The sequence below is a fragment of the Ranitomeya imitator genome, chromosome 10 (genome assembly GCF_032444005.1).
Source record: "Ranitomeya imitator isolate aRanImi1 chromosome 10, aRanImi1.pri, whole genome shotgun sequence".
Taxonomy (NCBI): Eukaryota; Metazoa; Chordata; class Amphibia; order Anura; family Dendrobatidae; genus Ranitomeya; species Ranitomeya imitator.
In genome coordinates, this window is record NC_091291.1 from 16,546,876 (window position 1) to 16,618,519 (window position 71,644).

Consider the following 71,644-nt stretch of genomic DNA (forward strand, 5'->3'; position numbering starts at 1 on the left):
CCAAGGCAAACAGGATCATGGGGTGCATTAAAAGAGGTCTGGATACACATGATGAGAGCATTATACTGCCTCTGTACAAATCCCTAGTTAGACCGCACATGGAGTACTGTGTCCAGTTTTGGGCACCGGTGCTTAGGAAGGATATAATGGAACTAGAGAGAGTACAAAGGAGGGCAACAAAATTAATAAAGGGGATGGGAGAACTACAATACCCAGATAGATTAGCGAAATTAGGATTATTTAGTCTAGAAAAAAGACGACTGAGGGGCGATCTAATAACCATGTATAAGTATATAAGGGGACAATACAAATATCTCGCTGAGGATCTGTTTATACCAAGGAAGGTGACGGGCACAAGGGGGCATTCTTTGCGTCTGGAGGAGAGAAGGTTTTTCCACCAACATAGAAGAGGATTCTTTACTGTTAGGGCAGTGAGAATCTGGAATTGCTTGCCTGAGGAGGTGGTGATGGCGAACTCAGTCGAGGGGTTCAAGAGAGGCCTGGATGTCTTCCTGGAGCAGAACAATATTGTATCATACAATTATTAGGTTCTGTAGAAGGACGTAGATCTGGGTATTTATTATGATGGAATATAGGCTGAACTGGATGGACAAATGTCTTTTTTCGGCCTTACTAACTATGTTACTATGTTACTATGTAGATCTGTGCAGGGCCGGACTGGCCATCTGGCAAATGCCAGAAGGGCCTGTCTGGTTGTGGGCTGCCTTGTTTGCAACGTTGTTAACAGAATCAGTGTTCTCAAGACACCCATACTGTCAAGAGCTGTGACGGATCACAAAGTCGCTGACTCAGTCACTTACCCCAGCAGGCAACAGGTATCATTAGAAAAATTGGTCTTGTAGTAAATCTCCCTTTCCTCCATCGAGGGTAATATTAGTAATATATCCCATCTGGATCATGGGGACGGGGACAACATGGACCTGTGTGATTTCAAATGCCAGGGCTGATTTTCAGTCCCAGTCCGTACCTGGATCTGTGGCAGTGGCTCTCATAGACAATACAGTAGGTCTCGGCCGAGAGAACACTCTTGTGTATGGAGGAGTCGGAAGAGATAGCTGCTGGCTGAACGATACCTCGGCCGACGTATCTACTGTGTACGGGGCCCATAAGACTTTATTCATATCTGTGGTACAGTTTTCGTCTATAACAGATACCATGACAGTGTCCCGGAATAGTCTCACTACAGCCACCAACCTGCGCCACATACTTGTAACAGTGTACTGAGAAGGTTGGTATTGACTTGCTGGGAAAATCAAGCAATTATTTCTGTTTAATGTAATCATGAAATTCACCATGAAACCTCCTGACGAAGCCTCACACGCACATGTAAACATTTCTAATCAAAAATCTGCCAATTTACAAAGGGCTCTCCTAGATTCAGATCACAAAGATGGAGGACACAAATTTGTATTAAGGGGCGCATTGGAGAATTTGGGTGAGTAGCCTTAACCCTTTACGGACGAATGAATTTTCTTTTTTTTTTTTCTTTCTTGTGTTAGGACTGGCGAAACGCACCAAATAATATAAAGGTGCGTTCGCAGCCCGGGGTCCTCTGTGCAGAGATGTTACCTGCTGCTCGGTAATGGCAGTATATTAGATTTGCACACGCGGGTTAAGGCCTCCCGGTATGTACAGAGGCGGACCCTGTTGCTTCACAGGATCGCACTACCGCAGAATATAAATGCCGTAGCCTGTTAAAGCTCACAGAGCTCGGGAAAAGTGAGCGCTAGTGTGCTGTCACAGGAGTCTGCCCCAAGGTCGCCGGGTTAGAGTCCCTCTAGCACTCGGCGTTGCACCTGCAATGCTAGGAAAAGACCTAATAAATTTAGCGCACTGAGTGAACGCAGCGTCGCACTGGCGAACACCACTTACCACCCTAACTAGGGAGAGGAACGCTCAATACTTGAACAAAGTGCTGCACTGGCGAACGCTGCTATATTGACGCTGGATAAATGTGCATAGTGCCGGAAGGTGCTAGTCAGCTCCAATCACCCACACTCAGATGACGCTAGGGAAGGGGTTCAATTAGGAGCTTCACAAGAACATATACACACACACATACACACTATTTCTGTTTAGCAAGCGGCCATGCAAACCTTTTATAGTTGCAGCCTTCTGGGACCTTGCCAGTGGTCCAATCAGACCCGCTTGAGGACCTGAGCGTGTGACCTCCGACCTCCAATAAGAGGTTTTCCCACGGGCATGCTCAGTAGACAAAAAGCAGGACTTGGTTACAATAGCAGGACCTGGGACGGCAGTAGTAACCAGACATACAGCATCAGCCTGAGCAAGACACTGGGACTGACGTCTCTGCTAGGCAGGCTCCTCTATAGCTGGTGAAGAATGGGAGATCGCAGAGGACATGGTTTGAGATTCCCCCTGTGAAGTAGTGGGAACTCGACACCTTGCTCTTGTTTTTTTTTCTTCCACAAACCATACATTTATTTTTTTGTCAACACAGATATTTAAGAGCTTTTTTTTTTTTTAAATCTAGACGAGTTGTAGTTTTGAATGACATATTTCAGTTTACTATGTAATGTGTTGAAAAACAAGAAAAAAAATTCATGTTAAAAAAAATTGCAATGCCGCCATTTTTTTTCCGGTATTCATTACGTGGTAAAAACGACGTGCAAACATTATCGTCCATGTCAGTAACAGCGATACCGAACATGTATCGATTTTTTTCCCCCTATTTTAGAGATGTGAAAAAGATTACCATAGTGTTAACAAAAAAAAAGTTTTGTTTTGTGTCGCCATTTTCCGAGACCTGTAATGTTGTTATGTTTTGTTTTATTTTTTCCTGAGTGAGGATTTCGAGGTAGAGTGACGATATCAAATATGTTTATTTCTTTCCGTTATATTTAACCCCTTTACGACTTCGGATGTATAGCTATGTCCAAAGTCATCTCCCTGCATTTTATGAAGGCTCTGGTGCTGAGCCCCCAACTTTCCCTACACATGGCAGACGATTTGATCAGTTGCCAGGTGCCTCTAACAGCCACTGGAAGCCAGCGTAGCACAGGCAATCAGAAAAAAAGTTTTAAAAAACCATAAGTTAAAATCACCCCCCTTTTGACCAATTCAAAATAAAAGAATAAAAACATTTGGTATCGCTGAGTTCAAAGTCGCCCAATCTCTCAAAATAAAGAAAATTAATCCGATCAGTAAACAGTTTAACGAGAAAAAAAAGTAAAAAAATTACTGTTTTTGTTTGGTCACCACAAAACTACAATAAAATGCAATCACGGGCAATTAAAACATCATACCTACCCCCAAAATGGTACGAATAAAAACGTCGACTCGGCACGCAAAAAAATAAGCGCTCGCCCAGCCCCAGATTTCAAAAGGTGGAGACGCTTCAGGTCTTGGAAAATGGCAAATTATTAGTAGTATTTTTTCTTTTTTTTTTTTACAAGCTTTGGATTTTTTTTTCACCACTTATATAAAAAAGAATCTAGACATGTTTGGTTTCTGCAAACTCGTAATGGCCTGGAGAAAAACCAGGTCAGTATTAGCATTTAGTGAATATGGCAAATAAAAGGAACATTGTGGAATTGCCCTTTTTTTTGCAATATCACCGCACTTGGATTTTTTTCCCCATTTTCCAGTACACTATATGGTAAAAGCAATGATGTCATTCAAAAGTACAACTCGTCCCGCAAAAAATAAGCCCTCACATGGCCATATTGACAAAAAAAAAAGTGATAGCTCTCGGAAGAGGGGGAGCAAAAAACAATTGCAAGGTTGTGAAGGGGTTAATAAAATAATAAAAGGGTTGATTTTAATTTTTCTATAATTTTTGTAGTCAATATTAAAGGGGTCTAGCATCTCTGATGCTATATGCTGCAATACCACAGTGCTAAGTGAAAACCTTTAATGAGATCTCAGCGACAGGGATGGATAGACCCCCAGCTGTCATAGTAACCCATGAGACCCCCGTGGTCACATCACAGGAGGAGGGGTGGGTGATAGGAACTGGTGCGCGGGCCATGTAAAAGCACCAGGCAGACTGACATCGGTGTTTAACTGGTTAAAAGCTCCATAATATTGCCGGTTTTTGGACCCCCCTCTCCCACAGACCACATTTCAGGATGTTAATGTCCTAATGTAGGAAGGTTTTAAACAACCATGTAATTTGCCACAAACTATCCCGGCAAGTTCACGAAATTCACATAATATGATGATAAATTAGAATTTTTTTCGGCTGAAGTAGAGTCTCAAGGGTATTGTCGGTGTAGAATCACGAAAAAATGCAAAGACTCTGAAAAAAAGGCAAAGACTCTCAAAAAAATAGGCAAAGACTCTCAAAAAAATAGGCAAAGACTCTCAAAAAAATAGGCAAAGACTCTCAAAAAAAAAGGCAGACTCTCAAAAAAAAGGCAGACTCTCAAAAAAAAGGCAGACTCTCAAAAAAAAGGCAGACTCTCAAAAAAAAAGGCAGACTCTCAAAAAAAAGGCAGACTCTCAAAAAAAAGGCAGACTCTCAAAAAAAAAGGGAGACTAAAAAAAAAGGGAGACTCTCAAAAAGGCAAAGACTCAAAAAAAGGCAAAGACTGGCGAAAAATGGCAAAGACTTGCGAAAAATGGCAAAGACTGGCGAAAAACGGCAAAGACTCTCAAAAAAAGGTAAAGACTGGCGGAAAATGGCAAAGATTTGCAAAAAAATGGAAAAGACTTGTGCAAAATGGCAATGACTCGCAAAAAATGGCAAAGACTTGCGAAAAATGGCAAAGACACGCAAAAAATAGCAAAGACTTGCGAAAAATGGCAAGGACTCTGTAATCTCCCTACCAACCAAGCATGTCAGGCAGGAAATTAATGGTACAACTTATTTTAAAAGCAAGTTTGTGCCAATATTATCATAGATACACAGATACGAATAGATAAAGTCAGATTAGATCGGCCCGACAGAGCGCAGCGACCCGCGGGACTCGTCCTGAGGCGACTGACGGTTCTTCGCTCAGCGCGCACTCTGTATATATTGCGTGACGTCACGGACTTCCATGGAGTGGGCGTGTCCGCCGCTCCAGCTTCCTGTTTCGCTCACCTCCTCCTTTCCCAGCGAGTTTTGCTTCCGGTTCGCAGGTGACCGCAGCTGCAGATAGCGGATTGAGGCGCAGGAGGTGAGTGCATTGTGCTGGCTGCTGTTTTCCTCATAGGTTTCGCCATATTTCGTTTTTTTGCAGTCAGGTTTAGCACGTTTAGGATTATTCCCATGCATTTGTACAGCAGGCTTGGTTAGTGACTCTCCAGATGTGGAGGAACCATAAATACCAGCAAGCCTTGCAGAACACTGCACCCTATGGGACTATATTCTTTATTTGTTGTTGATCTCGGCTTCATAGCATGCTCAGGCTAGGCTGGGCATGCTGGGATTTGTAGTGTAAAAAGTCATAATTTGCATTTTGTGCTTTTCTCATTGAGAAGTTTCCATTGTTGCTATATTGGTTGCCATGGACAACACCATCTGTTTGTATTTGCACCCCCTGCCTCCACCCGAAGTGTTGTGTTCCAGTAATAGAGGTGGAATGTACTAAAGCAGCGCAAGGGTCGCAAGCCGGGCCCCCAACCTTTATCACTTGGGCCCCGCAAGCCAATATGAAGCTTAAATTCTGTGTACCCCCTTATAAATAAACAGCATTCCTGGTGGTGACCCCTTCTAAAGTAATAGTATCCTTGGTTCCGCCTTATAAAGTAATAATAGCCCCGATGACCCCTTATAAAGTAATTACCCCTTATAAAGTAATAGTATCCTTGGTTCCTCCATATAAAGTAATAATAGCCCCGATGACCCCTTATAAAGTAATTACCCCTTATAAAGTAATAGTATCCTTGGTTCCTCCATATAAAGTAATAATAGCCCCAGTGTCCCCTTATAAAGTAATAGTAACCTCGGTGCTTCATTATAAAGTAATAATAGCCCCGATGACCCCTTATAAAGTAATAATAGCCCCGATGACCCCCTGTAAAGTAATAGTTGCCCAGGTGCCCCCTTATAAAGTAACAACATCCCGGAGCCCCATTATAATGTAATAATAGCCCTGTGTGCCCCCTTGTAAAGAGGTAATGCCTCCCGATTGCCCCCAATGATTAATATTGCCCTCATGTACCCAGTTAAACAGCAGCATTCACCTGCGCCTTCAGCCACGATCCTATATGTGGCTCACAAACTACTGGTTGGGACCCCCAGGATGAAAGCGGATGATGAGATACCTGCGCTGACACAGTGGAGCAACCTGTCAGCACAGTTTGGGGCTACTGAAGTGTTTTTAAGGGATACTGCTCCAACGCGTCCCTTCTGCAGCTCCCCCCGATGGTGTTAGTTTGCAGGGGGATAACACATCACCGCTGCAGCCAATCACGGGTGATGCTGAGGTGGGTGGCTCAAAAACACGGAAGCCAGTGATTGTCTGTTGATGGTGAAATTACTGATGCAGCCCTGCATATAAAGAAAACGCCTTTTCATGGGTCACAAAGGAGAAGGAAATCCTTATACTAGTGCAGAGATGTCACAAATTTCGCCCCTCTGCAATGTGACAGGCATTTGTATATGTATGTATGTGTATATGTATATATATATATTATTATTGTGTGCCTCTTGCTGAAGACCCCCTCTATGAGCCAGAACGGACAGCTGATTTGGCGATCTCAAACCGTGCTTGTATTGCCATTTATCTGGATCGCTGCCATGGAAAACTAAATTTGCTTGGTTGGCCATGACCTCAGGTGGCAGGTTTTATATGGCGGCTGTGGAGGATCCTGGCATAGCTATCATACAATAAATAATGTTGATTATGATATTTGCCAATATTTTGTGTGATGTGATAAACAGGCATTGCCTATCCCATTCTTTGACATTTTTGGCATATCCGGAGGAATCGGAGCGTGGGAAATGTCCTGCGGGATCAGTGCCTAACTGTAAAATATGGGTCCCCGGATTTGCAGAGGGAAACCGCCATAACCCAATTCCAGCACATTGCATTGCTGTCAAGATCCAGGATTTCCATAGATTCGGGGTGCCATTATACTGATCCCCTAATATATGGCATCCTGAGATGTTTCTATTAAATGTGAATTGGTTAGTGATGAGTGAATGTGCTGGGATAAGGTGTTATCTGAGCATGCTCGGGTGCTAACCGAGAGTCTTCGGCGTGCTCGAAAAATATGTTCGAGTCTCCGCGGCTGCATGTCTCGCAGCTGTTCGACAGACACAACACATGCAGGGATTGCCTGTTTGTTAGACTATCCCTGCGTATGTTGCGCCTGTCGAAAAGCCGCGAGACTTGAAGCCGCAGCGACTCACACATATTTTTCGAGCACGCCGAAATCACTCGGTTAGCACCCGAGCATGCTCAGATAACACCTTATCCCAGCACGCTAACTCATCACTAGAAACAGTCTAAAGCTGAAGGTGACTAAACACCTTTCCCCTTCAAACTTCCTGTTCTTAGCCTCCCCCCCCCAAAATCACACACCGCTATACACATTAGATGGCTGCCAAAATCGGCTCCTTCGGCCGCACTTTAAATTTAATAAGTTAAAGTGTAACTGTACTTTCAGAAAACTTTTAATGTGTCATACAGGGAAGACAGAAGTTTTTGATTAATGGCGGTCTGGGATCTGAGACCCCCCCCCCCCCGACCGATCGATTAAAAAAAATATATATATATAAAAGCTGAAGATCTCTGCCAAGTGCTGCTCTCCTCCAGCAATGATGACCGACCCAAAAAGGAGCAGCACTCGGCTGGACACTTCTGCTCTTACCTTGCACTTGCACCCCCACTAATCAGAACTTCTGACTTGTCAATGGTTTTCTAAAGGGGCAGTTACTCTTAAGGCTGCTTTTCTTATTTTATATTTGCATGTTATTTTTTACTTTTGTATGACGCTGATTTCATCGGACAGTAGTTTGTCCTTCCAGCAGTCAGACGGGTAACCGAACAGCTTAACGAGGTTTTCAGGCGTCGGTCACTTCTGCATCGGAGTGGTGGCGTTACGACACAACACATGTGACAAGGCACAATACGCCGTCCGTACATGGACCATAAACCTCCGACACGTGAAGTCGTCCTGAACCAAGATAATTAAGAACGTGCTATAAGAAAAGGGCAGACTTGTTACATTATTGATGAGCTCGTATCTGCAGTGCCCGAGCTGTGCCGCTACAAGGCATGAAATATATATATCTCCGGATCAATGCCGTGACTATGCTGTAACATCAGCACGCTCTACACCCCCTGCGTAGCGTCGGTAGTTTTAGGACTTTTAGTCCTTGTTCCAACAGGACAGATGCAAAGAAGGTTCTGTCCAAAAATCCACAATTCGTAACAGTACCAGAGAAGGTGGATCTGACTTTACCCCGTGTCACCACCAGTAAAGCAGCAGCTGTCACATATCCTAGTGATATTGGGGGCTGTGACTACCCCTTTCGTTCTGTTGTCGCCCCGGTGAGGTTTGGACCCATAGCCCGAGTTCTGCGAGGCCTCAGGATGAAGCCTGTAGGTGCTGTGGTGTTGTTGCACCCCTGTGGGGTGTAGCGGCCGGGCACCAGCCATGTAATGTACGGGTCAGTGCTGCTTCCTCTAGGAGATGATTTGTTATGATCTGACTTTCTTATGAACTTGTAAATGATTCATTTCCACGGATCATTACACTCTGCTTGTTTTGTGAATTAGTTACTGTGTTAGAAGGATTTACTCTATTTTATTATTCAGAGTGAAATGTATATTTACTACCTGCAAAGCTTTACTAATCCTGTACTAATCCTGAGTTACATCCTGTATTATACCCCAGAGCTGCACTCACTGTTCTGCTGGTGCAGTCACTGTGTACATACATTACATTACTGATCCTGAGTTACATCCTGTATTATACCCCAGAGCTGCACTCACTGTTCTGCTGGTGCAGTCACTGTGTACATACATTACATTACTGATCCTGAGTTACATCCTGTATTATACTCCAGAGCTGCACTCACTATTCTGCTGGTGCAGTCACTGTGTACATACATTACATTACTGATCCTGAGTTACATCCTGTATTATACCACAGAGCTGCACTCACTGTTCTGCTGGTGCAGTCACTGTGTACATACATTACATTACTGATCCTGAGTTACATCCTGTATTATACCCCAGAGCTGCACTCACTGTTCTGCTGGTGCAGTCACTGTGTACATACATTACATTACTGATCCTGAGTTACATCCTGTATTATACTCCAGAGCTGCACTCACTATTCTGCTGGTGCAGTCACTGTGTACATACATTACATTACTGATCCTGAGTTACATCCTGTATTATACTCCAGAGCTGCACTCACTATTCTGCTGGTGCAGTCACTGTGTACATACATTACATTACTGATCCTGAGTTACATCCTGTATTATACCCCAGAGCTGCACTCACTGTTCTGCTGGTGCAGTCACTGTGTACATACATTACATTACTAATCCTGAGTTACATCCTGTATTATACCCCAGAGCTGCACTCACTGTTCTGCTGGTGCAGTCACTGTGTACATACATTACATTACTGATCCTGAGTTACATCCTGTATTATACTCCAGAGCTGCACTCACTATTCTGCTGGTGCAGTCACTGTGTACATACATTACATTACTGATCCTGAGTTACATCCTGTATTATACTCCAGAGCTGCACTCACTATTCTGCTGGTGCAGTCACTGTGTACATACATTACATTACTGATCCTGAGTTACATCCTGTATTATACCCCAGAGCTGCACTCACTATTCTGCTGGTGCAGTCACTGTGTACATACATTTCTTTACTGATCCTGAGTTACACCCTGTATTATACCCCAGAGCTGCACTCACTATTCTGTTGGTGCAGTCACTATGTACATACATTACTGATCCCGAGTTACATCCTGTATTATACTCCAGAGCTGCACTCACTATTCTGCTGGTGCAGTCACTGTGTACATACATTACATTACTGATCCCGAGTTACATCCTGTATTATACCCCAGAGCTGCACTCACTATTCTGCTGGTGCAGTCACTGTGTACATACATTACATTACTGATCCTGAGTTACATCCTGTATTATACATTATTATATTGAGTGCAGCTGTGGAGTATAATACAGGATGTAACTCAGGATCAGTAATGTATGTACACAGTGACTGCACCAGCAGAATAGTGAGTGCAGCTCTGGGGTATAATACAGGAGGTAACTCAGGATCAGTAATGTAATGTATGTACCCAGTGACTGCACCAGCAGAATAGTGAGTGCAGCTCTGGGGTATAATATAAGATGTAACTCAGGATCAGTAATGTAATGTATGTACACAGTGACTGCACCAGCAGAATAGTGAGTGCAGCTCTGGGGTATAATACAGGATGTAACTCAGGATCAGTAATGTAATGTATGTACCCAGTGACTGCACCAGCAGAATAGTGAGTGCAGCTCTGGGGTATAATATAAGATATAACTCAGGATCAGTAATGTAATGTATGTACACAGTGACTGCACCAGCAGAATAGTGAGTGCAGCTCTGGGGTATAATACAGGATGTAACTCAGGATCAGTAATGTAATGTATGTACACAGTGACTGCACCAGCAGAATAGTGAGTGCAGCTCTGGGGTATAATACAGGATGTAACTCAGGATCTGTAATGTAATGTATGTACACAGTGACTGCACCAGCAGAATAGTGAGTGCAGCTCTGGGGTAGAATACGGGATCAGTAATGTAATCTATGTCCGTTTTCAGCATCTTCTTCTTTTCTTGATTCCAGGTTCCCTCCCAGGAATGTTGAGCAGTAATGGGAGGCCATGCCGGCTTCTGGGCATACGACTGGCACCTCTTCCTCCTGGTACTATGTCAGGCCGGCATTGCTACATCCGGGGATTGTAAGGGGCATCGCACCGTGCTCCGCAGTTTGCCCGGATTTGTCAGTGACGGCCCAGGAAACTATTCGGTGAACGGCAACTGTGAATGGCTGATAGAAGGTGCGTGACCCGGGAGAGGAGGCGCTAGCGTGGAGTCGCTCGGATCATGTCTTCCTCGGAGGGTTTATGTACTGCCGTCCCTCCTGGCAGTACACAGCTGCGTGGTGTGACCTGGGCCTCACATCGTGGTCAGTGCGTTCTGGGTTTTCTAATTCAGCCTTTCTTCCTGTTTCTTACTTGTAGCCCCGAACAGCCATTATCGTGTGCTGCTGCGGTTCCTCTTCATGGACACAGAATGCACCTACGACTACCTGTTCGTATACGACGGAGACTCGTACAGCGACCGCCTCCTGGCCAGCCTGAGTGGCAGCAGCTTGCCCCCAACCCTGGAGGCCACTTCTGGAAAGGTACACGGCACTGCTTGACCTACTCTCTGTATCAGAAAGCTGACGGCCCACCCTTAAGAAGAAGTGATAGGCGCTTATAGCTGCTGGGTAGCGATGGGCAGTTCGATCTGTGCTGCACGCGATGCACTGGTTTCCAGTCTGATCCTCGATGGCAGCTGGTCTTCACTTCTGGTCATCCTGGACCTAATAAGCATCGGAGGTGCCAATCATGCAGGTTGCAGAAGTGGAGGACCGGACTGGACTACGGCAGCGCAAATCAAATGGCTCATCTCTCCTGCCGGCCAAACGAGCTTTCATCCGGCCACTATTAAATGGGTGTGACCTCCTCCTATCTGCCGCCACCATATTGTGTTTTAAGTAGTGGGAAGGGTATTAGCTGCGGCCATCACCTCTGGCTCCAACTTAGGACTAAAGGATCAGACATATTGAGATTGATTATGCCCGATCCTGTACACTATTTCTCCTTTTCCATCTGTTGCAACTGTGAATCACAGACATCAACTTCCCCCCCAACCTAAATTCTCCACTTGTGTAAAAAACGAACCATGAGACATCCGGCTTGCAATTATCTTTGATTCTTTTTATCCGGCACGCAGTCACTTATATGTTAAAATTCCCGCTTTTTCCATCTTACTCAGCTGTGCGTCAATGTCTTTGCACATTTCCCTGCACTTTTCCCTGCACATTTCCCTGCACTTTTCCCTGCACATTTCCTTGCACATTTCCTCACACATTTCCCTTCAAATTTATTTGCAAATTTCCCTTCAAATTTATTTGCAAATTTCCCTGCACATTTCCTTGCAAATTTTCGTGCACATTTCTTTGCAAATGTCCCTGCACCTTTCCTTGCACATTTCCTTGCACATTTCCTTGCACATTTCCTTGCACATTTCCTTGCACATTTCCTTGCACATTTCCTTGTACATTTCCCTTCAAATTTCCCTTCAAATTTCCCTTCAAATGTCTCTACAAATTTCCTTGCACCCTTGTTTCTTGCAGATGCTCCTTCATCTCTTCAGCGACGCCAATTACAACCTGCTGGGGTTTAACGCCACGTACAGCTTCTCCTTGTGCCCGCAAGGTTGTTCTGGACACGGAATATGTCAGGAGAGCAGCGAGTGTGCGTGTGACCCCGGCTGGAGCGGAGGCGGATGTCAGATCCCGGACTGTAGCACGTACTGCCACGTGCACCACGGAACGTGCAACCAGGTACCATGGAGAAAGTTATTCGGGACTTCTGGTCTCGTGCTGTTGGGGAAACTACTACTCCCAGCATATCCTGGCCATCAGGGCATGCTGGGGATTGTAGTGTTTACACCATAGGTGCCCGTATTATTCCCTCTCTTGCAGGAAACCCAGCGCTGCGCCTGTTTTCCTGGGTACATCGGGGAACGTTGTGACTTGTCACTGACCGACAACCAGGGTTCCGCGACGTGGTACAACGTGAGCAGTCAGGACCCGTCCTTTACGCCCCGCACCGCAGCTGCCGGAGCTTTCCTGTCCCCGACCAACGCCCTTTATATTTTCGGAGGTGAGGAAGATCGCTTTGAAGCGTCTGCATGAATGGGGGTCGATTAGAGATGAGCAAATTGATTCGTAGTCCGTGGCCAGTGGACCACAATGGCGGCATCCATTACCCATTGACTTTGCATTGGGTTTCGTGTTTCGTTCGATCCCCGACTTTTCGCCATAATCGGCCGATTTCACTCGACTTGACTTTTGAGATAGTTGGGTTCGCAACTCGACCCTAAAAAAGTAAAAGTCGCTCAACCCCAATGGTGACATCACTTTTTTTTTTTCCCTTCCTACTTAGGTCTGGATCTGAATTCCGCTCTTCGGGACATGGCCATTTATAACTTTACATCAAATACATGGGAGAGAAAAAACTTTATTACTTGTCCGGTACGTCTGATTAGCCACGTGATGGCTTGTTCATCAGATTCACAACGTAAACTGCATACATTATTAAATAGGTGTGGTCGGACTGATGAAACTGGTATACTTACTTTGAAAATTCATGCCAGAATTCTTATCTGAAGTTAAACCCTTCCCGCTGTATGACGAACACTTAGGTTGCACATCGGGTACGGGTGTAAGGAGTGTGATTGGGTGCCGGCTGTGTTTCACAGCCAGCATCTAAGTGTAACAGCAGCAATCGGAGCTGGCTCCAGTCACTGACGACTCATCTGGGCCTCAAGAACATCAAGATAAAAAAGTAGAATCCTTTAAACTCCGGTGTGTGATATTCTGACCATCCGCCTAATCTTGTGTCTCTGTTCTCCGCAGGCTGCTCGGCATTCGCACGTCGCGGTGGACTGGAACGGGACGCTGGTTTTGTTTGGGGGGGAGCTACCTGGTGGGAGACTGACTAATGATACCTGGGTTTTCCTGCCCCTGGAGGAGCGCTGGGTGGATCTGAGCCCGTACAGCACCCTGCACCCCCCTGCCCTGGCTAATCATGCTGCCGCCACCGTGGATAACTGGTTGTATGTGTTCGGGGGTAAGTCTGTGTCCATGTAATGTGTGTACACAGTGACTGCACCAGCAGAATAGTGAGTGCAGCTCTGGGGTATAATACAGGATGTAACACAGGATCAGTAATGTAATGTATGTACACAGTGACTGCACCAGCAGAGTAGTGAGTGCAGCTCTGGAGTATAATACAGGGTGTAACTCAGGATCAGTAATGTATGTACACAGTGACTGCACCAGCAGAATAGTGAGTGCAGCTCTGAGGTATAATACAGGATGTAACTCAGGATCAGTAATGTATGTACACAGTGACTGCACCAGCAGAATAGTGAGTGCAGCTCTGGAGTATAATACAGGATGTAACTCAGGATCAGTAATGTAATGTATGTACACAGTGACTGCACCAGCAGAATAGTGAGTGCAGCTCTGGGGTATAATACAGGATGTAACTCAGGATCAGTAATGCAATGTATGTACACAGTGACTGCACCAGCAGAATAGTGAGTGCAGCTCTGGGGTATAATACAGGAGGTAACTCGGGATCAGTCATGTAATGTATGTACATAGTGACTGCACCAGCAGAATAGTGAGTGCAGCTCTGGGGAATAATACAGGAGGTAACTCAGGATCAGTAATGTATGTACACAGTGACTGCACCAGCAGAATAGTGAGTGCAGCTCTGGAGTATAATACAGGATGTAACTCAGGATCAGTAATGTAATGTATGTACACAGTGACTGCACCAGCAGAGTAGTGAGTGCAGCTCTGGAGTATAATACAGGGTGTAACTCAGGATCAGTAATGTATGTACACAGTGACTGCACCAGCAGAATAGTGAGTGCAGCTCTGGAGTATAATACAGGATGTAACTCAGGATCAGTAATGTAATGTATGTACACAGTGACTGCACCAGCAGAGTAGTGAGTGCAGCTCTGGAGTATAATACAGGGTGTAACTCAGGATCAGTAATGTATGTACACAGTGACTGCACCAGCAGAATAGTGAGTGCAGCTCTGAGGTATAATACAGGATGTAACTCAGGATCAGTAATGTATGTACACAGTGACTGCACCAGCAGAATAGTGAGTGCAGCTCTGGAGTATAATACAGGAGGTAACTCAGGATCAGTAATGTAATGTATGCACACAGTGACTGCACCAGCAGAATAGTAAGTGCAGCTCTGGGGGTATAATACAGGATGTAACTCAGGATCAGTAATATATGTACACAGTGACTGCACCAGCAGAGTAGTGAGTGCAGCTCTGGGGTATAATACAGGATGTAACTCAGGATCAGTAATGTAATGTATGTACACAGTGACTGCACCAGGAGAATAGTGAGTGCAGCTCAGGAGTATAATACAGGAGGTAACTCGGGATCAGTCATGTAATGTATGTACACAGTGACTGCACCAGCAGAATAGTGAGTGCAGCTCTGGAGTATAATACAGGATGTAACTCAGGATCAGTAATATAATGTATGTACACAGTGACTGCACCAGCAGAATAGTGAGTGCAGCTCTGGGGTATAATACAGGATGTAACTCAGGATCAATAATGTATGTACACAGTGACTGCACCAGCAGAATAGTGAGTGCAGCTCTGGAGTATAATACAGGATGTAACTCAGGATCAGTAATGTAATGTATGTACACAGTGACTGCACCAGCAGAATAGTGAGTGCAGCTCTGGGGTATAATACAGGATGTAACTCAGGATCAGTAATGCAATGTATGTACACAGTGACTGCACCAGCAGAATAGTGAGTGCAGCTCTGGGGTATAATACAGGATGTAACTCAGGATCAGTAATGCAATGTATGTACACAGTGACTGCACCAGCAGAATAGTGAGTGCAGCTCTGGGGTATAATACAGGAGGTAACTCGGGATCAGTCATGTAATGTATGTACATAGTGACTGCACCAGCAGAATAGTGAGTGCAGCTCTGGGGAATAATACAGGAGGTAACTCAGGATCAGTAATGTATGTACACAGTGACTGCACCAGCAGAATAGTGAGTGCAGCTCTGGAGTATAATACAGGATGTAACTCAGGATCAGTAATGTATGTACACAGGGACTGCACCAGCAGAATAGTGAGTGCAGCTCTGGAGTACAATACAGGAGGTAACTCAGGATCAGTAATGTAATGTATGCACACAGTGACTGCACCAGCAGAATAGTAAGTGCAGCTCTGGGGTATAATACAGGATGTAACTCAGGATCAGTAATATATGTACACAGTGACTGCACCAGCAGAGTAGTGAGTGCAGCTCTGGGGTATAATACAGGATGTAACTCAGGATCAGTAATGTAATGTATGTACACAGTGACTGCACCAGGAGAATAGTGAGTGCAGCTCAGGAGTATAATACAGGAGGTAACTCGGGATCAGTCATGTAATGTATGTACACAGTGACTGCACCAGCAGAATAGTGAGTGCAGCTCTGGAGTATAATACAGGATGTAACTCAGGATCAGTAATATAATGTATGTACACAGTGACTGCACCAGCAGAATAGTGAGTGCAGCTCTGGGGTATAATACAGGATGTAACTCAGGATCAGTAATGTATGTACACAGTGACTGCACCAGCAGAATAGTGAGTGCAGCTCTGGAGTATAATACAGGATGTAACTCAGGATCAGTAATGTATGTACACAGTGACTGCACCAGCAGAATAGTGAGTGCAGCTCTGGGGTATAATACAAGATGTAACTCAGGATCAGTAATGTAATGTATGTACACAGTGACTGCACCAGCAGAATAGTGAGTGCAGCTCTGGGGTATAATACAGTATTAGTCATGCAATGTATTTTAGCTTTTCTTTAAGGTCTCAAACCCTTAAAGTTTTATTTGTTTTCTTCCATACAAATGTTTTTTTTTTCGCAGGACGCACGTCTCGGGATATTTTTTCCTCCAAGATGTTCCGTTTTAACCTTCACACGTGGGAATGGGAAGAGGTGCAGCCCGCTGGAGGAAAGCCCCCGGCAGCCGCTGGCCACTCCATGGTGTTTCACGCTGCGTCCCGATCCCTGTTGGTGTATGGTGGGCACCGGCCGTCCACCGCACGGTAAGAGCCGCTGACACCGATGGGGACGGGAGCGCCGCTGTGCTGGGAAATCTCTGACCAAGATGTGCGGATTAGGAGGGGGCTCGGCAGTAAATCTTCTGTGGAGTCATCCTATAAAATATATTGTTTTTGTTGCTTTTTTTTTTTTACTGTTTTTATGTCTTTCCCTCCCCAGGTTCAGTATACGTGTGAACGCGACAGATCTGTTTCATGTGGATTTTAATTACTGGACCACACTGAAGCCCCGTGAGGGTAACCGCGGGGGTCCGCGTGAGAGAGCCTTTCATAGTGCTGCCATCATAGGAAACTACATGGTGATCTACGGTGCGACGCCATGGCTTATCTTATCCCCGGTTACATATATAACGTGCACCTTTCTCTCTGCGGTCTCATAGTCATTGGTTATGGTCTGATCCTTGGGACCCCCACCGATCCTTTTGGCTCCGGCTCTGCAGGGGAAATGTAATTTTGGGATTATCGGCATTCTGTTTTTTTGTGTTTGCAGGAGGCAACCTTCACATTCACTACCAGGAAGAGAAATGCTACGACCAAGAAATCTTCTTCTACCATCTTGGCTGTCACCAGTGGATCCCCAGCAGTACGCTGAGCCAGATCATGCCTCCTCACCACGGTGCGTATACCTGCCAGTTACCGTACCTCTACAGTGACGCCATCTTACCTTCCCGTAGTGAGGGAGATAAGGAGTTCAATGCAGCCACCACTAGGGGGAGCTCACCGAAGACAGACTATTTTGATGCGCTGGCCGCTGTCAGTCACTGCCGGCAGCACTTACATGGTTAAATCGCCTCCATCGTCCCCCATCGATCATCCCCATGGGATTAGTAGCCATTGCATTAAAAAAAAGTTGTATTTTACAAAAGTTTATAAAAGTATCAAAACAATAATAATAAAAAAAAATTTGAATTCACCTTCTTTTTCCTAATTCGAAAAGCAAGGAATAAAGTAAATTAGATTTTATATTTGCATAGTTAAAAATCCGTACTATGAAAATGTAAAGTTTGCAAAAGCATCAATTCATGTAAAGAAAAGATGACCAAAATTGTCATTTTTTTTTTTTTTAAAGACCTTGCTCCAACCCCCTCTCCAAAAAAAAAAATTAAATAAAAAGTAATACAACTAAAAAGAATGACTCCATCAATGAGAAAATAGAAAAGTTACAGATCTCAGAAAATGCAGACACAGATCTATTATTAGTATTGTATCAATACAATATTACATTATTATATAATTAATATTCTATTTTAATATGTACTTCATTATATGTTAAATATAATTTATTTTAGTATATAATTATATTAATATATCATTAGTATTATCTATTGTTCTATAATGTAATATTTATTATATCAATACAATATTACATTATTTATTATATAATTATGTTAATATTTATTTTAATATGTATTTCATTAAATATTAATATAATTTATTACTTTCGTTTTATTTTATTAAATACTAATGATATATTAATATAACTATAATCTATTCTATAATGTAATTATTATATCAATACAATATTACATTATATAATTATATTAATATTCTATTTTAATATCTATTTCATTGTATATTAAATATAATTTTTCATTTTATTTTAGTATATAATTATATTAATATATCATTAGTATTCTATTGTTCTATAATGTAATATTTATGTCAATACAATATTACATTATATAATTATATTAATGTTCTATTTTAATATCTATTTCATTATATATTAAATATAATTTATTTTCATTTTATTTTAGTATATAATTATATTAATATATCATTAGTATTCTATTGTTCTATAATGTAATATTTATTATGTCAATACAATATTACATTATATAATTATATTAATATTATTTTAATATATTTCGTTAAATATTAATATAATTTATCATATTCATTTTATTTAATACTAATGATATATTAATATAACTATAATCTATTGTTCTATAATGTAATATTTATTTTATCAATACAATATTACATTATATTAATACATTTTTTATGATATAATTATATTAATATTTTTGTTATTAATGTAAATATTTAATTATATTATTTCTTTGTATTTTATTATATAATTTAATCTTATTGTTATATAATATATTATTATTTTTACAATTCATTTTTTTTTTCTTAACCACTAAAACCGCTTAACTAATTATTCCTGTCCTGGAGAATTAATCTGTCTTTTTTTACCGATCATTCAAAAAGTAATGGTGGGATTGTTTATTTTTTTTATTTTTATTTTTTCACTATTTTTGTATCACTTGTATTTTTTTGTTGTTGTTGTTGTAGGACCGCAGACTGTGAGCGGTGGCCGCTACTCCCATGTAGCCGCTGTCATGAAAGGTGGGGTGTTACTGGTGGCCGGAGGGTACAGCGGTACGCCACGTGGAGACCTTCTCGCCTATAAGGTGCCGGTATCCGTGTACCAGCCCCCCGTACAAGAAGTGAGTATCCCGCGGTGGTCGAGCCTTGTGGTCGTCTTTGCCCATAGGACGTAAATAACGTTTGTGCCCCCCGTTGCAGTACCACCTGGACTATTGCTCCATGTACACGGACGAGACCATCTGCTCCAAGGATCCCGAGTGCACGTGGTGTCATACAAGCTGCCAGACCCCCCAGAATAATAAGATCGTACGTGCGGTTGTAGATCCAGCGCCCTCATTTCCAGCACAGTGGCTTTATCTTATTTATTTGCCTTTTTTGTAATTTTTTCCAGCAATGTCCCGACAAGAGCTGCCTAGGACTGGCGCGACTCCTCTCCGACTGCCAGTCCTGCCTGGTGTTCAGCAGCAACCTGAGCAGCTCGGCTCACATCCCTCGCACCTTCGGGTGGTGTGTCCAGAACGAGACTTGCATGCCCGTTTTAGGTGCCGGATCTCTTATATCCCTGGATTTTTTTTATTGTTTTATTATTATTTTTTTATTGACTTCTTTGTATCTTCTTCTTCCAGATCGCTCGGCTTGTCGGGTCGGGCAGATCTCTGGAACATATGGCTGGTGGGGCAGTCAAAACACATTCGTCACGTCTCTAGATGGCTGTCGGACCAACAATTTCCTTCCCGGTCTTCACCTCATCACCTACCAGCAGCCGCGCAATGAGTCCCAACCGGACCGGGTACATTTCCGTCTGACTCTTGACATTATTATTGCAATTGGGGTTCATTAAAACTTTGCACCTTTTTGAAGTTTCCAATCTTGTGGTCAAAAATCACCAGGAAAAAAATGAGACGTAAGAGTTACTAACTCCACGGCGGCGGTCATACCGATCTCACTGACAGATCCTCAGTTAACTCATTCTGCTTCTCCTACAGTTATGAATGACTGAACACGTGCAGAGAAAATTTGCATCAAATTCTCCATTTTTAATTTTTCAAACTTGTGTTCCTCAGGTGTCCATTGTGCGTAGTACGACCATCACTCTGAGCCCCAGCACGGAAATGGACGTGTCTCTGGTCTATAAAGGTTTCATATATCCCATGCTGAACCAAAACGCTCCGCCCGAACGTGTCTCCATCTGGGCTCGCATCCAACGGTTTTATGTCGTTGCCCGACTTGGGCGCTATCCAGGGACCATCTATCCCCTGGTAAGAATTACTAGAATTACTTCTTTTCCCTGAAGAAGGCACTCAGCTGAAACGCGCGTAGGGGTCGGCTGACTCTCCACCCATTCTCTTTGCCCTTTAATCCTTTTACTATTCACTCCTTGCCTTACTTTGGAACTACTTCACACATGTGGATTTTTTACTTGTTATTAAAGGCGTAAATGTGAATCTTTATTATTACGGTATTTTTGGACTCTATTTTTATGCATCGGATCATTTGGTAATTTTCGTTGTCTGTTTACCCTTTTTTTGCTCGTTATTTTCTACTTGAACTGTATTAATGTTTTAATATTTTTCCTAATAGTCATAATTTTTATTACAACCTGGTTAAGTGTATTTTTCTCTATATGATCTTGAGTAATGAAATGCTTAATTTCTCTATCGCCTCTCATTGGGGGACACAGGAACCATGGGTGTATGCTGCTGACACTATGCAAATAAAAAGTGAGCTCCTTCTCTGCAGTGTACACCGACAGGAAGGATATTCAGTTTAGCTTAGTGTCAGTAGGAGGTGGACATGTGTCTTTCATTAGACCCTTATCTACCTCAATGTGCGCCGTGTCCTTTCAGGTTTTCCGGAGGGGATACAGGGTGAACAGTCACACCTGTAATCCCACCATATGGACTATGAGTACGGCGTGTACTGCCACCCCGTATCCTCATAGATCCCTCAACAGGACCATGATCCTAGCACACAAGCGTGCTCAGAAGTCCGGTCCTGGCTCCGTCCCCCACCCACTCGCCCGCCAGAGCCTGTCGGTTGGAGGAGACGAGGTCGTCCATCAGCTCCCTGGACGTCTGAGATCTTCCCCGGATTGAGGTTAGTAAGGACGGCGTGGGATGTTTTAGGTGAGTATACCACATACCCCCTCCACTAATCCGGGGTGGTCATTGGGGGGGGGTCCTTGGGGATCCGGCAGTCCTAGTTCACAGTGCTGCGCAGTTTTTCTCCAGGCTGCCTTGGCCTGGTTGGCGCTTTATTGGCCACACGCGTGGCAGCCGCGCTCCTTTGGCGGCCGCATCTCTGAGCCTGGCTTATAGGCAACCGCGCTACCTTTTTCCTGCCGCACTGTGTTCTGACACGGCGCGGCGGCCGTGCAGCCAGCCGTGCCGTTTCCTTCCCCCTGCGCTGCCCCCTTACAGGCAGCCGCGCTGGCTTCCTCCTGCAGCCGCACTTCTTTTCTGTCACAGCATGGCTGCCTTGCAGGCAGCCGCGCCGCTTTCTTGTAGCAACTGCGCCGCCTTCTCCTGCGGCCGCACTGCGCCTTTTTTGTCTCGGCGCGGTGGCCTTGCAGGCTACCGCGCCGTTTTTCCCGCCGTCCGCACTTCTTCTGCGGCCCTTCCCGGTGGCCGCCGGCCTCAAATTTAGGCCCCGGCTTCTATCGGGGCCTACTTCCGGCGCCGTGTCTCCTCACTTCCTTTCCCTCGGGCGGGCTTTTCTCCCGCCCGACTTTCATCGGAGAGCTCCGCCCACGGCACCATCTTGGTGCTCTTGGCCTGGCGGTTAGCTCCGCCCACCACTCCTTGTGCAGCTGCAGGTACTTATTTCTGCGCCAGGGATGCTTTTCGTCTCGCAGATCAGGCGGTTTCCCATTCTCAAGAGCGTGAATTCCTGGCGTCCTCGCCATCTTCCCCATCTGTCAGGGCCACAGCAAGTTTCGGACAAGAGAGTGCCCCAGATGTGACTGCCTGTTCTCCTTGGGGCTATCGTTCCTGAGGACCATCTTCCAAGCCATGCAGCCTTCCATCTGGAAACTGCAGCGTCTGCTGTGAGTAGCTCTGTACTGCAGACTGACACTCTCCCCGGCCCCCTGTCCCCTAACCTTTTTTTCCCCAGGGGCCCGCTCGGTGTAATTTTAAGGGAGGTCGCTCCCGGCCTCATACTTTTCCCCTACTTCCGGTGCCTTAATGAAACACTTTACGTGTTTGTCTTGTAACCGCAAGCTCAGGCAGGCCTGCATCAACCCACATTATGCTCACCTCCCAGGATCCCCCATGCTGTTCCCCCTGAGAGTGAAGTCCCCACCCCAGGCTGGGCTTCCTCTCTGTCTCTATCTGTAGCGGATCTCACACGGGTGTCCCAGACCCTTGTGTCCATGCTCGATCGGTTGCCCCTGCAGCCTTCCGTAGTAGCCAGCGGGTCGCAAGAATCTCCGTCCGAGACTTCCAATACAGGCCGCGAAAGATCCAGACAGGAACGCCGGTCTGAGTTCTCTTCTCGGTCCATCTCGCCCCACGGTCCTTCTCTGTGGTTGTCTTCCCCCTGCCAAATCGCTGGCATGAGAGACATGGTTCAAAGCCTCATTGGAGTGACCAATCAGACCTGTGGCATCAAATATTCCTCTATGGAACCCGCAGATCAGGCGGTTTCGTTTAGACAGTCTAAACTACCTCCCAAGGTATTCGCTCCTCATCCTGAATTCGAGGAGTTTCTGGCCAGAGAAAGAGAGAATTCGACCAGATGTTTTCAAAGAGGCAAGCGTCTTGGAGTCTCATATCGCTTTCCTCCGGATTTCATCGCCAACTGGAATGAGAGGCAATAGAGAACGACCTCTCCCTCTGTGGATCCGCCGGCTGCTAGACTTGCTACCAACACAGTCCTCACACTGTCCGGTGGGGCGTCTCTGAAAGATTCCATCGATAGGATCATGGAATCCTTTGCGAAGTCGGCTTTCGAAGCTGCCGCATCATCCCTATTCCCGGCCTTTGCTTCCACTTGGGTTTCGAAGTCTGTATCCGAAGGGGCTACACAACTCCGTTGGGGCATTCATGCCGGAGCTCCACCAGATCGGCTGGCGGAACTTGCCACACAGAATACTCACACCGGGGAATAATTGGTTCCGCTTCCCTGGACGTCGCATATTCTGCCGCTCAGGCTCCCAGCAATGTTGTTGCCAGCCGTCACACCGTTTGGCTCAAGAGTCATCAAAGAAGTCCCTTACCAGCCTGCCTTTTCAAGGATCACGTCTTTTCGGTTCCAAGCTGGACCAAATTATTAAGGACGCCACTGACGGCACCAGTTCCCTTCTGCAGACCTCGCCGGCAACTTTGGTCTTTTTGGCCTTTTTCGTCGTTTCGCGGCATCAGATTCCTCTTCCCAACAGCAGAGGCCACAGGCACGTTAAGAGAAGACGGTATCCTTCGGACTCACTCCTTCCTGGCGTTCCCGCTACTCCTAAGGTGGATCCTCCAGATCTAGGACAGGAAGACTCACCTAGGCATGACTCACGACTAGACCCCAGACCATTTCCCCGGCTGGGCAGCCGTCTCCTCTTCCTGAGGGACGTCTGGGTCTCCTAAGTAGAGGACGCATTGGTCAGGGAACTTGTATCCTCCGGATACATAAAAGATTCATTTCACGGCCCTGGGATAGTTTCTTCGAACCCCGACCTCCAAGAGACCCCGCTCTAGTCCCAGGTTTCTTTACAGCCATTGCTTCCCTCCCTAAATCCGGGGTAATCGTTCCCATCCCAGAACAAGAACGCTTCACAGGCTTCTCTTCGAATCTTTGTACCGAAAAAGGATGACAAGGTTTGTCCCAGTCTGGATCTCAAATTGCTGAACAAGAAGTTTCGTCTGAGGCACTTCAGGATGGAATCCCCTCGTTCAGTAATTGCTTCCATGGAAGCTCAGGAATTTCGGTTTCAGGCTCCCGAAAGTCTATCCATCGTCCCCGACACTCTAGCCGTTGCGGGTGCCTCATCAACAGGAAGAAGTCCTGTCTTGTTCTTTCTCAGCGCCTCGTATTTCTGGGCATGTTCTTCGACACTTGTCGGACCAGAGTCTTCCTTCCTGAAGACAAGATATCCCTCCTTCGTCGGGAAGTTTGCGTGCTCCAGGGTTCTCTGCTTCCCTCCTTTCCGATGGGCCATGTAGGTCCTGGGGAGGTTGGTTGCAACATCGGAAGCGATTTCCCTTCGCCCATTTCATTCAAGACCACTTCAGCAGGCTATTCTATCACAGGGGGACATGTCTGTCTTTTCCTGCATCGTCCGATACGGCTTTCTTCCCGGGTCAAACGGTTCCTTGACTGGTGGCCGAGGTCACCTCTCATGTCCCAGAGCAGATCCTTCAGAGAAGATCATTCCTTCCAGTTCTCTGGCAGTTGGTGACGACGGACGCCAGCCTGCTCGGCTGAGGCGCGGGGCTTTTGTCATCTGTTTTTTTCAGGGTCGTTGGTCGGCGCAGGAGTCCTCTCTGCCGATCAATGTCCTCGAGTTCCGGATTATATTTCTGTCTTTTCTTCACTGGGTGAGGATTCTCAGGAGTCTGCCAATTCGAATCCAGACAGACAATGCCACAGCAGTGGCATATGTCAACCACCTGGCCTCGGCCGAGGTTTCCAGGAACCTCCTTTGGGCAGAGGCAACGATCCTGATGAGATCCGCAGTGCATGTCCCCGGCGTGGACATTTAGGCCGCCGACTTCCTCAGCTGCAAGGGCCTCGCGGCAGGGGACTGGTCCTTACTTCAGGAGGTCTCCCATCGGATTGCCCTTCGATGGAGGACTCCGGGAAGTGGACGTCACGGTGTCCCGATTGAACAGGAAGGTCCCTCGGGTCGTCCCAAGGTCCCGCGATCCTCTCCCAGTGGTGTTGACGCTCTGGCCATTCCTTGGTCGCAGTTCGTGCTCACCTATCGGTTCCCACCCCTTCCCTTGCTTTCCGTGCTGTTGAAAAAGATCAAGGAGGAAGTGGTTGCCGGTGATTCTGATCGCCCCGGATTGGCCCAGGAGTTCTTGGTTTGCGGAGATCGTCAATCTTCTCGCGCACGCCCCCTGGCGCCTTCCAGACAGACCCGATCTGCTGTCTCAGGGTCTGATCTGCCACCCGAATTATCGGTCGCTCAGTTTAATGGCGTGGCTGTGGACACCGCAGTTCTAAGAGTGTCCGGCCTTTCGGCCCGGACGATTCACACTATTATCCAGGCAAGGAAGCCTTCGTCTTCCAGGATCTACTATCGTACCTGGAAGGCTTACTTCCGTTGGTGCGAGTTCAACCGCTTTTCACCTATGTCCTTTTCCCTGCCTTGCCTTTTGGTTTTCCGTCAAGCAGGACTGGATTCGGGCTTCTCTCTTAGTTCCCTAAAGGGCTAGGTTTCTGCGCTCTTCTTCCCATTCAGAAGACGTTATCATCTCAGCCACAGGTTAAGACCTTCCTTCAAGGAGTAACCCACGCTGTCCCTCCATACAGGGCCTCTGTGGATTCATGGGATTTAAAGCTTGTGCTGGATGTTCTGAGGGGTTCCCCCCTTTTGAGCCTCTCAGGGAGTTTCCCTGTCAGTTCTATCTCAGAAGGTGGCTTTTCTTGTGGCCTTCACTTCGATCCGCCGCGTTTCCGATTTGGCGGCCATTTCTTGCCGACCTCCTTTCTTGGTTATCCACCAGGACAAGGTGGTCCTCATGTCTCCGTATTCCTTCCTTCCCAAGGTGGTTTTTACTTTCCACCTCAACGAGGACATCGTTCTACCTTCCTTTTGTCCAGCTCCGACTCATCCTCTGGAGCGTTCGTTGGACAGGCTGGACCTCGTCAGGGCAGTGAGGATCTCCCTGGCTAGCACGGCCGCTTTCCAAAAGACGGATTCTCTTTTCGCCATCCTTGATGGCACGCGTAGAGGCCTGCCGTCTTCCAAGGCGACTATTGCTCGCTGGATCAGAACGGCAATTTTGGAGACTTACCGGGTCAAGAACAGAGTGCCCCCTCCTGGGTTAAAGGCTCACTCTACCCGGGCAGTCGGCGCTTCCTGTGCAGTACGCCACAGGGCTTTGTTTTGCAAAGCGGCAACCTGGTCTTCCATCCACACGTTCGCCAAATTTTACAAGGTCCATACCTACGCTTCGGCGGACGCCAGCCTGGGCAGAAGGATCCTGCAGGCGGCAGTGGTGAGTCCTCTGACCTGATGGAAGTCTGTTTTTCCCACCCCAGGGACTGCTTTGGGACGTCCCATGGTTCCTGTGTCCCCCAATGAGAGGCGATAGAGAAAACAGGATTTTTGGTTGCTTACCGTAAAATCTGTTTCTCGGAGCCTTCATTGGGGGACACAGCACCCTCCCAAGTTGAACAGCTCTGTTTATTGTGTTATACTGTTAACATTTGAGTTCTTTGAACACTCTTTGAGTGTTTGAAACTGTTAATCTGTGGAGCGCTGCGGAATTTGTTGGCGCTATATAAAGATTATTATTATATTATTCTTCTTTTTCTTTAACACGTTGCTTCTCCTACTGCTTTCTCACTAACTGAATATCCCTGTCGGTGGGGTGTACACTGCAGAGGAGCTAACTTTTTTATTCGCATAGTGTCAGCCTCTTAGTGGCAGCAGCATACACCCATGGTTCCTGTGTCCCCCAATGAAGGCTCCGAGAAACAGATTTTACGGGAAGCAACCAAAAATCCTGTTTTTTTTTATGTGATTTTTGTGTACACAGCTCCTATGCAGATCTATGTATCCCACCGGTCACAGATGATAGTCAAACCTCCCAAACGTTTCTTTTTCTTATGTCTTCTTGGCTTGTTTGCTCTCGGCAGGAGGAGGTGGGACGCTGGTTCGTGCACCAGGATAAGGAGCGGCGGTCTCTGCAGCGGAATAGCGGGGAGCGCTTATTTCCTAACGCCGATCGGGGAAGCCGCTATGCCGTGCAGATCGAAGGATTTCTCAACAACACGGGCATCGGGCATACAAGCGAGCTGAGCCTGACATGGGACCGCACCGGCGTACACGGCGGCAGCGTAAGTAGTTTGCGGTTGGTGTTCCCACTTCGGAGACCCTCTCTGATCCTAAAAATTAAAAACCATACTTTACACTTCCACTTTGTGCTCTTCTTCTTCCGCTGCGCAGGAGATCTCCTTCCTTTTTTTGGAGCCCCATCGGTCTGAAAATTGCTACTACACGTCCTGCCTGGCCTGCCTTGCCGATCAGAGCTGCGGCTGGTGCGCCAAGACTCGGAGCTGTCATCACCGCCTAGGAAGCGAATGGGCCAAGTTCTGCCATGATACCCCTTTAATCCTGTCACCGGGCAATTGCCAGCTGTGCGAGGAATACCGGGACTGTGAAGCCTGCAGCGAGGTGAGTGACGGACGACCCTGGCAGCACTGAGTTACAGGGCAAATTACGGGGTGACGCCAATATATTATTTCCTTCTAGGACCAGTACTGCGAGTGGCAGGTGCACAGCAATAAGAAGGGGGACTCGCTGTGCAGCCGAAGGGGGCGCGTGAACGGCTCCATACGAGCACCCAAGGACTGTCCTCGGGCCTGTCATCAGTGAGTGTTCTCTAAATAGTTCATCCAAGAATACATCCGAACAAGAGGGAACAGGGCGAGGTCCCAACTCTAGATCCATATACTGTTTATTTTGGCACCATGGTGCATAGTTAAAATCGTAGTGAGCGGATGCAATATTTCAACGCTGCAGCCTCTTCATGCTGGGATCATAAAGTGATGGTATAGAATGATATGCCATCATTTTATAAATTGAAAATCCCTTTAAGAAGGACCTGTCACAGGTGAAAAAGGATTTGTTTTTGCTCTTATTTTATTCCCGTTGCCCCGCTGAGTATTCAGTGTTTTAATTTGTGTAAATCCGGCATACTGTTCCGGAGATATGGGCTTTTTTTTATTTAGAACTATGGGGGGTGGAGCTAATAGGATCCTCAGGGGTGTGTCTCTGGGCTGCTCTGCATAATTACCCTGTGAGCCACGCCTCCTTGTAAAGACAATAAAAATGAGCACTAAATAAAGAGGTCCATATTTCTGGATCCGTATGGCGGATTTACAAAAAACAAAAACTGGAACAATCAGGGGAACAGGGAGAAGAAAATAAGAACAGAATGGGTCACTTATGTCCTGGTGACAGGTCCTCCCTTAAAGTAATTGTCTTACTAGAAGAACCTCTCTCTGAAATGAAACCAATGTGACGATCAGATGCTCAACCACCAGAAACCAGAGGTGGTCAGGAAGACCGATATGGTCAAGTGAGGTCTCCCATAGATACAAGTATTGATGCACTTGGAGACCTCTTAAAGTGGAAAATGTCTTTATAACTGTCTATGTCGGAAGGACGTATTTGATCTTGTGTTTTTACGCTCTACTTTCAGGCGTAAGACCTGCTCCGAATGCCTCTCTAACTCCAGTCACTGCGCGTGGTGCCAGTCTACGGGCAGCTGCTTCTATTTTGCCGCGTACCTCGCCAAGTATCCGTACGGTGACTGTAGAGACTGGTACGACAGGTGAGTGGCCCATGTTTGCCCGTCATCACCTTTTATGTGACACCCGTGCGCGGGTTTATGTAAAGGGGACCCTTCATAATTGCCCCTTCCCTCTCGTCCGTCCAGCGTTCACTCGGTGCCTCAGTGCATGGACTGCTCCAGGTTTAACACCTGTCGGGAGTGTTTGCAGAATTTCGAGTGCGGCTGGTGCGGAAACATTGACAACCCAACAATGGGAAGGTGAGTCGGTACCCAGATGTGAAACGCCCTCCGCGTCTGCTCAGCTCCTGAGCCCGCACGTTCTGTATCTGTCCAGGTGCTTCTCCGGTGATTATTCGGGGGTCCGGAGTAACGCCACCTGCTCCAGTGCATTGTCCGTCGCTGGGCTTGTAGCCGAACCTGCCGAGTGGTCCTACGACTCCTGTCCGGATGTTGACGAGTGTAGACTGGGAATGGCCACGTGCCATAGACATGCCACCTGCAGGAACACGCCGGAGTCCTACGAATGCCACTGTGACCGCGGATACACAGGAGACGGAGTCACCCACTGCAACCAGACGTGAGCGCGGCCCCTTCGTATCATCCCATAGGATTATTTTTTTGGGGGGGATTTAGCTAATGATCCATTCTTTTTTTTGCATACTTCTAGATGTTTTAATGAATGCTCCCATGGAACGTGCAGTGGGGCCCCGTCCTACTCCTGCCTGTGTGACCTCGGGTGGACATCCAACCAGACCAGCGTGATAGAAAGCGGAGTGGAGTGCAGCCTGGACTGTGGCTGCAACTTCCATAGCACCTGCACCCAAGGGCCTGGCATATGCGATTCCTGCCAGGGTAAGAGGTGACCCGTGGGCGCGGTGCCACGTTGGTCATAAAGCGGGGTAAGCAGTTTACTTTTGTCTCTTTTGCAGATTGGACTCAAGGCGCTCAGTGCCAGGATTGCAAACCTGGCAGCTATGGAAGTGCCACGCAGAAGCCGGGGTGTCAGGAATGCGCCTGCCACAGACACGGGACGCCTGACATGGGCTACTGTAACCGAGAAACGGGCATATGCTACTGCACGGACAACACGCAGGGAGAACACTGCGACAAGTGTGCCCCGGGGTATTACGGGGATCCCAGGTACGCTGCCTATTGCTTTTCTTTGCCAGATGTGACCGAGACCAATTAATCTGAATATTCCATGTTTATTTATTTCCTAGAAATGGAGGCACGTGTTTCCTGGAGTGCCAGGGTCGGCAGCTGCTGTCTCGCGTGACGTCCTCCGCTCTCGGCTCCCCCGGAGGTTCCTACTGTCTGTGGATGCTGAGCGTGTCTTCTCACGACGAGCCGTGCCACCCCGAAGCCAATTGCCCGCGGCTCAGTCTCAGCCTGCAGCCGGACTTCAACATCCCGTGCACGGTGAGCCACTGTTCTCCTTCCTTCTTGTCACACTGGGTGCACTTATTTCGCCCTCTTCATCGTCCGCCGGTCATCTTCTTCTCCTCTTCAGCACAGTTATGTCTACGTATTCGATGGGGTTCCTGCTTTCCTGGACACCGGTCTCCTGCAGTCCGATCGCAGCTTATTGGGGGCGTTCTGTGGACGAGGACGGGGAGAGGCGCCACTTACGGTGGAGGCGACGACCGGTAACTGTGACTACTGCGGCAATTAGCCAAGGCCCCTATAAATGCCCACCCTGGACCATGTCCAATAATGGAAATATTTGTGGGATGCATTATGATAGTTTTGCATCCACCAGCAATTCTTGTACATGTTCACAACCTCTGCTTGCTGTGTTGTATTTTATTAGGTGTCCTCGTCGTATATTATGAAGCAAACAACACCGAACCAAGTGGTTTTAATGCCACGTACACGGTGCACGAATGTCGCCCGCCGTGTGGACCCAACAAGGTGTGCCGAGGTCAGAGCTGCGTCTGCAGAAGTCCCCTGTCCGGTCCGTCCTGCCTGCGCAATGTGTGTCCCCGAAACTGCTCCGTGGAGGAAGAGAAAGGTGTCTGCAACCAGGTGACCACCCCCTCCTGCCCCCCACATTAAACTGAAGCTGTCAATGTCAGAATATCATCCTGCAGATTTAGGCCTTCAAGGGGTTATTTCTAGCCCCAACATTTTTGGCATCGCTGGGATCCACATCTAGTGGTGGACTTGCTTTTCAACCACACAACAGCCTACTCTCCATTCCAGACGGCCATGACACTAGGCTCCGTTCGCTGGCATCTATGGTATATCATGTGTACTAATGTCTGAGATAGGACATCCCTTTAAAAGCAATCCATGATGCCCTATACGTAGACGTTCTCTGGGCTGGGTCAGTGGCGGCGAGAGCGCTGGGTTGGATCTGTGGTGGCAAGTGCTCTGGGCCGGGTCTGTGGCGGCGGTGGCGCTCAACTGGATCTGTGGTGGCGGGTGCGCTCAACTGGAACTGTGGTGGTGGGTGCGCTCAACTGGAACTGTGGTGGTGGGTGCGCTCAACTGGATCTGTGGTGGCGAGCACTCTGGGTTGGATCTGTGTCGGTGGCCGGGTCTGTGGCGGCGGTGCGCTTGGCCGGGTCTGTGGCGGCGGGCACGCTCGCCCAGGTCTGTGGCGGTGGGCACGCTCGCCCGGGTCTGTGGCGGCGGGCACGCTCGCCCGGGTCTGTGGCGGCGGGCACGCTCGCCCGGGTCTGTGGCGGCGGGCACGCTCGCCCGGGTCTGTGGCGGCGGGCACGCTCGCCCGGGTCTGTGGCGGCGGGCACGCTCGGCCGGGTCTGTGGCGGCGGGCACGCTCAACTGGATCTGTGGTGGCGGGTGCGCTCAACTGGAACTGTGGTGGCGGGTGCGCTCGCCCGGGTCTGTGGTGGCGGGCACGCTCGGCCGGGTCTGTGGCGGCCAGCATGCTCAACTGGATCTGTGGCGCCGAACGCTCTGGGTTGGATCTGTGTCGGTGGCCGGGTCTGTGGCGGCGGTGCGCTTGGCCGGGTCTGTGGCGGCGGGCACGCTCGCCCAGGTCTGTGGCGGTGGGCACGCTCGCCCGGGTCTGTGGCGGCGGGCACGCTCGCCCGGGTCTGTGGCGGCGGGCACGCTCGCCCGGGTCTGTGGCGGCGGGCACGCTCGCCCGGGTCTGTGGCGGCGGGCACGCTCGCCCGGGTCTGTGGCGGCGGGCACGCTCGCCCGGGTCTGTGGCGGCGGGCACGCTCGGCCGGGTCTGTGGCGGCGGGCACGCTCAACTGGATCTGTGGTGGCGGGTGCGCTCAACTGGAACTGTGGTGGCGGGTGCGCTCGCCCGGGTCTGTGGTGGCGGGCACGCTCGGCCGGGTCTGTGGCGGCCAGCATGCTCAACTGGATCTGTGGCGCCGAACGCTCTGGGTTGGATCTGTGTCGGTGGCCGGGTCTGTGTCGGCGGGCGCGCTCAGCCGGATCTATATTTCGCCTGTTTATAGAGTTAGCAACCTTTTCCATTCATTACTCCTTTGTCTTTTTATCTAGACGCTCGGCGTTTGCTTTTGTTTGCCCGGTTATGCTGGAGAAGACTGTTCTGTTCGCTTGGATTCTGGGAAGATCGTGTGGGAAAGTCTCATGGACCCTCAGCTCACAGCAGTAAGTCATTTTTCTTTCTTTAAATCTTACGTTGAAAGGAGTTTTCCCGCGTCAGAACACCCCACTTTCCCAGCTTACAAAGAAATGGTTCTTTACTCACCCTCCCCAGGTCCGGCACTAAGTTTTCACCACTGCTCCATTGTCTTCAGCGCTGCAGCCAATCAGAGATCTGTGTGTCTGTCCTAGTTCCTCAGAACTGCTAAACTCACTGATTGGCTGCAGCGCTGTCAGCTTGACACTGCTACCAGCGGTGGAGACTCAGTGCTGGACCTGGAGAGGGTGAGTATTTATTTTAGTTTTCTAAAGCAAACTGGGTGGGGACAGAGGTTTTTCGTGGAGACTCAGTGCTGGACCTGGAGAGGGTGAGTATTTATTTTAGTTTTCTAAAGCAAACTGGGTGGGGACAGAGGTTTTTCGAAACAAGAAATGCTAATCTCCATTTTTTTTCTTCCTACCCTGCATTGATAAAAACTTGTGCGGTCAGGATACAGCGAGTCGCTTCTTACACCGGCTGGGTCACACCATGGTGGAAGGGCCGGATAACACGCTCTGGATGTTTGGGGGTCTGTCGTTAAGAGATGGCGTGCTGGGGAGTGTCTACAGGTATCCTCAGGTTGCCATGCATCACATTGCTCCGCACCGGTCCTGTGGACTTCATCTGATGCCTTTTTTTTTCCTGCAGGTACTCCATCTCTGAGCGCCGCTGGACCCAGATGTTGGCGGGGACTGAGGGCGGGGGTCCCGGCCCGAGTCCTCGTTACTTCCACGCCGCCGCTTACAACCCCCTCCGTAATGCCATGTATATCATGGGCGGCCTCACGAACTACGGGGCCTTCAGTGACTTCTGGGTGCTGAACCTCACTACCCTACAGTGGAGGAAAGAGCTGGTGAGAGCGCGGCGCCCCCTCTCTAGTCAATGTCGGGGACACCGCGATGCAGGGTTGGCCCCGTCTAGGCGGTGCCGGTCCTAGAGGTCAGAGGTCATGGCTGACCTGTTATAACCGGTGTAATGTATGATCTTTGACGTCTACACTTTTGACATATTGAGTTTTTCCCGCAGGATCCCGTGCTGCCGTCCGTCGCTGGCCACACCCTCACCCCGCGTCGCGGATCCTCACTGATTCTGATTGGTGGATATTCGCCCGAGAACGGATTCAATAATCGGGTGCTGGAATATAACATTGAACTGGAGATCTGGAACGTGGGGCATCACACCGGCACGCCGCCCACCGGTCAGTCATCATGGATGGTTTTCCCTTTATTGGAGAACTGGAAATACCCCCCCTTATCTGTCCTTCTGTCCGTAGGTCTGTACGGTCATTCCACCGTGTACCACGAGGCCACGGACGCCTTTTATGTTTTTGGCGGCCATCGGTTCCATGTGGAGGCCGTGACCCCGTCCCCGGAGCTGTACAGCCTGTACTACCCTAACCTGACCTGGAGCCTGCTCGCCCCCTCCCAGGGCAGAAAGGTACCTGCCAGTGACCGCGTGACCCCTGTGTCCCCCCGCACAGTAAGAGAAGATGATGAGAATGTAGTCGGCAGGTGACAGTCCGCCTGATCGGACAATGGAGGGAAGTCCTGACTTGGTCATAGAGTAATTGCAGCAATCGAGCTCAAGCTCAGGAGTGAATTTTCAGTCAGATAGACATGCTAGGCACTTCTTGCACAATTTAATGTCTTTCGTGCCCTAGACCACCAGAGATGTAGACAGTAGCCCTCCAGTGTCCTAGACCACCAAAGATATAAGATGCAACCCTCCAGTGCCCTAGACCACCAAAGATATAAGATGCAACCCTCCAGTGCCCTAGTCCACCAGGAATGTAAGCAGAAGCACTCCAGTGCCCTACACCACCAAGGATGTAAGCAGTAGTCCTCCAGTGCCCTAGACCACCAGGGATGTAGGCAGTAGTCCTCCAGTGCCCTAGACCACCAGGGATGTAGGCAGTAGCCCTCCAGTGCCGTAGACCACCAGAGATATAAGCAGTAGCTTTCCAATGATCTAGTCCACCAGAGATGTAGGTAGTAGCCCTCCAGTGCTGTAGACCACCAGAGATATAAGCAGTAGCCCTCCAATGACCTAGTCCACCAGAGATGTAGGCTGTAACCCTCCAGTGCCATAGACCACCAGAGATATAGGCAGTAGCCCTCCAATGACCTAGTCCACCAGAGATGTAGGCAGTAGTCCTCCAATGCCATAGACCACCTGGGATGCAGGCAATAACTTCTATTACTTTAGACCACCATGTAAATAAATGGGAATTTTGCCATCCTGATCTTGCGCTACAGAAACATTTGTGGCTTTTTTTCGACCCCATGGAAAACGGTAACACTCCTACATAGAAAAGCCGAGAATGATCCTGATTGCATGGCTGTGGGGCTGCGGCGTCTCCTGCGGATCGGACCCACAACTCACAGAACTTGTGTGGAGTCAGTGACGACACAGGAGCCGCTCTCGCCTGTGGGTCTCGTGTCGTCGCTGCTCTCACCTGTGGGTCTCCTGTCGTCGCTGCTCTCACCTGTGGGTCTCCTGTGGTCGCTGCTCTCACCTGTGGGTCTCGTGTCGTCGACGCTCTCACCTGTGGGTCTCGTGTCGTCGCCGCTCTCACCTGTGGGTCTCGTGTCGTCGCCGCTCTCACCTGTGGGTCTCGTGTCGTCGCCGCTCTCACCTGTGGGTCTCGTCGCTGCTCTCACCTGTGGGTCTCGTGTCGTCGCCGCTCTCACCTGTGGGTCTCGTGTCGTCGACGCTCTCACCTGTGGGTCTCGTGTCGTCGCTGCTCTCACCTGTGGGTCTCGTGTCGTCGCTGCTCTCACCTGTGGGTCTCGTGTCGTCGCTGCTCTCACCTGTGGGTCTCGTGTCGTCGCTGCTCTCACCTGTGGGTCTCGTGTCGTCGCTGCTCTCACCTGTGGGTCTCGTGTCGTCGACGCTCTCACCTGTGGGTCTCGTGTCGTCGCTGCTCTCACCTGTGGGTCTCGTGTCGTCGCTGCTCTCACCTGTGGGTCTCGTGTCGTCGCTGCTCTCACCTGTGGGTCTCGTGTCGTCGCTGCTCTCACCTGTGGGTCTCGTGTCGTCGCCGCTCTCCCCTGTGGGTCTCGTGTCGTCGCTGCTCTCACCTGTGGGTCTCCTGTCGTCGCTGCTCTCACCTGTGGGTCTCGTGTCGTCGACGCTCTCACCTGTGGGTCTCGTGTCGTCGACGCTCTCACCTGTGGGTCTCGTGTCGTCGACGCTCTCACCTGTGGGTCTCGTGTCGTCGCTGCTCTCACCTGTGGGTCTCGTGTCGTCGCTGCTCTCACCTGTGGGTCTCGTGTCGTCGACGCTCTCACCTGTGGGTCTCGTGTCGTCGACGCTCTCACCTGTGGGTCTCGTGTCGTCGCTGCTCTCACCTGTGGGTCTCGTGTCGTCGCCGCTCTCACCTGTGGGTCTCGTGTCGTCGCCGCTCTCACCTGTGGGTCTCGTGTCGTCGCCGCTCTCACCTGTGGGTCTCGTGTCGTCGCCGCTCTCACCTGTGGGTCTCGTGTTGTCGCCGCTCTCCCCTGTGGGTCTCGTGTCGTCGCTGCTCTCACCTGTGGGTCTCGTGTCGTCGCTGCTCTCACCTGTGGGTCTCCTGTCGTCGCTGCTCTCACCTGTGGGTCTCCTGTCGTCGCTGCTCTCACCTGTGGGTCTCCTGTCGTCGCTGCTCTCACCTGTGGGTCTCCTGTCGTCGCTGCTCTCACCTGTGGGTCTCGTGTTGTGCGGAGTTGCTCGTCCTGTGGAGACTTCTGTCAGTGATACATATAGACAGGACTCATGGTAAGTTTTGCCTGATACATTTTCTCCCCCTTTTCTTTTTTTTTAGCCCCTGTCTCATTTCTTCCACGTCGCTGCTGTGTTAAAGGACACGATGATTGTAGTGGGAGGTCGCACCGAGCACCAGGAATACAGTAACCAGGTTCTCTTCTACCAGATTCACTGCAATGCCTGGATAAGACCTAACAGGACTGGTAAGGACGGGGCGAGGGTGGTACTTCACCATGTCGGGGTCCTTAGCTCTCACTATGAAGCTGTCAGTCACTGACTCTGACCTTCCGCTCACAGCTCCGGTATCGCTGGGGTAAGGCTATGTTCACACTTTGCGTTGTCCTTCTGCGGGTTCTCCCGCAGCGGATTTGATAAATCTGCAGGGCAAAACAACTGCGGTTCTCCCTGCAGATTTATCGCGGTTTGTTCCGCGGTTTCCGCCTATACTATTGATGCTGCATATGCAGCAATATGCAGCATCAATAGTAATGTTAAAAATAATAAAAATTGGTTATACTCACCCTCTGACGTCCCGATCTCCTCGACGCTGCACCCGGCGGTCCGGTTCCAAAGATGCTATGCGAGAAGGACCCTTCGTGACGTCACGGTCATGTGACCGCGACGTCACCGCAGGTCCTGGTCGCACAGCAACTCCGACCGGACGGCCGCGTGCAGCGCTGAGACTTCAGAGGGTGAGTATAACATGATTTTTTATTTTTTAACCCCAAATATGGTTCCCAGGGCCTGGAGGAGAGTCTCCTCTCCTCCACCCCGGGTAGGAACCGCACATTATCCGCTTACTTCCCGCAACGTGGGCACAGCCCCATGCGGGAAGTAAGCGGTTCAATGTATTCCTATGGGTGCAGAATCGCAGCGATTCTGCACAAAGAAGTGACATGCTGCGGGTTTTAAACCGCTGCGTTCCCGCACGGTTTTTCCCGCAGCATGTGCACAGCGGTTTGCGGTTTCCATAGGGTTTACATGTTACTGTAAACGCTATGGAAACTGCTGCGGACCCGCAGCATCAAAATCGCGGCGGTTCCGCGTTAAAAACCGCAAAGTGTGAACCCAGCCTAAGTCTCTCATATCTTCTCCTCTCCTTAGATCTCATATTGGGCGTCCCGATGAATGAGTCAATAGGACACGCCGTGGCCGTGGTGGGTGCACGGCTCTACATCTCAGGAGGGTTTAACGGCGTGGCCCTGGGCCGAATGGTGACGCTGTCTGTCCCGTCAGACCCCTGCATGCTGTTCAGCTCTCCTACCTCCTGCAATCAGAGCGCTGGTAGCTGCGTCTGGTGCCAGTACAGCTGCATGTCGGCCGATGTCGCAGAAAGGTAAGATGGCGAGCGCCGTGTCGGGGCGAGTAGATAGATACGTCCTGATGAATAGCCGCATAGTCAAGGACCTTCCCTGGACATCCCGGTCTGTGAGATGAGGCATTGGTGTTACATTTCCATGTTTCTTGTAGTAATACTCCGGGCTCTGGGTCTATTGTTTGCAGGCGTAGTTGCTCCCAGAGTCTTTCCTCCTGCTTCCCATTGCCGAGATCTGCAGACGAGTGCAGGAGACTGAAGACGTGCAGCGAGTGTCTGGCGCAGCACCCGCGCTCCATGAGTGCACAGCTCAGCACGGTGAGGACGGCATCGTTGCCACCTGTTCACATGGGCCAATAAATGCTTTCCTGTTTTGGAATCAGGAGTTGAGTGCTGCCCGTTTTTTTTGTTGGGGGGGGGGGGGGGATTTTGGAAAGTTCTGCCACGTTGAATGAACTTGGGCAAATCATCAAGATCCGCTGCTGGCAGTTCCTGTGTAATCCCCAACCAATGACGGAGAGAAGTTTGGAAGTGCTGCAGCCATGGTCAACACTTCAACAGCAGGTCACTACTGTGAGCAGCGTGCGTGGCCTAAACGTGCTCCCGTGACCGCAGCGGCTCCGGACTCGTCTCCATCGAGCACATCTGTGACGTCATTACAGAGGAGCTGCCAGCAGAGGATCTTGATGATTTGCCCAAGAGCATTTAGCGTCAGGTCATTCATCCGATCTCCTTGTCCTCTCTCAGGGTGCCCCACGATGTAAGTGGTGTACGAACTGTCCGGAGGGCGCCTGTATCGGCAGTGATGGGAGCTGCACTTCAGAAAACGACTGTCGTATTAACCAGCGGGAGATATTCCTGGCCAGCAACTGCTCTGAGATCTCGTGCGAGGCCTCCGATTGCCACAAGTGCATCGCCTCCGGGAAGTGCATGTGGACGCGACAATTTAAACGAACAGGTGCCAGCAAGCGGCTCATCCATTCCTGCCCCCCGCACCCGGTATAATCTCCCCCGCTAATCTCACTCCGTTCCCTTCTAGGCGAGACCCGTCGGATCCTGAGTGTGCAGCCCACCTATGACTGGACCTGCTTCAGCCACTCGTTGCTTAATGTGTCTCCGATGCCGGTGGAATCTTCTCCGCCACTTCCTTGTCCGACTCCATGTTACAACCACAGCACGTGCCACGAGTGTCTCAGCTCTAAGGGGGCCGACGGTGGGTGGCAGCAGTGTGTGTGGAGCGTCGCATTAAAGCAGGTAATTCCTTACTGCAAGATAGAAGAAATCCAGATGTGTACTGGTTATATTTATAGTCAATAGTGCACTGTACTGATCCTGAGTTACCTCCTGCATTATACCCCAGAGCTGCACTCACTATTCTGCTGGAGCAGTCACTGTGTACATACATTACATTACTGATCCTGAGTTACATCCTGTATTATACTCCAGAGCTGCACTCACTATTCTGCTGGTGCAGTCACTGTGTACATTACATTACTGATACTGAATTATATCCTGTATTATACCCCAGAGCTGCACTCACTATTCTGCTGGTGCAGTCACTGTGTACATACATTACATTACTGATCCTGAGTTACCTCCTGTATTATACTCCAGAGCTGCACTCACTATTCTGCTGGTGCAGTCACTGTGTACATACATTATATTACTGATACTGAATTACATCCTGTATTATACTCCAGAGCTGCACTCACTATTCTGCTGGTGCAGTCACTGTGTACATACATTAGATTACTGATACTGAGTTACATCCTGTATTATACCCCAGAGCTGCACTCACTATTCTGCTGGTGCAGTCACTGTTTACATACATTACATTACTGATCCTGAGTTATATCCTGTATTATACCCCAGAGCTGCACTCACTATTCTGCTGGTGCAGTCACTGTGTACATACATTACATATCCTGAGTTACCTCCTGTATTATACCCCAGAGCTGCACTCACTATTCTGCTGGTGCAGTCACTGTGTACATACATTACATTACTGATCCTGAGTTACCTCCTGTATTATACCCCAGAGCTGCACTCACTATTCTGCTGGTGCAGTCACTGTGTACATACATTACATTACTGATCCTGAGTTACCTCCTGTATTATACCCCAGAGCTACACTCACTATTCTGCTGGTGCAGTCACTGTGTACATACATTACATTACTGATCCTGAGTTACATCCTGTATTATACTCCAGAGCTGCACTCACTATTCTGCCGGTGCAGTCACTGTGTACATACATTACTGATCCTGACTTACATCCTGTATTATACTCCGGAGCTGCACTCACTATTCTGCTGGTGCAGTCACTGTGTACATACATTACATTACTGATCCTGAGATACATCCTGTATTATACTCCAGAGCTGCACTCACTATTCTGCTGGTGCAGTCACTGTGTACATACATTACATTACTGATCCTGAGTTACATCCTGTATTATACCCCAGAGCTGCACTCACTATTCTGCTGGTGCAGTCACTGTGTACATACATTACTGATCCTGAGTTACATCCTGTATTATACTCCAGAGCTGCACTCACTATTCTGCTGGTGCAGTCACTGTGTACATACATTACATTACTGATCCTGAGATACATCCTGTATTATACCCCAGAGCTGCACTCACTATTCTGCTGGTGCAGTCACTGTGTACATACATTACATTACTGATCCTGAGTTATATCCTGTATTATACTCCAGAGCTACACTCACTATTCTGCTGGTGCAGTCACTGTGTACATACATTACATTACTGATCCTGAGTTACATCTTGTATTATACTCCAGAGCTGCACTCACTATTCTGCTGGTGCAGTCACTGTGTACATACATTACATTACTGATCCTGAGTTACATCCTGTATTATACCCCAGAGCTGCACTCACTATTCTGCTGGTGCAGTCAGTGTACATACATTACATTACTGATCCTGAGTTACCTCCTGTATTATACTCCAGAGCTGCACTCACTATTCTGCTGGTGCAGTCACTGTGTACATACATTACATTACTGATCCTGAGTTACATCTTGTATTATACTCCAGAGCTGCACTCACTATTCTGCTGGTGCAGTCACTGTGTACATACATTACATTACTGCTCCTGAGTTATATCCTGTATTATACTCCAGAGCTACACTCACTATTCTGCTGGTGCAGTCACTGTGTACATACATTACATTACTGATCCTGAGTTACCTCCTGTATTATACTCCAGAGCTGCACTCACTATTCTGCTGGTGCAGTCACTGTGTACATACATTACATTACTGATCCTGAGTTACATCCTGTATTATACCCCAGAGCTGCACTCACTATTCTGCTGGTGGAGTCACTGTGTACTTACATTACATTACTGATCCTGAGTTACATCCTGTATTATACCCCAGAGCTGCACTCACTATTCTGCTGGTGGAGTCACTGTGTACTTACATTACATTACTGATCCTGAGTTACATCCTGTATTATACCCCAGAGCTGCACTCACTATTCTGCTGGTGGAGTTATTGTGTGCCACATTCAGGACCTGCGATGAACGTGTTATTTGGTAACTAATCTGTGCCCCTCTTCCTTAGTGCATGAGCCCCACTTTCCTGCCCATGCGATGTGCTGCTGGTGCCTGCGGCAGAGTCCTAAGTGGAGCAGAGAATTGCTCGCCCTCCTGTTCCCGCCACACTCATTGCGCCGCCTGCATCCAGCACCCCCGCTGCGGCTGGTGCGCCCGTCGAGGAGGCAACGGGGAAGGGAGATGTTTGGAAGGAGGACTCGGTGGACCCACTCAAGGTAGGAAATACCCGGGCTGGCTGTAATCTCACAGACCCTGTGGACATGGGACCGTGCATTGTATAACGCTGCTCTTTGGACACAGGTTTGGAGGAGCAGTGTGGTTCCTTAGAGTCTCACTGGGCCTTTATGTCCTGCCCCCCTGAAAACGAATGTCTGAACCAACATCACGACTGCAACGAAACACAGAACTGTAGTGACTTGCTGCACGGGTTCAAGTGCACGTGCAAGAAAGGCTACACCCTGCACAAGTAAGAGCGCCGTCAAGACTGCGAGGATCAGATACCAGACTGGTGCTTTTCCTCCAAGACTGAACATGGTTTAAAAGAAAGTCTATAAAGTCCAGCTTCAGTGGTGGAGGAAAGCCGTATTTGTTTCAGTGATTTCACACCTCCTTTCTAGCAATTGGCAGGAACCTTACTTCTTAAAGAGAACCTGTCTGACACTTGCTCAAAAAATCGAATTAAATACCTTGCAAGCATCCCTGAGCTCCCCTGATTCAGGCGCTCTTTTCCATTTTGTTCTACGTCTCTCCTTTGCAGAGATATTCACGTGTTTGTTCTGGAGTACAGCAAGTGAAATCTCTGCTTGTAGCGCAACTGGGAGTTTCTTCAGGGTCTTCTCTTGGGGCGTGTGCTTTTATCCCTCCCTCTCCGATGCTGCCAATCACAGCTTAGCAGTCTTAGAGAATGCCAGGCTGTGATTGGCAGCATGTTACAGGAAGGGGTGAAATCACACTCCCCCAGAGAAGACTCTTTAGAAACTCTTAGTTGAGCTACAAGCAGAGATTTCACATGCTGTGCTGCAGAAGAAGCAAATGTCAATATCTCTGCATAGGAGCGACGTACAACAAAACGGAAAAGAGCGGCTGAATCAGGGGAGCTCAGGGATTTTTTTTTAACTAGGTATTTAAGTCAATTTTATTAAACAAGTGACAGGTCCTCTTTAAAGGGTAACCGTGATTTTAGTCCAATTTGATTGTATTATTTCCTTTGGCATCGTGGTTTGGCCATTTTAGTACCGCTCTTGTTTTTTTGTGTTGGCCAGTGGGCTAATTCTCTTCTCTCTATCCAGTGTTACAGGTCTGTGTCACCCCGTGTGTGAACATGGCTGCGTTAACGGAACCTGTGTGGAGCCCAACAAGTGCCGGTGTGACTTTGGTTACGTGGGAGAGAACTGCTCCGTGGCCTGCCGCTGTAACAAGCACAGCGACTGCGAGGGGCTCGGGGCAGAGGATATGTGTGTGCAGTGCCACAATAATACTATGGTAGGTGGGGGACACTTCATTGTACCTTCACGACGATTTCACTGTACTTTAGACTCGGTGCCTAATATTACGACAACTTACCACCGTGCAGCTCCCCACACTGCTGCCGACAAATATCACCGTGCAGCAAAGATACCACCCAACAGTAGCACAAAGCCTGAGACATCGAATATGGCAGCAGAAATGATCAATGTACACAGCAGCACTGGGGTACCACAAGTCCCAGGAAAGCATAGATCTACATAAGTGCACAAAGGTGCTACTAGTGTAAGGATAAGCTGTCTGTGAATAAATGCACAATGCAGCACTACTACAAGTCCCAGCATAATTTATGAGTTGAAGCCTGCTGCATTAGTGAGTTACTACAAGTCCCGGCTGCGACACCACAATATTGAGGAACTACAATTTCCAGCATAGTCATGAATAAATGTACATCACTGATACATTGGGGTACTACAGGTCTCAGCATAGCTTGTAAATAAATAACTGTACAGTAGAAGAAAGACTAACCTGTCACTGAGGGTGATGGGAGGGCAGGACAGAAGGGCATCGCTGGGGGTCTCCTCTGCCGCAGTGGATCGCCTGTCCCTGGGGGTGTAGCGAGGACAGAAGGACATCGCTGGGGGTCTCCACTGCCGCAGTGGATCGCCTGTCCCTGGGGGTGTAGCAAGGACAGAAGGGCATCGCTGGGGGTCTCCTCTGCCGCAGTGGATCGCCTGTCCCTGGGGGTGTAGCGATGTCAGAAAGGCATTGCTGGGGGTCTCCTCTGCCGCAGTGGATCGCCTGTCCCTGGGGGTGTAGCGAGGTCAGGAGGGCATCGGTGGGGGTCTCCTCTGCCGCAGTGGATCGCCTGTCCCTGGGGGTGTAGCGAGGTCAGGAGGGCATCGCTGGGGGTCTCCTCTGCCGCAGTGGATCGCCTGTCCCTGGGGGTGTAGCGAGGTCAGGAGGGCATCGCTGGGGGTCTCCTCTGCCGCAGTTGATCGCCTGTCCCTGGGGGTGTAGCGAGGTCAGGAGGGCATCGCTGGGGGTCTCCTCTGCCGCAGTGGATCGCCTGTCCCTGGGGGTGTAGCGAGGACAGAAGGGCATCGCTGGGGGTCTCCTCTGCCGCAGTGGATCGCCTGTCCCTGGGGGTGTAGCGAGGTCAGGAGGGCATTGCTGGGGGTCTCCTCTGCCGCAGTTGATCGCCTGTCCCTGGGGGTGTAGCGAGGTCAGGAGGGCATTGCTGGGGGTCTCCTCTGCCGCAGTGGATCGCCTGTCCCTGGGGGTGTAGCGAGGACAGAAGGGCATCGCTGGGGGGTCTCCTCTGCCGCAGTGGATCGCCTGTCCCTGGGGGTGTAGCGAGGTCAGGAGGGCATTGCTGGGGGTCTCCTCTGCCGCAGTGGATCGCCTGTCCCTGGGGGTGTAGCGAGGACAGGAGGGCATCGCTGGGGGTCTCCTCTGCCGCATTGGATCGCCTGTCCCTGGGGGTGTAGCGAGGTCAGGAGGGCATCGCTGGGGGTCTCCTCTGCCGCAGTGGATCGCTTGTCCCTGGGGGTGTAGCGAGGACAGAAGGGCATCGCTGGGGGTCTCCTCTGCCGCAGTGGATCGCCTGTCCCTGGGGGTGTAGCGAGGACAGAAGGGCATCGCTGGGGGTCTCCTCTGCCGCAGTGGATCGCCTGTCCCTGGGGGTGTAGCGAGGACAGGAGGGCATCGCTGGGGGTCTCCTCTGCCGCAGTGGATCGCCTGTCCCTGGGGGTGTAGCGAGGTCAGGAGGGCATTGCTGGGGGTCTCCTCTGCCGCAGTGGATCGCCTGTCCCTGGGGGTGTAGCGAGGACAGGAGGGCATCGCTGGGGGTCTCCTCTGCCGCATTGGATCGCCTGTCCCTGGGGGTGTAGCGAGGTCAGGAGGGCATCGCTGGGGGTCTCCTCTGCCGCAGTGGATTGCCTGTCCCTGGGGGTGTAGCGAGGTCAGGAAGGCATTGCTGGGGGTCTCCTCTGCCGCAGTGGATCGCCTGTCCCTGGGGGTGTAGCGAGGTCAGGAGGGCATTGCTGGGGGTCTCCTCTGCCGCAGTGGATCGCCTGTCCCTGGGGGTGTAGCGAGGTCAGGAGGGCATTGCTGGGGGTCTCCTCTGCCGCAGTGGATCGCCTGTCCCTGGGGGTGTAGCGAGGTCAGGAGGGCATCGCTGGGGGTCTCCTCTGCCGCAGTGGATCGCCTGTCCCTGGGGGTGTAGCGAGGTCAGGAGGGCATTGCTGGGGGTCTCCTCTGCCGCAGTGGATCGCCTGTCCCTGGGGGTGTAGCGAGGTCAGGAGGGCATAGCTGGGGGTCTCCTCTGCCGCAGTGGTTCGCCTGTCCCTGGGGGTGTACCAGAGGAGCAGCACTTTTAGACCTAATACTATCTAATAGACCTGACAGAATAACAAATCTGCAGGTGGTTGGGCATTTAGGAAATAGCGACCACAATATTGTGCAGTTTCACCTGTCTTTCACTAGGGGGACTTGTCAGGGAGTCACAAAAACACTGAACTTTAGGAAGGCAAAGTTTGACCATCTTAGAGATGCCCTTAATCTGGTAGACTGGGACAATATCCTCAGAAATGAGAATACAGATAATAAATGGGAAATGTTTAAGAACATCCTAAATAGGCAGTGTAAGCGGTTTATACCTTGTGGGAATAAAAGGACTAGAAATAGGAAAAACCCAATGTGGCTAAACAAAGAAGTAAGACAGGCAATTAACAGTAAAAAGAAAGCATTTGCACTACTAAAGCAGGATGGCACCATTGAAGCTCTAAAAAACTATAGGGAGAAAAATACTTTATCTAAAAAACTAATTAAAGCTGCCAAAAAGGAAACAGAGAAGCACATTGCTAAGGAGAGTAAAACTAATCCCAAACTGTTCTTCAACTATATCAATAGTAAAAGAATAAAAACTGAAAATGTAGGCCCCTTAAAAAATAGTGAGGAAAGAATGGTTGTAGATGACGAGGAAAAAGCTAACATATTAAACACCTTCTTCTCCACGGTATTCACGGTGGAAAATGAAATGCTAGGTGAAATCCCAAGAAACAATGAAAACCCTATATTAAGAGTCACCAATCTAACCCAAGAAGAGGTGCGAAACCGGCTAAATAAGATTAAAATAGATAAATCTCCGGGTCCGGATGGCATACACCCACGAGTACTAAGAGAACTAAGTAATGTAATAGATAAACCATTATTTCTTATTTTTAGTGACTCTATAGCGACAGGGTCTGTTCCGCAGGACTGGCGCATAGCAAATGTGGTGCCAATATTCAAAAAGGGCTCTAAAAGTGAACCTGGAAATTATAGGCCAGTAAGTCTAACCTCTATTGTTGGTAAAATATTTGAAGGGTTTCTGAGGGATGTTATTCTGGATTATCTCAATGAGAATAACTGTTTAACTCCATATCAGCATGGGTTTATGAGAAATCGCTCCTGTCAAACCAATCTAATCAGTTTTTATGAAGAGGTAAGCTATAGGCTGGACCACGGTGAGTCATTGGACGTGGTATATCTCGATTTTTCCAAAGCGTTTGATACCGTGCCGCACAAGAGGTTGGTACACAAAATGAGAATGCTTGGTCTGGGGGAAAATGTGTGTAAATGGGTTAGTAACTGGCTTAGTGATAGAAAGCAGAGGGTGGTTATAAATGGTATAGTCTCTAACTGGGTCGCTGTGACCAGTGGGGTACCGCAGGGGTCAGTATTGGGACCTGTTCTCTTCAACATATTCATTAATGATCTGGTAGAAGGTTTACACAGTAAAATATCGATATTTGCAGATGATACAAAACTATGTAAAGCAGTTAATACAAGAGAAGATAGTATTCTGCTACAGATGGATCTGGATAAGTTGGAAACTTGGGCTGAAAGGTGGCAGATGAGGTTTAACAATGATAAATGTAAGGTTATACACATGGGAAGAGGGAATCAATATCACCATTACACACTGAACGGGAAACCACTGGGTAAATCTGACAGGGAGAAGGACTTGGGGATCCTAGTTAATGATAAACTTACCTGGAGCAGCCAGTGCCAGGCAGCAGCTGCCAAGGCAAACAGGATCATGGGGTGCATTAAAAGAGGTCTGGATACACATGATGAGAGCATTATACTGCCTCTGTACAAATCCCTAGTTAGACCGCACATGGAGTACTGTGTCCAGTTTTGGGCCCCGGTGCTCAGGAAGGATATAATGGAACTAGAGAGAGTACAAAGGAGGGCAACAAAATTAATAAAGGGGATGGGAGAACTACAATACCCAGATAGATTAGCGAAATTAGGATTATTTAGTCTAGAAAAAAGACGACTGAGGGGCGATCTAATAACCATGTATAAGTATATAAGGGGACAATACAAATATCTCGCTGAGGATCTGTTTATACCAAGGAAGGTGACGGGCACAAGGGGGCATTCTTTGCGTCTGGAGGAGAGAAGGTTTTTCCACCAACATAGAAGAGGATTCTTTACTGTTAGGGCAGTGAGAATCTGGAATTGCTTGCCTGAGGAGGTGGTGATGGCGAACTCAGTCGAGGGGTTCAAGAGAGGCCTGGATGTCTTCCTGGAGCAGAACAATATTGTATCATACAATTATTAGGTTCTGTAGAAGGACGTAGATCTGGGTATTTATTATGATGGAATATAGGCTGAACTGGATGGACAAATGTCTTTTTTTCGGCCTTACTAACTATGTTACTATGTTACTATGTGTAGCGAGGTCAGGAGGGCATCGCTGGGGGTCTCCTCTGCCGCAGTGGTTCGCCTGTCCCTGGGGGTGTAGCGAGGTCAGGAGGGCATCGCTGGGGGTCTCCTCTGCCGCACTATTTGCTCATCGTCCTCTCTGCGCTTCCCTTGTCTGGCCTCTAGGGGGAGCACTGTGAGAAGTGTAAGCCGCTGTTTGTGGGATCGGCTATAAATGGCGGTCACTGTCGCCCCTGTCTGGACTTCTGCCGTGGGAACAGTGAGGTGTGTATGACCATGGAGGAGTACGAGAAAACCCTGAAGGAACCGGACAAGTATTCCCTGGACCCCGACAAGGTGAGCGGGGATACCGGCAGTCCTATGTAAACTTTACTCACGTCAGATCTCCTGCACTGATGTCTGTGTATTTTGTGCCTGCAGATCCCAACCTGGGTGAGTCAGGGCCCCACCGAGGACACCGCCCTGTGCGTGAACTGTCAGAATAACAGTCTGGGGGACAAGTGCGAGGGATGTCTGCCCGGGTACTTCTTACTGGACAAGCGCTGCACAAAGTGAGTGTGCACGCGGCTGTAACCGACCGGTGTCATTGCACTTTGTCGCCACTAGATGGCAGCACTGCATTTACAGAACTGACCTGTGCACCAGTTACTATCACAGCACCTCCCGAATGTAGTGTAATGGGGGATCCGCTCCATTTCTTCTGCCTTTTTTATGACTTTACATTCTCTGACCCCTTTTTCTCACCCTCTCGTGTCTTGTATCTTCCACAGATGTCAGTGTAACGGTCACGCCGACACCTGCAACGAGCTGGACGGAACAAACTGTCCCTGCAGCAACAACACCGAGACCCAGAACTGTCAGAACAGCGCCGACAAGAAGGACTGCTACAAGTACCAGGTATCAGGACCCCTCAACTGCTGCAGAACCTGATAGAACACCTCAGCTGCTGCAGAACCTCAGTTTACGTACAGAATGTATCTTTAGTGGGGTCACTTGTGCTTTCTCTGACCTCTTGGTCTTTCTTGCAGTGTGCAAAGTGCAAGGACTCCTTCCATGGGAATCCGGTGAACGGCCGGCAGTGTTACCGCCTCATGACGGTGGAGCAGGAATACTGCTTTGACCCAACTTCCCAGAGTAACTGTTTCCACGAGCCCAACATCCAGAACCTGCCCTACGGCCGCAGCGTCTTTTTCGGGGTGCAGCCCAAGTTCACCAATGTGGACATCAGAGTCACCGTAGACGTGACGTTCGGCTGTGTGGACGTCTTTGTCTCGACCTCCCCGGAGAGCTTCGCTGTCAACATCAACCACCTAACAGGGGTCCACTCCGTCCGAATAGCTGACAGCGAAGCATCGGGCGGCCCCGAGCCCCTCACTGCCGGCCTGGCTAATGACAGCGCGTGGATTGCCGTCAGTAAATCGTCTTGGCTTCGTGAAGAACGTCCCAAAGGTCTGATCACCTACATTACAGTCCGCAACCAGCAGACGCTGCTGATCGTCCGGGGGGTCCGCGACCGAGTGGTCATCACTTACCCACACGAGCTGCACACCCTGAAAAACAGCCGCTTTTATCTGCTGCTTCTGGGCAATGCCACCGGCGGACCTGCTGAGTCTCAGGGCTTGCTCTTCTTCCGTCAGGACCAGGCGCACATCGACCTCTTTGTCTTTTTTTCCGTTTTCTTCAGCTGCTTCTTCCTCTTCCTCTCCGCCTGCGTCCTGCTCTGGAAAGTGAAGCAATGGCTGGACGTGCGCAGGGAGCAGCGGCGCCACCTTCAAGAAATGAGTAAAATGGCCAGCAGACCATTCGCTAAACTGACGGTCTATTTCCACCCCGATGTAGAGATAGTTGGGTGCCATCCAGGAGGACCGGTATTACCGTCACTTCCACATCATCACCACCACCACCATCACCACCACCGCTCCAAGCCCAGGTTAAAGTCCTACGATCCGTCTGCACCGCAGCCTCCCTCGTTGCGGCATTCGGACCCTTTCTTGTCCCAGCTCTTGGGGTACACATACTCCAACTTCCGGGTTGGGCCCATCACCCTGGAGCCCACAGATGATGGCATGGCCGGTGTGGTCACTTTACTTTTGCAGCTACCTGGCGGCGCCCAGGCCCCCAATAGAGCCTGTCTAGGTTCTGCCCTTGTGACTTTACGCCATAACCTTCAGGAGTACTGCGGGCCCAGCCATGTGGTCAGCAGCTCCCGGAAGGGACTTCTCAGCCATGAGAACCTTACAAGCATGTCACTTTAAAGAAATGGGGCAAAACCCAATGGGGCAAAACCCCAAACTGGTGTAAAATGGAGACTTTATGATGGGCCAGTACTGGATGCCCTCGCCTGGGAGAAACCCTACAGGGACGTCGGCTAGTGTCACCATTTTCTGAATCCGGGACGATCCTTATGATGGGTTTAGTGCAATTATTTTTTGCCTCTTTGTCACAAACACTACTATGGTGGGCAGCGATCCACGGCTTTCTGGCTCTTGGCCTAGTCTGAGGGTCGCACAGCAATGCACCAACTCCAGCGCTCACGCACCTCACCCCCGCGTCTGCTTGTACATAGGGAGCTGTGCATGGGAAAGGGTTAATCTCTGCCAGGACTGACTGTTACACAGCAACGAACAATAAACGTGGCCACAATTCGGGCAGCACATCGCCGTCATGTCGGGAAGGGGCGAAGCAAAAGGGCAAACATTCATTGGGGTGTTATTGCCGAGTGAATAAAGCCTGTGCTGGCCACACACGTTAGATCCCCCCCATACACAGGCACCTGGGCTCTTCATGGCGAGGGGCGACTAACGTATTTGGTTGACTTAATGTGGTAAATGGCAAATCTGAAAATCACTTTATAAAAAAAAATATAATGTTGTCTCACCTCCTGAGAATCCCTCCGATGTGTTTGGCCGCTAGGGGGTCTCCATTCTGTGTGAATAGCCGGCCACTGCCTGTTGCTAAGTGTGATCCATCTCAGGAAGCAGAAAGGCCGAGACTGATTACAGGAACAGGGGGCGGGGCTCTGTAACTCTCTAGTGTGTAGGGGGGTTATTTTATCGCTGTACAGGAAGTGGGGGCGGGGCTTTGATGCTCAACAGGAAGTGGGGTGGATCTTTGCCTCTACAGGAAGTGGGGCGGATCTTTGCCTCTACAGGAAGTGGGGCGGATCTTTGCCTCTACAGGAAGTGGGGTGGATCTTTGCCTCTACAGGGAGTGGGGTAGATTTTTGCCTCTACAGGAAGTGGGGTAGATTTTTGCCTCTACAGGAAGTGAAGCGAGTCTTTAGCTACACGTATTGAGGGCAAGGCTTTGATTTTCATTAGAAAATGGAGCGGTGCTTTAACTTTTCAGTGAATGGGGGCTGGGCTTTGTTTCTACAGGAAGTAGGACGGGGCTTTGTCACTTTACAGGAAGTGGGGCACAGGTTTGTTGCTCTACCGTAAGTGGGGCAAGGCTTTTTCTCTACAGGAAGTGGGGAGTGTCTTTGTCTCTACAGGAAGTAGGATGGGGCTTTGTCGCTCTACAGGAAGTGGGGCATGGGTTTGTTGCTCTACAGAAAGTGGGGCGGATCTTTTTCTCTACAGGAAGTGGGGCGGATCTTTTTCTCTACAGGAAGTGGGGCGGATCATTTTCTCTACAGGAAGTGGGGCAGGGCTTTTACTCTACAGGAAGTGGGGAGTGTCTTTGTCTCTACAGGAAGTAAGATGGGGCTTTGTCGCTCTACAGGAAGTGGGGCTCGGGTATGTCACTCTACAGGAAGTGGGGCGGATCTTTGTCTACAGGAAGTAGGGGGACAGTCTATGCCTCTGCTCTACTGTTTGACAACCTACACACAGGTGTAACAAAGTGACAGCCTGGACTATGGTGGGAGCAGTGCATTCTGTGAAGTGAATGACAGGCCCGATACCTATAGTACTTGCGGAATGTTTGTGAAGAGGAACAGTTCACTCAAAAGGAGTGTACAGCAAGTTACAAAGCCTGAAGATCAGGGCAATTCCTGGATGTATTAGACTCGTATGTGCATCAGAAGCAGTTTCACCTTTTTGTGAGGGATGAGGGCAGCCGGACTGTACCTTTTTTTTTTTTTTTTTTTTTTTTTTTTTTTCTGGTAGGTGCGCATTAACACTCTTTACAACTCTGATCCTCCCTCCCTCCATATCACACGCTCAGCGGTGGCCAATCAATATGTTTCCTACAGATCTCCTCTTGCAGTGTGAGGGAGCCAGTGTTGGGCTGTGGTGGAATAGTTGGCTGCTCCAGAAGCTGAATGATCTTAATGCAGTGGCAGATTCATATTCGGACAAGTCATTTTAAGAAACTAATGTTGGAAACCTTTCCAGAAATTCTGCAGTCCAGTGGATAGGGGATAATTTTTGGAAACTTGATAATTTTTGGAGACTTGAATACTTCAAGTCCTGTAGATCTTGACGGAATACTAAATGTTTGGTTCAAAAACTGATTATCGCTGTGATTTACCACAATAAAGGAAAAAGAACTTCACTCAAAAACAAAATGTGTATATTCGATTTCTCTATGCCAGGCGTCCGGGGCAGCAAAATGGTGCCAGCGCTGACCCCCACTTGTCCTGTGCACCCCATGGCACATAAGTCATACGGTGATCCGACCCCCTGCGTCTCCGACATTTGCACATAGGTCAGGACAGGTTTGCAACCCGGGGGAAAATTAAGGGATGTTTCCATTCCTTGTCAGTATGCAGAGTTGTGTTTAACTGCACTGTTCGGAAATGGCCACTAGAGGGAGGCAGCCTCCTATGATCCAGGTCGGAGCGATCAGTGGCAGATGTGGGACCGCTGTTCATGACGCACAGGATCAGTTAAACCTAATTGCGCTCACAAGGGAACGATTAAACATAAAACAATAGGTTTTCAGCAGATCTGAAACTTGTGGATTTCAGAAGGGCTGCACTCGGCTGACCTGTGACTTACAAGATGTCGGGACACGTCAAAGACTCTGAAAGTCTTTAGAATTTGAGTATTTTAGTATATCTCTGCAAAAAACGCTTTAAAAACTCTTCAAAACTGCTTCAGGAAAGCAAAAACTCCTCCAAAAATTCCCCAAAGGTTATGTGCGCACAGAAACTTTTTGACGAGTTTTCTAAGGTTTTAAGAAGTTTTAACATTTGATGGAATTTTTGGAGAGTTTTCGGTGCAGGTTTTATTTTAATGCGATACGGATTACTGTTTCTAGCAGAAAACTGTTCAGGAATCTCTGGAGTTTTGTTTTTTTTCCATTGTTTCTTTAGCGTTTTTCTGACAATGGTTTTATGGAAAGTTTTTACATGACTTTTTTCTTTTTTACTGTCCTTTTCTTTTCACCCCACTGAATAATGAAGTAAACAGCTGGTGTTTTTTTTTTTTTTTTAAACAAAAATGATGGGAAAACACTTCAAAAGAAAAACCTTGTCATCTTGACGTATTGCAGAGTAATTTTCCAAGCGGAAAATACCAGAAACGAATGGTCTTATTTTAAGAAACCTTTTCAGAAACCTGAAGTGGTTCAAAAGCCAGAACATGTGACAGCAAGTCTGCCTTTTACGTAGAAATTCTTATGTTCATTCTTTTGAAAGGTTTTTTTTTGGGTATTTTTTTTTTTTCAGGTGGTTTCTGCGGCAGAATTTGCTTTAAAAAGATGCTGTGTTCACATGGCCGGTTGACTCGCATGCTCCCAGATTTGGCTTTTGCAGCTTGATATAACTGTACTTTACGGTGAAATATACAATGTTCTACGCATTTTGTCTATAGAACTTGAAAAGCACAAAAAATGCATTTTTAAATGGTACAAAGTAAAAAAACAACAACCCTAAAACTTAGAAATCTGTCTGCAGTAAGTTGATGACAGTGGAGGGTTAGGAGGGGGATGCAGCTGCAGTTTTGATTCGTGTCTGCGAAACTGTTAGGCTTTGTCAAGGGGACAAAAACGAGGGATAATAAAAATCCATTCGGGTATGAAACATCTTACCTCTACCATCAACTTGAGTTAAAAAAATCACTAAAGCCTTTTAATAAAAACAAAAAATATGCAGTGAAAAAAAAAAAAAAATAGCATTTTCTCCATCGCCACATTGGGGGACACAGGACCGTGGGTGTATGCTGCTGCCACTAGGAGGCTGACACTAAGTAAATACAAAAAGGTTTAGCTCCTCCTCTACAGTATACACTGCCATCTAGCTCCAGATAATATCAGTTCTTGCTTAGTGTCCGTAGGAGGCACACTGCATCTGATTTTTCCAGACGTCTTATCTTTTAATTTTTTAGTTTTTTATTTTTGCGCAAGAGGACGAAGGGGGTGATGGACTCTTTTAAGGGGGCCGATCTCCCCCGAAACACCAACAGGCGAGCACGGCGAGTTTACTCGCCGTATCCTTTCCTGCGATGTGGGATGTTCGGCCGTGAACTAGCCCTGCGAAATCCTAGGGGAGCGAACCCTTAGGATACACAGAGGCACTTTCCCTGAGCACAGTCCGGCCGCCCTCCCTCTGCACCACCACTGTGGAACAGCGATGCTGCATGGAGCTCCTCAGTCCCTCTCCACCCCCGCATCAAGACGGCAGTGAATTGAGGTTGACTGCACCTTCCCTCGTACCTCACCTGAAGAGGACCACAAGCGGTGAGTCTGATAGGGCAGGGGGGCTCCCAAGTGCACCGCGGGTTCAGCCACATTTTGCGGCCTGGCACCGCTAATTTGGTTCCCGGCTTCGGCCTCAGCTAGGCCACGTTCCACCCACCGCTTCAGTGCTTCTCGCACACTGTGAGAAGAGCCTCTCGACTCGGCGGCCATCTTGGACGGAAGATAGAGCTCCCGGTGTCTCTCTGGAGCCTCAGAGCGCCACCAAATCAAGGAGTGCGTCCCTCTCCGGTCTCAGTGCGGCATCCGGACACAGGACCTGGGTAGGTGCGCTGCACACTGACACAGGCCCTCCTACTCCTGCACACAGTGCTCCGCTCACTAGCTGCACGGGTGCCCCACAACCCTGCACAGAGGTTAACTGACAAAAACACATACAGTGTTCTTCACTTCTTGCACCTCCTGTCAGGCTGCGCTACCAAGCGGGCATACTGCTCCGCTCTGTAATGTTTGTGACCCCCAAATGCGCTCAGGAGCCCCCCGCCGCAAACGAGCCCGCAGTGACCAGTCCCCTTGAGTGGGCTTTGTCACTTTTGCAATCTATGGCTTCTTTGACCAAAGCTATCAAGTCCATCCAGGATCCAACCAGGAGCAGGACCACTAATCCGCCTATTCAGGATTTTTCCCCTACGGCTGCGGAATCTTCAGCCTGCAGGGGCCGCTCTTATTCTAAGCACAAGCGGTCATCTAGGAAGCGCGTCCGTAGCTCGTCCCCCAGGCCCTCCGGTCCATTAGCTCCGCTTCCCAGGCACCTCTTCTGACCAGGAATCTGATCCGGAGTCTGATGAGCCTCTAGATCTGGAGTCGCCAGGTTATCAGCGCACTATAGATAGTCTCATCTAGGCCGTCAACCAGTACCTTCAGGTTGATGAGGAATCGGCGACCTCCAGTATGGATAATTTGGTGTCTTTCAAGAGGACCAAACGTACTCACAGGGTGTTTGCCAATCACCCAGAGTTCCAGGACATAGTCCAGGGACATAGGGAGCGTCCAGACAAACGCTTTCAGGGCCAGAAATCTCTGGAGTCCAAATACCCCCTTTTCTCCTGATCTCCGCAAACAATGGACAGAATCCCCTCCTGTGGATCCTCCTGTTTCATGGTTATCCTCTAAAACTGTCCTATCTGTTCCGGACGGATCTTCGATCAAAGATCCCACAAGATCGCCTAGTTGACAGTCTCGCCCGCTCAGCTTTCGAGGCTTCAGGCTCAGCACTCTTTCCCTCCTTCGCTGCTGCCTGGGTAGCCAAAGCCGTGACTCCTTGGGCAGACTCCCTGCACAAGGCCTTACAAAGCAGTGATCTTCCTTCTGACAGCGGAGCTAGAAAGTCAAATTTCCCTGGCGGGCGATTACTTAGTAAATGCTTCCCTGGACGCGGCGAACTGCTCTGAACTTACGGCTTCAAACGCTATGGCGATTAGGAGAGCGCTATGCCTGAGGAATTGGCGAGCGGATTCCGTCTCTAAAAAGTCCCTCTCGTCTCTGCCATATCTCGGTGGCCGTCTATTTGGCGAAAAGCTGGACAAACTGATTTCAGACACTACAGGGGGAAAAAGTACTTCCCTTCCCCAGCAGAGGTTCAGACAACCGTTCCGACGACAGCCGCAGGCTCGTTTTCGGTCCTTTCGTGGATCTTACTCATGGCATTCCTCAGTCAATTCCCTGGCATGGGGCGCCGCCCCGGCAGAGACAAAAGCCCTCAGGCTCCATACAGGCCCAACCATTCCTGGAGGGGCCGCTCTACACTGTCTAGGTCCAGGGGATCCAGACCCCAACCGTCTTCCTCTAAATGATTCGCAATCTCTTCCAGACGACACCAGCAAAGTAGGCGGACGCCTTCTCTTGTTTCGTCATGTCTGGCTCACAGTCGTTCACAACGAGTGGGTCAGGGATCTGGTGTCCTCCGGTTGCAAAATCGATTTTTCCTTCCCCCCTCCAACCCGGTTTTTTGCTTCCCGCCCTCCCAAAGCGGGAATGCGCGCCCGGGCTTTTTCCAAGGCCATTCAGTCACTCCGACAAGACGGAGTGATTGTCCCTGTTCCAGAGGACAAAAGGTTCCGTGTTTTTTATTCAAATCTGTTTATGATCCCCAAAAAGGATGGAACAGTAAGGCCCATCCTGGACCTAAAACTCTTGAACAGATTTGTCAAAATCCATAATTTCAGGATGGAATCTCTCCGTTCCTTCATTGCCAATCTTCCTCACCAAAGGTTTCTTCGCTTCGCCGTTGGAGAGGAACATTTTCAGTTCACGGCCTTGCCTTTCGGCCTCGCCACCGCCCCCAGAGTTTTCACAAAGGTCATGGCGGCGGTCATGGCCCTTCTGCATTCTCAGGGTCTAGTCGTACTTCCCTACCTAGTCGACTTACTGGTCAAAGGCCCATCTTTCCGAGCCTGGGAGGAGTGCGTCCGCATTTCCTTGGATACTCTTTCTCGGTTGGGCTGGTTGATCAATCTAAAAAAGTAATCTCCTGTTCCAGCTCAACGGATCTCCTTTCTGGGCATGACCCTGGACACCTCCCTAGGGTTGGTGCTTCTTCCTCGGGACAAGGTCCTGGCTCTTCAACAGGGAGTCTGGAAGCTTCTTCAGCCGTCCCCTTGTTCCACCCATTTCGGCATGAGGATTCTCGGGAAGATGGTGGCCGCAATGGAGGCAATTCCATTTGCGCAACTGCACCTCCGTCCCCTACAGCATGCTCTGCTGGACGCATGGGACGGGAGTCCCTTTTCTCTCGACCGACTCTCTCCTCGGGTCAAGCAGTCACTAATGGTGGATGCTCCGATCTTCTCTCCTCCAAGGGAGGTCCTTCCTCCCAGTCCATTGGCTGGTAGTCACTACCGATGCCAGCCTCCTAGGCTGGGGTGCGGATTTTCACCATCACACTGCGCAGGGAACTTGGACTCATCACGAGTCTCGTCTCCCCATCAATATCCTGGAGATATGGGCGATCCGGCTATCCCTAAAGCGGTTCCATCATCTCCTAGCAGGCCGCCCCATCCATATCCAGTCGGACAATGCCACGGCTGTGGATTATATAAACCAGCAAGGGAGAACCCGCAGTAGAGCTACAATGCGCGACGTAGAGCACATCCTTTGCTGGGCTGAAAACAACCACTCAGTCATATCGGCCGTTCACATTCCAGGACTGGAGAATTGGGCCGCGGATTTCCTCAGCCGGCAAGGTCTTGTCTCAGAAGAGTGGTCTCTCCATCACGACATATTCTAACAGATTTGCCTTCGTTGGGGTACTCCGGACGTAGACTTGATGGCTTCCTGGTTCAATGCCAAGGTACCTCAGTTTGTAGCCCGATCCCGGGACCCCAATCCTTCCTTCAGTTTCGCCTCCCTTACCTGTTTCTCCCCCTGCCGCTGCTTCCCAGAGTAATCAGGAAGATCAGGGCAGAGGGTGTCCCGGTGATTCTCATCGCCCTCAGTTGGCGTCGCAGGGCGTGGTATGCAGAGCTGGTCCAGCTCCTTGCAGATGTTCCTTGGCACCTACCAGATCGTCCAGATCTACTTTCTCAGGGCCCGATTTACCACCAGAACTCAGGGGCCCTGAGTTTGACGCCATGGCTATTGAATCCTGGGTTATGGCTCAAGCGGGTTTTTCCCGTGAGGTAGTTTCCACCTTGATCAATGCCCGAAAGCCGTTGTCATCGCGCATCTACCATCGGATCTGGAGGATCTTCTTCGATTGGTGCAGAAGCAGAGGTCACCCTCTGATGGTTTTCAACATCCCTACCATCCTGGATTTCCTCCAATCCGGACTGAACTTGGGGCTTTTGCCGAGTTCCCTTAAAGGGCAGGTCTTGGCCTTGTCAGTCCTTTTTCAATGAAAAATCGTTTCCAAGCCTCAGGTCAGAACGTTTTTTCAGGGAGTCTCTCACGTGGTGCCTCCCTACAGAGCGCCTCTAGAGGCTTGGGACCTTAATCTGGTCCTGCAGGAATCTCCCTTCGAGCCGTTGCATGACATCCCTCTATCTCTTCTTTCATGGAAGGTGACCTTCCTCGTCGCTATTGCCACAATCAGACGAGTCTCGAAGTTGGCTGCTCTTTCCTGTCGGATGCTGTTCCTTACGTTCCACCAAGACAAGGTGGTCCTCAGACCGTCCCCTACTTTCCTCCTGAAGGTGGTGTCTTCCTTCCACCTCAGTGAAGATATCGTACTTCCGTCTCTTTGCCCTACTCCAACGCACCGCGTGGAGAAGGCTCTTCACTCCTTGGATCTTGCAAGGGCTCTCAGGAAGTACGTGTCCAGGACGGCATCTTTTCGTCAGACGGATACTCTGTTCGTGCTCCCGGCGGGACACAGGAAGGGACTGGCCGCTTCTAAGTCGACAATCGCCAGATGGATTCGGTCGACCGTTCAAGAGGCTTACCGCGTCAGAGGCAAGCCTATCCCTGCGGGCCTCAGGGCACACTCCACTCGGTCGGTGGGTGCTTCCTGGGCCATTCGGAATGAAGCATCAGCAGAGCAGGTTTGCAAAGCTGTGACCTGGTCTAGCCTGCACACCTTTTCAAAGCATTACAATGTCCATACTCGGGCATCCTCAGATGCAAACCTGGGTAAGCGGTTTCTGCAGGCAGCAGTTGCGCACCTGTAGACAGCAGGTGCCATAAGTTTACACTGTTGGGTTGTTATTCCCCACCCAGGGACTGCTTTTGGACGTCCCACGGTTCTGTGTCCTCCAATGTGGCGATGGAGAAATAGGGATTTTTGTGTACTCACCGTAAAATCCTTTTCTCCGAGCCACTCATTGGGGGACACAGCACCCACCCTTGTTTTTGGCTTGTTGCCTATGATGAGTGTTTTTTTTGTCTTTGACATGTTGTTACTACGGTTAAATCTTGTTACTCTCCTACTGCTTGGCTACGAACTGGTATTATCCGGAGCCAGTGGGCGGTGTATACTGCAGAGGAGGAGCTAACCCTTTTTGTATTTACTTAGTGTCAGCCTCCTAGTGGCAGCAGCATACACCCACGGTCCTGTGTCCCCCTATGAGTGGCTCGGAGAAAAGGATTTTACGGTTAGTACACAAAAATCCCTATTTTTTTTATATACACAAGGGCTAAGGATTATTTAACAATTAGCACCTTTTTAGAATTTTTTTTTTCCCTTGCTTTTTCTTTCTTTTTTTGCTGCCAAAAACCTTGTGGGCAGTAAGCACTTAGGAACTTAGGAAAATGTTCAACTCATCACAAACTGCATTTACTTGGGAATTTTTCTTCATTTTAGTTACATTTCTTTTGGTCCTTGACACTTTATAGTCAAACACAGCCTGTTGTGGTGGTGTTTTTTTTTTTTTGTTTGTTTGTTTTTTTCCCAAAGGCTTGTCTAAAAAATAAAAAAGAATAAAATGTTTATAGAAAAGCAATCAAAATTGTAAAAACACGTTCAAATTATAGCATTTTTTAAAGGCAGAGAAAAACACTGCAAAAAAAAAAGTGAAAAAACCTTAAGGTCATGTTTCTACTTAAAGGGAACCTGTCACCCAGTTTTTTCAGATTGAGCTATAAATACTGTTAAATAGGGCCTGCGCTGTGCGTTACTATAGTGTATGTAGTGTACCCCGATTCCCCACCTATGCTGAGAAATACATTACCAAAGTCGCCGTTTTCGCCTGTCAATCAGGCTGGTCAGGTCGGGTGGGCGTGTTCACAGCGCTCTTTTCTTCCCCAGCTTTCCGTTGGTGGCGTAGTGGTGTGCGCATGTCCAAGTTCCGAATTCCCTGCGCGCACGTGAAGACACTGCGCGCGATCTGCGCTGTCATCCCTTTCATCGGTGGGGGCGGCCATCTTCCTGGGGCCGCGCGTGCGCAGATAGAGTGCTCTGCTGCACGGGGCTTCAGGAAAATGGCCGCGGGATGCCGCGCGTGCGCAGAAGAGATCGCGGCGGCCATTTTCCCAAAGCCGAGATGCAAACTCGGCTTTGGGAAAATGGCCGCCGCGATCTCTTGTGCGCACGCGCGGCATCCCGCGGCCATTTTCCTGAAGCCCCGTACAGCAGAGCACTCCATCTGCGCACGCGCGGCCCCAGGAAGATGGCCGCCCCCACCGATGAAAGGGATGACAGCACAGATCGCGCGCTGTGTCTTCACGTGCGTGCAGGGAATTCGGAACTTGGACATGCGCACACCACTACGCCACCAACGGAAAGCTGGGGAAGAAAAGAGCGCTGTGAACACGCCCACCCGACCCGACCAGCCTGATTGACAGGCGAAAACGGCGACTTTGGTAATGTATTTCTCAGCATAGGTGGGGAATCAAGGTACACTACATACACTATAGTAACGCACAGCGCAGGCCCTATTTAACAGTATTTATAGCTCAATCTGAAAAAACGGGGTGACAGGTTCCCTTTAACAAAAATACTACGTTTTTCCATTTTTTATTTTTGGGAATTTCCAATACGGGTACCGAAAAGTGTAACCGTTTATTCGTGTGGTTGCAATTTATTTTTATGCGTTTTCACCATTTTCATGTGTATGGTGCTTTTTTTTTTTTTATTAGTTTTTATGCAAATTTTTAATCAAAAACAAAATTTTGTGCTGGGCAGAGCTGACTCCCAAAAGTTTCATGTCAGAGGCAAAAAATCCTTCTTTGATGATCCTTACTTTCTTATACTTCCATTTCTGAGATCCTCCTTATGCATAAATATGTAATTTTTTAAAAAATGTTAAGGCTTTAATTTACCCCCAGGGGCCAATAAATACCCTCTCGTGGTGTTGGTGTTTCCCTCACGGTGGATCGGGGCTGCCCAATCGCTCATATGACTGTTCCTGCTCCTGTCACCATTTACTATTTCTCCAATTAAGATGTAATTGATCAATTAAGCAGCCGAGGGAAAAGAAAGGTTAATTGCTGGATATGGGTCAGCATCTCGCGTTACACCTGAACGGAACGTGTAAAAATGAATGTGCAACGCTCATTATAGGATAAATAACATATTTATGAGATGTGTAGCATGCAAATATTAAACGGCTGAACAGGATTAGAAAAATATTTCTGGTGAAACAGCGCCACCCCTGTGCTCAGGTTGCGTTTGGTATTGCACATCTGCTCCATTTAATTTAATGGAATTCGATTGCAATAGCAGGCTCAAGCCATGGACTGGGATGATGCTGGTTTTGGAAGGAAGTGGACTTTTTTTTTTAAATAGGATATGGACAGCCACCAAAAAAAGCCATGGAGATGTCCCTCAGGGGAACCCAAGATTGACTAAATCCTCCATTCCTATCATATAGATAAACCACCACAGGTTGTTCAATGGTCAATTGGAACCAGAGTTTAGGAAAGAAGGGACTAGCCCATATGGTCTCTCCAACTTCCTCTTCTACAAGGGATGGTATAGGTGGACAACTAAGTGCTGCATCCTCCTGTCCCATTATGGGGGGTTGTGCTGATTTTTGCTGATATGATTTTTTTATGCAGTTTTTGGTGTCAGTCATTTCCAAATTACCAGTGGATCTGCAACATTACAAGTGACCTTCCAGGGCAATGGTTGGTTGATGGTACAGCATGCACAGGGGGCGATGGTTTTGTTGATGAGGCTCATGCTATAGTTAGGGGGTGGTATGGACAACTGGATGAACAAAGGTCCATTTGATAAATGGGGCATTGCTCCACGTGTTGACGACCCGGAAACCAGGAATAGAGACAGAACATGAGGCTGATATGAGACAGTTGTCTTGCTACTGGGAAAAATGACTTCTTCAGGACTCCCCTCTGCGAAACAAAAATTGGTGCTCATGGATGGATTGGGTGCAGAGCAGAGGAAGATTTTGCAGTCACTATTGAGTCAGGAGGTAAGGGGGATGGGAGCCTGGTTTCAAGTGACAATACCCCTCATGCCCGGCTATTGACTCTTTGCACCATCAATCAGCCTGTGTGTCTGAGTCTCCGTATACTAGATGACCTATCTGCCTACTCTGTTGCCATGACCCTGCCTACCCTGTTGCCGTGACCCTGCCTACTCTGTTGCCGTGACCCTGCCTACTCTGTTGCCGTGACCCTGCCTACTCTGTTGCCGTGACCCTGCCTACTCTGTTGCCGTGACCCTGCCTACTCTGTTGCCGTGACCCTGCCTACTCTGTTGCCGTGACCCTGCCTACTCTGTTGCCGTGACCCTGCCTACTCTGTTGCCGTGACCCTGCCTACTCTTGCCGCGACCCTGCCTACTCTTGCCGTGACCCTGCCTGCTCTGCCACTGTGACCCTATCTGCTCTGCGCCGTGACCCTGCCTACCCTGTTGCTGTGACCCTGCCTACCCTGTTGCCGTGACCCTGCCTACTCTGTTGCCGTGACCCTGCCTACTGTTGCCGTGACCCTGCCTACTCTGTTGCCGTGATCCTGCCTACTGTTGCCGTGACCCTGCCTACCCTGTTGCTGTGACCCTGCCTACTCTGTTGCCGTGACCCTGCCTACTCTTGCCGTGACCCTGCCTACTCTTGCCGCGACCCTGCCTACTCTTGCCGTGACCCTGCCTACTCTGCCACTGTGACCCTATCTGCTCTGCGCCGTGACCCTGCCTACCCTGTTGCTGTGACCCTGCCTACCCTGTTGCCGTGACCCTGCCTACTCTGTTGCCGTGACCCTGCCTACTGTTGCCGTGACCCTGCCTACTCTGTTGCCGTGATCCTGCCTACTGTTGCCATGACCCTGCCTACCCTGTTGCTGTGACCCTGCCTACTCTGTTGCCGTGATCCTGCCTCCTGTTGCCATGACCCTGCCTACCCTGTTGCTGTGACCCTGCCTACTCTGTTGCCGTGATCCTGCCTACTGTTGCCGTGACCCTGCCTACCCTGTTGCCGTGACCCTGCCTACCCTGTTGCCGTGACCCTGCCTACTGTTGCCGTGACCCTGCCTACTCTGTTGCCGTGATCCTGCCTACTGTTGCCATGACCCTGCCTACTCTGTTGCCGTGACCCTGCCTACTCTTGCCGCGACCCTGCCTACTCTTGCCGCGACCCTGCCTAGTCTTGCCGCGACCCTGCCTACTCTTGCCGCGACCCTGCCTACTCTTGCCGCGACCCTGCCTACTCTGCCACCGTGACCCTATCTGCTCTGCGCCGTGACCCTGCCTACTCTGCCACTGACCTTGCCTTCTCTTGCCTACTCTGCACCGTGACCCTGCCAAATTTTATTTTTTGGTGGAGTGTCTCAATTTAAGACTTTGATATAGGTGCCATGATTTCTATGTTTAGCTTCTCCACCAGAGGCTTCCGTTCAGGGTGGCGAGGACAGCACCCATTGAGTGTTCCACTACATCACCCACGGTGTCTACTACTGCTGTCTGCAGAGCAGCAGTCGGCCATGTCTGCTATATGTAACCATCGCAAGGAGCCACGTCCTCTGAAAAATGTAACTTTCCCTTGCACAATTCCTGAATGCGTCCCCTGCGAGACGGACTCATCATCAGATCGATTGCTTAACTCCGTCCTGCCCGGCCTATCACTACAGTTTACTGAATCGTTGATCGTTTTGACTGTTTGCACACAAAAAAATAGAAACACATTCACAAAGAAGCTTTTTACGCTGCCAATATTTTTCAGAATTGCTAAAAAGAAGTCATTGTCCATGTTTTCATGCCTTCCATTATTTCACGCTGTAATTTTCTAAATGACCTCACAGCTCTTCGCATTATAGGGGCAGCGATACAGCGAGGTTGTCAGGGCAACCCGGCCTGGACAACGGCTCACAATTATTGTAACGAGTATAATTTTATTACGGCTGCAAAAGTCGTTCCACCGTATCTGTAAGTTCAATATGGTAGGCCCACGAGTCAAGAGCGAGCCGGGCTAAAAAAACCCTTCAACTAGTAATTAAACTCTATTGTTGTCAAGTTCAACCCCTGGGGTAAAACAAATCAGCAGTAAATCAAAGTCTAAGTCTTTGTTGACCATAGCAACCAATCACAGCACAGCTTTAATTTATTTTTGGAGTTTTGAAAAACATAAGCTGCTGTGTGATTGGTTGCTATGGGACACCTGGGTGACAACCAACATGGATGCCATTACAGCTTTCACACATCTCTCTGAGAATTTTGCCTGGCAATTTGTTTCAAAATTTTATACAATCATAAAATAGATGCATTTTAGACAGTCATGGGGTTATTGTAAATTTGGCTGGATCAAAGGCTCCGGGCCGTGTAGCTTTGTGACTGGGCTGGGAATGAGAGTTATCTGGATGATGGGCACATGGAAGGTGGGGAGGAAGACTAGGCCAAAAAAGATGGAGTTTGTGGTTAAGGGACTGAAAGGGTCTGGTCGTTGGAAGAAGTGGGCCAATATTGACGCAGTTTTGGTATGTGTACCATCAGCCAGAGTGGTTAGTCCTGGAGTCTACTGGGCCTGTCAAAATAGTCTTATGAGGGAAGGGTCGTCATCGTCTCCGTCCCTGCACAATGCAGGATTCACTAAACCATCCCAGCCTCTGAAGACTTCCATTGAAGGAGAACTCGCCACTAGTTTTGAGCACAAGTGCTCGTTACTTGAGTTGGCCTAGGATTCTCGAATGACATGTTTGAGTCCCTGCGGCTGCATGCTTTGCAGCTGTTAGACAGCCACAAAACTTGCGGGGGCTACCTGACAAACACGGGCAATCCTGGCATATTTTGTGGCTGTCTAACAGTCGCGAAGCATGGAGCCGCTGGAACTCTAATATGTGACTCGAGCACCCTGGATGCTTGATGGATCCCCGATAACTCTAGGCACTTGCGCTCATCACTAGTCACCACCTCTCGTAGCAGCCTGTTTACTCATTGTTCACCCTCACTGTCAAAAAGTGTTTTCTAATATCTAATCTGTATCTTCTCCATTTCAAGTTTCATTCCATTGCTTCTCGTGTTTCCATGTCCAAATGAGAATGATGATCCCTCTACACTGTGACAGCCCTTCAGATATTTGTAGATGGCTATTCAGTCTCCCATTAGCCTTCTTTTTTTGAAAGCCAAACATTCCCAGGTCCTTTAACCATTCCCTGTAGGACATACTTTGCAGTCCGCTCACCATCCTGGTAGCTCTTCCCTGAGCTTGATCCACTTTTTCAATTATTATATATATATACAGGTCCTTCTCAAAAAATTAGCATATAGTGTTAAATTTCATTATTTACCATAATGTAATGATTACAATTAAACTTTCATATATTATAGATTCATTATCCACCAACTGAAATTTGTCAGGTCTTTTATTGTTTTAATACTGATGATTTTGGCATACAACTCCTGATAACCCAAAAAACCTGTCTCAATAAATTAGCATATTTCACCCATCCAATCAAATAAAAGTGTTTTTTAATAACAAACAAAAAAACCAACAAATAATAATGTTCAGTTATGCACTCAATACTTGGTCGGGAATCCTTTGGCAGAAATGACTGCTTCAATGCGGCGTGGCATGGAGGCAATCAGCCTGTGACACTGCTGAGATGTTATGGAGGCCCAGGATGCTTCAATAGCCGCCTTAAGCTCATCCAGAGTGTTGGGTCTTGCGTCTCTCAACTTTCTCTTCACAATATCCCACAGATTCTCTATGGGGTTCAGGTCAGGAGAGTTGGCAGGCCAATTGAGCACAGTAATACCATGGTCAGTAAACCATTTACCAGTGGTTTTGGCACTGTGAGCAGGTGCCAGGTCGTGCTGAAAAATGAAATCTTCATCTCCATAAAGCATTTCAGCCGATGGAAGCATGAAGTGCTCCAAAATCTCCTGATAGCTAGCTGCATTGACCCTGCCCTTGATGAAACACAGTGGACCAACACCAGCAGCTGACATGGCACCCCACACCATCACTGACTGTGGGTACTTGACACTGGACTTCAGGCATTTTGGCATTTCCTTCTCCCCAGTCTTCCTCCAGACTCTGGCACCTTGATTTCCGAATGACATGCAAAACTTGCTTTCATCAGAAAAAAGTACTTGGGACCACTTAGCAACAGTCCAGTGCTGCTTCTCTGTAGCCAGGCGCGGGCTGGCCCAGGTGGCAGAAATGCATATGCCCCCCGGGCCGGTGTCTAAGCAGCTGCACAGGGCTGCTGGAGGACTGGCAGTGACTAATACATAGCGCACCTGTAGTGCGCGGTGGTGTCATCCCGCCAGCAGCCCTAACATGCAGGCTGCAGGGGTATGTGATGAGCAGGCTCCTATGCGCCACTGCCACTCTGAGGGAGAGAGCCAGCAGCCAAGATGAAAGGTCAGCATACCGGCATACCCGCCTGTGTGTGCATGGAGCTCCGGCTTCTCCTGCTCTTATCTGCTATCCCGGCAGAGAAGGAGAGACGGGGGAGGTGCCGGGACAGTGCAGAGCTGTGAGCAGGAGAAACTGAAGAGCTGCACATGGACATCAGCCGCCCCTGCACCACAGAGGAGAGTGTCTGTGTGTGTATGAGGAGAGAGTGTGTGTGTGTATGAGGAGAGAGTGTGTGTGTGTATGAGGAGAGAGTGTGTGTGTGTATGAGGAGAGTGTGTGTGTGTGTGTGTGTGTGTGTGTGTGAGCTGCGTGCGTGTGTGAGCTGCGTGTGTGCGTGTGTGTGTGAGCTGCGTGCGTGTGTGTGTGAGCTGCGTGTGTGTGTGTGAGCTGCGTGCGTGTGTGTGTGTGAGCTGCGTGCATGTGTGAGCTGCGTGCGTGTGTGTGTGAGCTGCGTGTGTGTGTGTGAGCTGCGTGCGTGTGTGTGTGAGCTGCGTGTATGTGTGTGAGCTGCGTGCGTGTGTGTGTGTGAGCTGCGTGCATGTGTGCGTGTGTGTGTGAGCTGCGTGCATGTGTGCGTGTGTGTGTGAGCTGCGTGCGTGTGTGTGAGCTGCGTGCGTGTGTGTGTGAGCTGCGTGCGTGTGTGTGAGCTGCGTGCGTGTGTGTGAGCTGCGTGTGTGTGTGTGAGCTGCGTGCGTGTGTGTGTGAGCTGCGTGTGTGAGCTGCGTGCGTGTGTGTGTGAGCTGCGTGCATGTGTGCGTGTGAGCTGCGTGCGTGTGTGTGTGAGCTGCGTGCGTGTGTGTGAGCTGCGTGCGTGTGTGTGAGCTGCGTGCGTGTGTGTGCTGCGTGCATCTGTGAGCTGCATGTGTGTCATTATACAGTGGGGCCGTGCGTGTGCGTGTCATTATACAGTGGGGCTGTGCATGTGTCTGTCATTATACAGTGGGGCTGTGTGTCATTATACAGTGTAGCTGTGTGTGTGTGTCATTATACAGTGGGGCTGTGTGTCATTATACAGTGTAGCTGTGTGTGTGTGTCATTATACAGTGGGGCTGTGCATGTGTCTGTCATTATACAGTGGGGCTGTGTGTGTGTGTGTGTGTGCCATTGGTGCATTCACTCTGTCATTCTTTGGACTGCAGACTTGTGCTTCTCACATTGCTGGCAGTGCTGTGGTCATTTGGCGGGTGTGTGGCTGTAAGTTTGTGATTTGCATACATGCGGTCACATGCCGACCAGACTTGCATGGCCTAATGCAACTGTATTGAACAAGGCCCAAAACAGTCTAGTCGAAATGTGGCTGGGAATATATATATCGCATGCTTGCAGTCACAAGACCACCTGTTGCCGGCACCAGAGAATCTTCATAGCGCATGATATGAGGATTCACACATAGTGTCTGTAGACATGTAGCATAAGATCCGACAACCCCTTTAAGGATGAGCCGCTACTCATGGGCCACTGCTGTGTGCTTGCCCCCCAGGCTAAAATTTGCCAGTCAGCCCCTGTCTGTAGCCCAGGTCAGGCGCCTCTGCCGCTGTTTATGGTTCAAAAGTGGCTTTACCTGGGGAATGCGGCACCTGTAGCCCATTTCCTGCACACGCCTGTGCACGGTGGCTCTGGATGTTTCCACACCAGACTCAGTCCACTGCTTCCTCAGGTTCCCCAAGGTCTGGAATCGGTCCTTCTCCACAATCTTCCTCAGGGTCCGGTCTCCTCTTCTCGTTGTACAGCGTTTTCTGCCACATTGTTTCCTTCCAACAGACTTACCATTGAGGTGCCTTGATACAGCACTCTGGGAACAGCCTATTTGTTGAGAAATTTCTTTCTGGGTCTTACCCTCTTGCTTGAGGGTGTCAATGATGGCCTTCTTGACATCTGTCAGGTCGCTAGTCTTACCCATGATGGGGGTTTTGAGTAATGAACCAGGCAGGGAGTTTATAAAAGCCTCAGGTATCTTTTGCATGTGTTTAGAGTTAATTAGTTGATTCAGAAGATTAGGGTAATAGGTCGTTTAGAGAACCTTTTCTTGATATGCTAATTTATTGAGACAGGTTTTTTGGGTTATCAGGAGTTGTATGCCAAAATCATCAGTATTAAAACAACAAAAGACCTGACAAATTTCAGTTGGTGGATAATGAATCTATAATATATGAAAGTTTAATTGTAATCATTACATTATGGTAAATAATGAAATTTAACACTATATGCTAATTTTTTGAGAAGGACCTGTATATATATATATATATATATATATATATATATATATATAGTGCCTAGAACTGGACACAGTATTCCAGATGAGGTGTTGTCAAGGAAGAGTATATATAGCCATCTATTCCCTGTATATAAATCTAATTACAAAAGGCTGTGCGGCATTCCTAGTAATGGGTGCTCAAACAGGATTCCATTCCAAAAATTTATTGAAAATGTATTAGAAAAAAAAAACCCTTGCCATGTTGACGTACTGTAGAGTAATTTTCCAAGCGGAAAACACCAGAAAAGAATGGTCTTATTTTAAGAAACCTTTTTAGAAACCTGAAGTGGTTAAAAAAAAAAAAAAAAAAAAAGTTCAAAAGCCTGAACATGTGACAGCAAGTCTGTCTTTTACGTAGAAATTCTTAAGTTCATTCTTTTTGAACTTTTTTTTTTTTTTTATATATATTTTTTTCAGGTGGTTTTTGTGGCAGAATTTGCTTTAAAAAGACGCTGTGTTCACATGGCCGGTTGACTCGCATGCTCCCAGATTTGGCTTTTGCAGCTTGATATAACTGTACTTTACGGTGAAATATACAATGTTCTACGCATTTTGCCTATAGAACTTGAAAAGCACAAAAAAATGCATTTTTAAATGGTACAAAGTAAAAAAAAAGATAAAATAACCTATAACTTAGAAATCTGTCTGCAGTAAGTTGATGACAGTGGAGGGTGAGGAGGGGGATGCAGCTGCACTTTTTTGTGTCTGCGAAACTGTAGGCTTTGTCAAAGGGACAAAAACGAGGTATAATAAAAATCCATTCAGGTATGAAACATCTGACCTCTACCATCAACTTGAGTTTTAAAAAAAAATCACTAAAGCCTTGTAATAAAAACAAAAAAAATGCAGTTTTAAAAAAAAGCATTTTTTTTTTAATATACACAAGGGCTAAGGATTATTTTACAATTTGCACGTTTTTAGAGTTTTTTTTTTTCTTCACCTTTTCTTTTTTTTTTTTTTTGCTGCCAAAAACCTTGTGGGCAGTAAGCACTTAGGAACTTAGGAAAATGTTCAACTCATCACAAACTGCATTTACTTGGGAATTTTTCTTCATTTAAGTTACATTTCTTTTGGTCCTTGACACTTTATGGTCAAACACAGCATGTTGTGGTGGTGTGTTTTTTTTTCCCTAAAGGCTTATCTAAAAGATAAAAAAGAATAAAATGTTTATAGAAAAGCAAAAAAAAAATGTAAAAACACGTTAAATTTATAGCATTTTTTTAAAGGCAGAAAAAAACCATTGCAAAAAAAAGTGAAAAAGCCTTAAGGTCATGTTTCTACTTAACAAAAACACTACGTTTTTCCATTGTTTTGTTTTTGCATTTTAGACAATTATGGGGTTATTGTAAATTTGGCTGGATAAACGGCTCCGAGCCGTCATGTGTAGCGTTGTGACTGGGCGGGGAATGAGAGTTATCTCGATGATGGGCACATGGAAGGTGGGGAGGAAGACTAGGCCAAAAAAGATGGAGTTTGTGGTTAGGGGACTGAAAGGGTCTGACGTTGGAAGAATTGGGCAAATATTGACGCAGTTTTGGTATGTGTACCATCAGCCAGAGTGGTTAGTCCTGGAGTCTACTGGGCCTGTCAAAATAGTCTTATGAGGGAACTGGTCACTTGTCATAATTGTCATTTTTTTACCTGGTGTAAATGCCACGGTTCCCCTGAATCCAGCATTGATTTTCTTTTTTCCTGCACCTCTCCAATCCTGAGATCATAAAATCGAAGAATGTTGAAGTTGGAAGAGACCTTCAGGGTCGTCATCGTCTCCGTCCCTGCTCAATGCAGGATTCACTAAACTATCTCAGACAGATGTCTGTCCAGCCTCTGAAGACTTCCATTGAAGGAGAACTCGCCACAATCTTGCCTTGCGCAGGCGTGTACTACGGAGGACAGAGAATGAACTTCAATCCAATATTGCGGCCAGCATGCTGCCAGCGGGTAAGGAAAGGGTGAATCAAACACCCGAAAACTCCGCCCATATGACCCAAAACCAGTCCCGCCAAATTCAGGTGACAGGTTCCCTTTAAATGTTTTTAGTAGCCAAACTAAATAGAAAACCCAAACTTTAACAGAAAATTTAAATGGAAATCGTGGACATGGGCTCCTTCCAAGACCCGTTGTGGAGGGAAAGATCAGTCCCACTACCTTCCTACAGATCTCTCCAAAAATAAAAGCCCATGTCAGGTTTTCCTAAATCTGACATTGGTCAAATAGCTTGGCCAAGTCCACACTGGTTTTTATTTTGCATTGTAACCACAGCTGTGGCCGTAATTGCAATACTCTCCAGCAGGTTCAGTATGTTTCTATGCACATCCTGGGGGTCACATAATTACCCTCATATATGATTCCCCTGACATGGCATCTGCCCGTGACATGGCATCTGCATTTCCCTGTGACTTCCCAGCTCGATGTTCCACCAAGAAACTAAAGTTTTGCAATGACAAAAATCATCTGGTGATTCGAGCACTCCTCTCCTTGGTATTTCTCATCCAGACCAAGGGTGAATGGTCCATCATTACCAATCGAATCTGACGCCTGAGTAAATAAAGTCGGGACTCCAAGGTCCACCTAATGGCCAAGCACTCCTCCACTACGCTATCATTTTTCTCTGCTGGGTTAAGTTTCCTACTTAGGTGACTGGATGTTTTTCTCCGTTCACTTCCTGTGACAGAGCCACTCCTAGGCCTACTTCAGAGGCATCCATTTGCACTATGAAGCTTTTCTCGAAGTTGGGACTGGTGAGGATGGTCTGTCCGCACAACTCCAACTTCATGAACTGCAATGCTTCCTCCGCCTGAAGGTTCCACTGAACCATGACCGATTTCTTTCCCCTTTAAGAGATCGGTCAAAAGGTGCTGGTCTCCCAGAAAAATTGGGTATAAATCATTGATAAAACCCAATTATCCTGACGAATGCTTTTACCTGTTTAGTAGTAAGAGGCTGGGTCCAGTTTTGAATGGCCTTGATATTGTTTCTTTGAGGTTTGATAACCCCAAGGCCAATCAAGTACCCCAAGTTTTTTTTTTTAAGTTCCCCATCAAGCCCACTACTCAAAGAATATCCACTACAGCATGTACCTGAGACAGGTGGGTGTGCCAGTCGATACTATAGATGATAGTTTCCTCAAAGTACGCCGACTCATAGTACTGATGGGGCTCTAAAACTCCCATCTCCCATGTAACCCAAAAGGCAAGACAACATAGCGACAGAGACCCTCCAGCATTATGATGGTGGTCTTTTCTTTTGCCAACTCTGTCAGAGGCACCTGCCAGTCTCCCTTCGTCAGATCGAGCATCGTGAAGTACTGGGCCTGCCCCAGGCATTGGATAAAGGTCAAATTTTGGCATTTCATTACATTTTTTTAAAAAATCGTTACAAAATATTAACGATTTGTCCAGATTCGGAA

The 71,644-nt window shown here is 48.6% G+C and overlaps 1 protein-coding gene across 1 annotated transcript; it reads left to right on the forward strand.

Annotated features, from left to right (window-relative positions):
* Window positions 1–5,097: 5,097 nt before the first annotated feature.
* On the forward strand, window positions 5,098–50,035 carry MEGF8 (multiple EGF like domains 8). Its single transcript, XM_069741669.1, has 43 exons — window positions 5,098–5,144; window positions 10,785–10,998; window positions 11,182–11,345; window positions 12,345–12,554; window positions 12,696–12,876; window positions 13,159–13,247; window positions 13,632–13,845; window positions 16,709–16,889; window positions 17,065–17,213; window positions 17,395–17,520; window positions 19,203–19,357; window positions 19,437–19,544; window positions 19,630–19,780; window positions 19,865–20,028; window positions 20,303–20,497; window positions 27,039–27,239; window positions 27,349–27,576; window positions 27,655–27,773; window positions 28,607–28,738; window positions 28,844–28,957; window positions 29,034–29,276; window positions 29,367–29,551; window positions 29,629–29,839; window positions 29,920–30,118; window positions 30,210–30,345; window positions 30,510–30,724; window positions 32,183–32,293; window positions 32,778–32,896; window positions 32,976–33,180; window positions 33,354–33,525; window positions 33,601–33,764; window positions 36,130–36,274; window positions 37,176–37,407; window positions 37,575–37,704; window positions 38,134–38,344; window positions 38,426–38,640; window positions 40,976–41,183; window positions 41,269–41,434; window positions 42,258–42,450; window positions 47,317–47,487; window positions 47,572–47,702; window positions 47,922–48,048; window positions 48,180–50,035. Exons 2-43 carry the CDS (start codon window positions 10,812–10,814, stop codon window positions 49,404–49,406), a joined length of 8,184 nt encoding a protein of 2,727 aa, XP_069597770.1. The 5' UTR covers window positions 5,098–5,144; window positions 10,785–10,811; the 3' UTR covers window positions 49,407–50,035.
* The last annotated feature ends 21,609 nt before the right edge of the window (window positions 50,036–71,644 follow it).

Excerpts from the sequence above, each read along its gene's own strand:
- MEGF8 (XM_069741669.1), top strand. The coding sequence starts at position 10,812 with ATGGGAGGCCATGCCGGCTTCTGGGCATACGACTGGCACCTCTTCCTC. Across the intron at positions 20,029-20,302 it reads ATGAGTCCCAACCGGACCGG|GTGTCCATTGTGCGTAGTAC; the intron begins GTACATTTCCGT and ends TGTGTTCCTCAG. Across the intron at positions 47,703-47,921 it reads CTGGACAAGCGCTGCACAAA|ATGTCAGTGTAACGGTCACG; the intron begins GTGAGTGTGCAC and ends TATCTTCCACAG.